Here is a 72,089-nt window from a genome sequence, read left to right as displayed (position 1 = left end):
GGAATGATAAAGAGGTAAACTTCCTAATTCCTCAGAGGACCACATAACTTTACAAGGACTGGGTCTTGGAATGCTGGTAAACTGTTCTACAGCAATAGAAAATGTATACAGGGTATTTACGATACTGTCCTAATGAGATCCCATTCTTGTACATATTACATGTACATGCATAGAAAACACCTAAAAGGATGGATATGAATGTTGTGGGTGAGACACCCAATGGCTTTTACTTTATTCCTTATACTTACTGGGTTGTTTGAAAAAAATTAAGTGAGCATATATTTAATAATCAGATGGGGAAAATAAAGATCTTAAAGATGAGAAAGAAAATCATTAAAAGTATATCCTAAGTACCTCAAATGAGTCTAGTAGATTGAAATTACATAACTGATAAGAATGCATTTTTGAAAGTTGTGTAGTTTCATAAAAATACAACGTAGTACATTTTTCTCAGTCCTTAATCTCCCCTCCTCACTTAGAATTAATAGGCACACCTTTATGTATGTTTAGATTCAGAATTTTATTTTAAATGGATTTCTATGCCATAACATAATATCTGTGATACTCTTACTAAAAATTATGTATAATGGTCAAATACTAACAATTTTTGCAAAAAGCTCTCATTACATTTTCTTCAAAATAGGAAAAGTTCACATTACATACCATTTTGAACATGATTGTTTGCTTACAAATAATTTACTGTAAAAATGTTATTTTCAAAGAAAATTTATGGGAAATGATAAAGCAACTACAAAAATCTTTACAATAAAATCCAGGATAAAAATACTTTTGGGGGGTTGAAAATTTATCAACATGTATAGGTGGATTATAAATAAATTTTGGCACTCTGATGGGTTCAAGGGCACTTTAAAAGTTGTCTAGTTAAATTACTACAGATAGGACATGTTTGGTGAAACCCAATCTGTAAGTGTAACACCAACAATCATTTCTTCCTGCTAAAACATAGAAATAATTTATCTGAAAACTGAGTGCTATGAAGAGTTCTATTTCTTCATAAAGATTCCTTTATAAGTTGGGCTAATCCCTGGAAGGCCTAAAAGCGAACAGAGAGAAGAATTAATAAAATTAGGATGCTGTTTAGGAAATGTCTGTCATAACTTGAGAAAATTTAAACAAAGAGTATCCATCTTAGGTTGAGATCAGACAGTAAAAAGTCAGGATTAACCAGTTTTATCTGGGTCAGAGGCCGTCGTGTCCACTAATATACGTAGATGGAAGCATATCAGAGGCCCAGGAAAGTTTTCAAATCCTTATTCCCTCAAGATCATCATCTTCTCCCAGAACACGAATTATTTTTTTCATATACTCTCTCACCTGCACATGCCTTCTGTAGAGTTTCTGTTGTCCAGTTCTACGCGTATATAACTTATGAAAAGCATATTTAATGACATGAGAAAGCAAGTCAATCAAGAACACACCCGGAGACAACCCATCTCCAAGGATAAGTATACACTCTTCTTACACTTCCTGGACTCTTCAGTTTATGGCGCTTTTGTGGGTTCCCGACACACAGTTCTTAAGAACTTGCTTCTTGGTTTCCTGTAATCCTGGTTAAAGCTGGACTTTGTGATTAAGCAATTACTTAACTCTAATCATTAATATTATTCTATTTGACCCTTCCACCAGAGATAGAGACGGATGGCTTCATGAATTTTTACTATGGCTCATGTTAATTCTATGAAGGAGTGAAAGAGGTTCTCTTTTTAACGTGTTGATAATTTGCCAACACTGTTGAGCAGGTCTGACATGTATTCATGAAACCAATAAAATTCAACTCCAATTTGGTCACGTCATTTGTCTATAGAAGCCTGGCAACTTCTCTGAATGGTAGTTTGTGACTTTCCAACTAATACCCATTTTGCAGAAACCCAAGAAGCTATCAAATAATATTGTAACTCACAGAAGGAACACAAAAAATAAATGGATATCTACTTTTACTCTAAAGAGAATATTGTACTCACCATGTCCATCTGCTCTGGAGAAGCTAAAGAGAAGGATGCTCTGAAGTAGGGGCAAGGAGCTGAACTATCAAGGTAGAAATGATATCCAGGAAGCATGAATATCTAAGAGAGTTTATGGAAAACAGGTGATGTACCATTAAAGAAAACTAAAAGAAAATATAGGTGAATCTAATCTCCAAGTGGAGGATGACTTTTAAACTTAAAAAGCAATGAAAGAAATCACAAGAGAAAAATCAATTTATATAAAATTACTTCATGTCGTACAATAAAACTAAAAGCATAGAAACCAGTGTTTACAATAAATACAGCAATTTTACCTTTTCTCCATATATTATAAAGAATGCACAGAAACAGAGGAAGAACCTTAAAATGGACAAGGACAGCTTATTCAAGAAATAGAAATGGTAATAAACACGGATAAATGTTTAACATAACTAGAAAAGTAAAATAAATCCAATGAAATATCATTTTTAAAAATATTTCATTTTTTTAAGTTAAACTGTAGGTGATTTACAATGCTGTGTTAGTTTCAGGTATACAGCATAGTGATTCAGTTATACATATGTGTATATGTATATGTATATCTATCGATCTATCCTTTTTCATATTCTTTTTCCTTATAGGTTATTATAAAATACTGAGTATAGTTCCCTGTGCTATATAGTAGGTCCTTGTTGGTTAGCTATTTTATACATAATAGTGTATGCATGTTAATCCCAAACTCCTAATTTATCCCTTCCCCACTTTCCCGTTTGGTAACCATAAGTTTGCTTTCTATGTTTGTGGGTCTATTTCCATTTTGTAAATAAATTCATTTGTATCATTTTTTTAGATTCCACGTAAGTGATATCATATGATATCTGTCTTTCTCTGTCTGACTTACTTAGTATGATCATCTCTAGGTTGATCCATGCTGCTGCAAATGGCATTATTTCATTCTGAGTAATTCTGGCTGAGTAATATTCCATTGTATATATGTACCACATCTTCTTTATCTGTTCCTCTGTTGATGGACATTTAAGTTGCTTCCATGTCCTGTCTATTGTAAATAGTGCTGCAGTGAACATTGGGGTGCATGTATTTTTTTGAATTATACTTTTCTCCATATATATTCCCAGGAGTGGGATAACTGGATCATATGGTAACTCTACTTTTAGTTTCCTTATGAACCTCCATACTTTTCTCCATGGTGGCTGCACCATTGTACATTCCCACCAGCAGTGTAGGAGGGTCCTGTTTTCTCCACACCCTCTCCATCCTTTATTAATTGTAGACATTTTGATGATGGGCATTCTGACCAGTGTGAGGTGATACCTCATTGTAGTTTCGATTTGCATTTCTCTAATAATTAGTGATATTGAGCATCTTTTCATGTGCCTGTTGGCCATCTGTATGTATTCTTTGGAGAAATGTCTTTTTAGGTCTTCTGCCCAATCTTGGATTGGGTTGTTTGTTTTTTTGATATTGCGCTGTATGAGCTGTTTGTATACTTTGGAAATTAATCTCTTGTCAATCGCATCATTTGCAAATATTTGTTCCCATTCTGTAGGTCGCCTTTTTGTTTTCTTATGCTTTCCTTTGCTGTGCAAAAGCTTTTAAGTAGGTCCCATTTATTTATTTTTGTTTTTATTTCCATTAATCTAGGAGACAGAATGAAAAAGATATTGCTGTGATTTATGTCAAAGAGTGTTCTTCCTGTTTTGCTGTAGTTTTGTATTTTCCAGTCTTACATTTAGGTCTGTAAGCCATTTTCAATTTATTTTTGTTTATGATGTTAGAGAATGTTCTAATTTCATTCTTTTACATGAAACTGTCCAGTTCTCCCAGCAACACTTACTGAAGAGACTGTCTTTTCTCCACTGTATTTTCTTGCTTCCTTTGTTGTAGATTAATTTGCCATAGTTGCATGGGTTTATTTCTGGGCTTTCTCTCCTGTTCCAGTGGTCTATATTTCTGTTTTTGTTCCAGTACCTTACTGTTTTGATTACTGCAGCTTTGTAGTATAGTGTGAAGTCAGGGAATGTGACTCGTCCAGATCCATTCTTCTTTCTCAAGATTGCTTTGGCTATTAGGGGTCTTTTGTGTTTCCATACACATGTTAAAATTATTTTAGTTCTGTGAAAAATGCCACTGGTAATTTGATACAGGGATTGCATTGAACCTGTAGTTGGCCTTGGATAGTAAGGTCATTTTGACAATATTGATTCTTCCAATCCAAGAACATGCTATATCTTTCCATCTGTTTGGTTGTCTTCAATTTCTTTCATCAGCATCTTACAGTTTTCCAAGTACAGGTCTTCTGCCTTTTTAGGTAGGTTTATTCCTAGGTATTTTATTCTTTTAGATGTGATGGTAAATGGGATTTTTTCCTTAATTTCTCTTTCTGCTCTTTTGTTGTTAGTGTATAGAAATGCAACAAATTTCTGTGTATTTATTTTGTATCATGCAACTTTACCAAATTCATTGATGAGCTCTAGTAGTTTTCTGGTAGCATCTTTAGGATTCTCTATGTATAGCATCATCTGCAAACAGTGACAGTTTTACTTCTTCTTTTCCACTTTTGATTCCTTCTATTTCTTTTTCTTCTCTGATTGCTGTGTCTAGGTCTTCCAAAACTTTGTTGAATAAAAGTGGCGAGTGGGGCATCCTTGTCTTGTTCCTCACCTTAGAAGAAATCCTTTCAGATTTTCACCATTGAGTATGATGTTAGCTGTGGGTTTTTCATATACAGCCTTTATTATGTTAAGGTGTGTTCCCTCTATACCCACTTTCTGGAGAGTTTTTTATCATAAATGAATGTTGCATTTTATCAGAAGCTTTTCTTGCCTCTATTGAAATGATCATATGGTTTTTATTCTTCAATTTGTCAATGTGGTATATCACACGGATTGATTTGTGGATATTGAAAAAAACTCAAAAAACACAAACATGTGGAGGCTAAACAATATGCTACTAAACAACCAATGGATCACTGAAGAAATTAAAGAGAAAATCAAAAATACCTAGAGATAAATGAAAATGAAAACACAAGTATCTAAAACCTATGGGATGCAGCAAAAGCAGTTCCAAGAGGGAAGTTTATATCAATACAATCATACCTCAGGAAACAACAAAAATCCCAGATAAACAGCCTAACCTTACACCTAAAGCAACTAGAGAAAGAAGAACAAACCAAACCCATAGTTAGTAGAAGGAAAGAAATCATAAAGATCAGAGCAGAAATAAATTAAATAGAGACTAAGAAGACAGTAGAAAAGATCAATGAAACTAAAAGCTGGTTCTTGGGAAAGATAAACAAAATTGATAAACCTTGAGGCAGACTCATCAAGAAAAAAAGGGAGATGGCCCAACTCAGTAAAATCAGAAATGAAAAGAAGTTACAACCAACACCACAGACATATAAAGGACCAGAAGGGACTACTACAAGCAAGTATATACTAATAAAATGGACAACCTAGAAGAAATGGCCAAATTCTGAGAAAGGTACAACCTCCCAAACCTGAAGCAGGAAGAAAGAGAAAATGTGAACAGAGCAGTTATCAGCACTGAAATTGAACCAGTGAGTTAAAAACTCCCAACAAGCAAAAGTCCAGGACCAGATGGCTTCACAGGTAAATTCTATCAAACATTTAGAGAAGAGCTAACTCCTATCCTTCTGAAACTATTCCAAAAAATTGCAGAGAAAGGGACACTTCCAAACTCATTCTATGAGGCCACTATCACCCTACTACCAAAATCAGACAAAGACGCCACAAGAAAAGAAAAGTACAGGCCAGTATAACTAATGAACATAGATGCAAAGATCCTTAACAAAATACTAGCAAACCGAATCCAATAACACATCAAAAAGATCATACACCATGATCAAGTGGGATTTATCCCAGGGATGCAAGGATTTTTCAACATCTGCAAATCAATCAGTGTTAAATACCCTTTTAGAGTTATCAAATTTGGGGGTGACCTTTCAGCCTGGAGTTGAAAGATAAGTAGGCATAGGCCAAGCAAAAAGTAGGGGAAGAGTCTGTCAGGGAGAAGATACAGAGTGTAGTGTCCCCGAGATGCAAAGAAAATTGGTCACTCAAAGAGGTGGAAACACTTAATACATAGAGTAAAGATGTAAGGAGTAAAGATGATAGGTAATGGTGTCAAAACGGTGGGACACCTGCTCTTCTTGGTGACTTCTGTGGGCAACAGCTCGCTGCCCCAGAGCATGTGTCTTCTGCTTCCTGCGCATGAAAACACACTGTCCCCAGCCTCTTTCTAGATGCCTGTGGCTGCGTGATTGAATCCCAGCCAGGAGAGGGGACGTTGTGGTGCTGCTTCTCGGCCTGGCCCTGAACGTCTCCCTGTGTGACCCACCATGCCCTCTCAATGCTGCGGTCATCATGGATCCGTGTGTTGAAAAACTCAGAGCAAGAAGGTGGGAGGAACCTGGGTCTCTGACTCACGGCAGGAGCAGAGGAGCCTGTAGACCACATCTTTGAAAACTGTGCGTGAGTCAGAACTAAGCCGGGTTGTGTTAAGTCTTTGAGATTGTTGTCTAGTAAAATCATGACATTCAGAACTTTAAGAAACTGCTTGTTTTTTCATGGTGTAAATCTGGCCCCTGGTTGTTGAAGTTAGGTGAGCTGGGAATGAAATGATTTGGGGGCATTCTGGGGAGAAAATTTCAAGGCCGAAGATGAGGTTTTTTTTTTTTTTTTTTCCTGATTAGCAATGAAATGAAAACTGTCATTTCTACCAATATTGGGGAACAGTTTAGGGATGTGCCAGAAGCAAGTTTCTGTAGAGAAGGAGGGAGTGGTAATAATCTTGCAAGGTGACCAAAATCTGGGTTAAGAGAGTGGTGTTAAAGTTAGAGATTATTTAGAAAAGCTGAAGGTCTATGCAACAGGGTATATGGAATAAAGAAAAGGAACTGAAAAAACTATAATAAAATATGAAGCCTGTATCCTTATCTCCTAGCTCAGGGATACAATCAAATAGCCATTTATCAAATATTGTGAATAATAATGGCAGTGATAACAAAGCAAAGAAAATGTAATAAAATTGATTAATTGTACTAAAATGTACTTATATGAGTTGTCATTTAAGTATTTATTAAGCACTTTCTATGTGCTGTTATTAACATTAAAACAATTCATAAAGCATGAGTCCTGCGGTCAAGTACGATGATTACAGAGAATGAGTGACTTTCCCAGGGCAGTGGATTGGCTCTCGGGTCCAGGCAGCCAGTTCCCAGCTCTGACCTCTAGACTGTCTCTTATGCTCTAGCATAGGAGTTTGCCAACAACAACATGATCTGTTCTCTGTACTCACTGCCTCAAGACAAAAGTGATACTAGAAACAGATCTTGGTGTTTACAAAAGAGTGACGAACATGATAAAGGAATTAATTAATGGAGAACGGTTGATTGGTTTGGTAAATTGGAAAGCTACACAGAAGCATATTTAGATGTCTCAGCTTAATTAGTGCCTCTGAATGAAGTCTAAGTAGAAATGATTTAAGTATAAAAGGAGAAAAAAACCTAGAAATCCTTGCGGGCTAATTTTAAGTGAAAAAAGCAGGATATAAACTTTTCTGTGTAATTTTAATCCTGTAAAATAATTGCACAGCCATATCAAACAAACAAACCACCCGATTAAAAAATGGGCACGAGACCTGAATGTACATTTTTCCAGAGAAGACATACAGATGGCTAAAAAGCACATGAAAAGATGCTCAACATCATTAATCATCAGGTTAATGCCAATCATTAACCATTAATCATCAATGCAAATCAAAACCACAATGAGATATCACGTCACACTTATCAAAATAGCAACCATCAAATGGACAACAAATAACAAATGCTGGTGAGGATGCAGAGAAAAGAGAACACTTGTAAACTGTTGGTGGGAATGTAAATTGGTGAAGCATTATGGAAAATAGTATGCAGCTTCCTCAAAAGACGAAAAACAGAACTACCATATGACCCAGAAATTCCACTTGTGGGTATATGTCCAAAGAAAATGAAAACACTAATTAAAAACGATACATGCACCCCAGTGTTCATTTCAGCATTATTTATAATTGCCAAGATATGGAAACAACCTAAGGGCCCATCAGCAGATGAATGGATAAAGAATATGTGAGATATATATATATATATATATATATATATATATATATATATATATATATATATATATATATATAGTGATGTGATACACAAAGTTATAAAATGAATGAAATAATGCCATTTGTGACAACATGGATGGACTTGGAGGGTATTATGCTTAGTGAAATAAGTCAGAGAAAGACAAATATGCACTTACATGCAGAATGTAAAAAAATAAAACGAATAAATACAACAAAAAGAAAGAGACACACATAATAGAGACAAACTGGTGCTTACCAGTGGGAAGAGGGAAGGGGGAAGGGCACGATAGGGGTAGAGGATTAAGAGGTACAAACTATTATGTATAAAATAAAGAAGATACAATGACATATTGTACAGCACAGGGAATATGACCAATTTTTTATAATAACTTTAAGGAGTCTAATTGTTAAAAATATTGAATCACTATGTTGTACACCTGAAACTAATGTAATATTGTAAAGCATTATACTTTCATAAAAAAATAATTTCATAGGCAAACTACTAGATATATACAAGCTGTTCAAGAAAATATTTCACAAATGGTCATAAAATCTGGGTGGTAAAATTATGAGCTATTTTAAAATTTTTCATTATGCTTTCATGAAGAATCATGTTACCATGAGTATGCTTTACTTTCCTAATCAGGAAAAAAATCCTTTTATTTTAATACTAATGGCTTATAGTTACCAGTGGTTAAGGGGAGGAGGGTTAAATTGGGAGTTTGGGACTGATATATACAACTACTATATATAAGACAGATAACTAATAAGGCCCTACTATATAGCACAGGGAACTCTACTCAATACTCTGTAATGGCCTATATGGGAAAAGAATCTAAAAAAAAGTGGATAGATGTATATGTATAACTGAATCACTTTGCTGTACACCTGAAACTAACAACATTGTAAATCAACTATACTCCAATAAAAATTTTTTTAAAATGTTACTGGCTAATACTTATTAAGCATTTACTATGTGCCAGTACTTTATCCATATTTATTGCTTTCATCATCATAGCAACCCTAAGAGGGAAAGGTTCTTATTATCTGCATTTTACCCAAAGTCACATATTAGTCTAAGTACTTTATCCATATTTATTGCTTTCATCATCATAGCAACTCTAAGAGGGAGAGGTTCTTATTATCTGCATTTTACCCAATGCCACATATAAGGGCAGGGCTGGAGCTGGGATTCACACCCAAGGACGTGACTGCAGAGAGTGTGTGCTCTTAGCCACTTAGCTAATCAGTGGCTGAGCTGAATGACTGTATTTCCCCTGGTTTAGACGAGGAGACTATTTCTGTCACCCAAAATCTATTATGTACTTAGTAAGGAGATAATGTATCTGATAGGCAAACATTATGCCTTGGGTTGGTGGGCAACGATAGATATCTCTTGGCATTTTTTTTTTTTTTTTTTTTTTTTTTGCGGTACGCGGGCCTCTCACTGTTGTGGCCTCTCCCGTTGCGGAGCACAGGCTCCGGACGCGCAGGCTCAGCGGCCATGGCTCACGGGCCCAGCCGCTGCACGGCATGTGGGATCTTCCCGGACCAGGGCACGAACCCGTGTCCCCTGCATCAGCAGGTGGACTCTCAACCACTACGCCACCAGGGAAGCCCTCTCTTGCCATTTTATTAAGATATTACTTTACAGAAAAAATGTAGCTTTTCTTCCTGTTTTACCTCTTTCTTAAAGGCTTTCTCTTCAATCAGTTTTCTTACATCATGAAGGCCCTTAATTTTAACCCATAAAAACATTCCAGCAGTAGGAACATGCCATTCTGCCAAACCTACAAACAAAAGAAGAGAAGAAATATTTCCCGAGACCATTTTTGATGATGTCAACTATATCGCTGAAATGACAAATTGCAGTAACTATAAACTAGTATTTCCAAAAAAGTTCCTTCAGGGATAGCATTTTAAAAACTATAGTTTTATGAGTCCTGAAAATTGATGCTCTGAGTTTTATTTTAAAAAGTAAGGGCAGGGTTTGAAAGGGAGAGAGGAGACTTGTGTGTTTATTTATTATTTTAGTGGGTCTCTGGGCAGTGCGGGACATCCAGTGCCATGCCCACCTTCCTTCCTTAGCACTGCCCCTAAGCCAAACACAGCTCTTTCAGTTTTAGGAGTGGATTCCTCAACTCTTTCTAGAGGCTTCTAGTGTTTCAATAAATCCTATCATTTATGTAATTGTTCATAAGTCTAATGAATTGAAGTTTTTATCAGAATGTAATTAATTATGAAAGGAGTACATAAAATTAAGAAATTCTGGTCATTTGTAGGCTTTATGCTTCATTGAACATAAGGATAGAGAAACCAAGAAGAAAGAATAATTATTTTGATTTTGATTATTACCTTTTAAAAAAAAACCTTGATGTTGATTAAAGCCTTTTTTTCAACTTCACTATAGGAAATGGTAGAATAGTACTCTTATCAAAAAGATAGTAATTCTATTTTTACCAGGACTACATAGGGAACAAGATATGAGGGAAATAAGAAGTGAATACTTTGTATTTACTATTATTCTTGCCAAAGGCATTTTTAGTGGTGTAATTAAAGCCATGCAATTCATTTTACTTTCTTCCTTAATAGAAAATTAAATCTAAACCATTTTGAAATCCAATCAGCAATAGAAAATATTAGATAAATGAGGTTAATGATTAAAAGGCAAATTGTCTGTAATGAGAAACCTGACTTAGATTGTACTATTTTGTCTTTATGGAGTCAGAGAAGGAGTATGTTGTTGATTTCACAATTCCTCTTCTATATGGAGCAAAATTTTGAAAAGCTTTTGAGTACAGATATTATTTAACTTTAAGTAGGTTATTGCTGGTTGATTGTTAGACTAATTGGTCGTTTTTCTTCGAACCACAGTTACTTTGCAGCAGTCAGGTATAGTAGAAATGCGTAGAATTGTGCCAGGGTTTGTGCTCTTACTTCTGAGATCATTCATAGGGTAACATTTTCTTGACAAGAATACTCCTGGACCCTGTTTCCTTCCCCAGGGTTATTAACAATACTCTGTGGTGTGTATCACTCACTCATATAAGGGCTACTGTTCATCCCAGGACACGATGTAAGTTCCACTCACCACTTAACCACTTGTCTGCAGCTGCCAATAATGCATCCCTCTGCTTTCTATAGAAATCAATAATCCTAGAAGAAGAAAACAATGAAAAGGATGTGTTTGCTACATTGATTGCAGACACTAAAAGGCCCTGGAGTCCATTCTATAAGAATCTATTTTCTATATTGATGAAAATGTTGAATTCTTGATGAGGAAATAGAGCGTATTTATTTGACCTGTCTGATGGTAAACATTTTTACCATGTGGGCTTTTCATTATTTTGGAATAATTCAAAAGTGAAAATTAACAGAGTGAAGTCCATGTCTATGTAAAGTATGGAACCTAAATACAGCACCTGTGTCTGCGGGAGCCAGGAAGCCCTATTCTCCCCAGGAGCTAAAAGGGATGAGACAGTTATAAGGTTCATCCTCTAAAATGTGTTTTTTTGCCAAACATAGCATCAAATCACTCTTGATTATGTGCAAACGACCCTAAGAAGATGCAACAACCTGCACGAAGCCTTATAGGGTCAGCGACTTATAACAACGTTGATTAATAACAATGACAACAATAATAGTAAAAATAACAAATATTTATATGGTCCTTGCTGTGTGCTGGAAACTGCTGTACCATATGAATATATTTCAGCTAAGTTGATCTTTGTAATACCCTTATTAGGCAGGTCATTATTTCCACTCTACTGATAAAGAGAATGAGGCACAAGGTGAAATGAACTTTCCTGCAGTCACTGCTCATCACAGAGCCTGGACTTAGGTCAGACTGTCCAGCCCCAGATCCACCCAATAACTGCCGCCCTAGATGGCCTCTCTAAATATAAAACACATACAGTCTATATATGAAGTTATACAATATATTTAGAGATTTTTGTATCCAGAATGAAAGTCCTAAATGTTCTAAATGGATAGTGGAATTTGGTTGATAACAGATACAGAAAATATAGAAAAAGCCCCCAACTTGATAAAACATGGGATATCTGCACTTTGTGGAATGTATAATGTCAAAGAAATGTCCATTCTACATAAACTACCCCTTTTGCATTCTTAGGTAGCAGTTCTGTCATTAAGGTATGATTCTCAAGGTTGCCTTAGGGATGGGTCCAGTAATTTCTCAAAGCTTGTAAAGAAATTTATACATTCTCCAAAAATAATTTTACTGTATTTTAGTTAAAATACATTCCAGCTGGTGTCTGTAGGGAGCTTAGCACATGGGCAGTGAAGGCAGACATCGGGCCACCACACGGGTTTGAACCCTTGCTCTCAGATTCCAGGACAACGAAGCTAACAGTGTGTTACTTCATCAAAACTCTTCCGCCCTGTGGAGTCCAACGCAGTTTTTATGGGATTCCTGGGCTAGATGCCAGGACACAGCTGAATAAGATCTCTGACCCTCAAGGAGTTTGGTCTACACTGTGAAACAGCGTAGGTCCATTCAAATCTCTTTGGTATACACTGTGAAACAGCATAGGTCCATTCAAATCTCTTTTGCCTTTTAGAGCAAACATCTGCTGTGCGTGGTCTCCTAATTCAGTCCATGCGGAACTAGAGTTGCAATCAGTGATTTCTCTCTCTGCCACCGACCCGCAGTCATATTTGCCAACATCTGTTTTATTTTAGGATCTGATTCAAAAAATTCCTACCTGGGTGAAAGTGCTGGTGTGCATTGTTGAAACTTCTGTGTGTAAAACAATTCTCTCGATCAAGGGCTTTGGACCAGTTATAAACCCTATTTGCAACCTGCACAAAGAGAGAAAAGGCACAATACTAACCCTGCTTTAACAATGAATACCTTGTTACTGATTTCATGGGGAAGAAAGTTGTGACCTGGGGACAAATGGACCTAGACAGTTAACACATTCTAATAAAACAACTTCTTATTTAAAATACACATTTAAATTAAATTGTACAGTTAAAATAGAATGCATATCTGACCAGGTATTTCTCAATGTGCTCTTTCATATATGCAACCAAAAACCTGACCAGTCCCCCTACAGCTATAAATTTAGTGGCCAAGTATCTTTGACCACTTGGAAGGATTGGTAGAAAAGCCTCTTATGAATAGATAAAATCAAACGGGAATACAAGTATCTTAAATGAGAACTGTTTGCAGTAAAAGATGCTGAGGTGCAGCCTCTGTCACCTTTAGATGCAGCCTGAAGGCACGGCCAGGGCCTTACCCAGAGGACAGGACTTTGGAAAAAGAGTCAGCTCGGATGACACGCCCATCAACGTCCATGGAGAGAAAAGTCGGTGCCCAGGGCTTGAAATGGAAGAAAAATACTGTTGGTTTGGGAAGTCTGTTAGAGACCGTATCCCTACTTTGTGCAGAGAGTGGGGAGGAATGGATTTGGAGAACAGTAGGACAAACATCCTTTTTCTTGTCTTCATCTCAGCCCTTTGAAATGGAGTAAGAACCAGAGATGCACGTTCTTCTATTCGTATCTGCCGATCTCCCCGGCTTTTCTGCCAAACACACACACACGTCCTCGCACTTGCTCACGATGCCACTCCCGTGAGTTTAGAGGAACCGCACACAAGACCTCCTTGTCCCAAGGCTTGAGATCCAGGATGAACAGATTTCGAGGAAGGATTCAAGAAAAACTAGTTTGGAAAAGACCGAAACGAAGAGGGCCGTCAGCATTCAGGGCTGTTTAGGAAGAGATGCTGAGCCTTAGACCAACTAGAAACACAGCAAAGGTGCAAGTGAGGACGAGCAGTGCAGTCGGTCTGCAATGCTGAAACGTCCATGTTTACTTCAGACGTAAATGCCAACAAGAAAGGGGGCCGTGGTCGTGTTGAAGGTGCGCGGCAGGCAGACATGGTATCCAGGCAAACTAGATAAAAAGCCAAGAGTTCTGTTTCTTCTCCGTAGAAATAGAGTGGGGACTGAGTGCACGTGTTTGTAATGTGCAGCCCTGAGAGCAAATACTGTGTTGGATTTTGCGGAATTGGGCACTGGGAGTCTGTACCACTACCGTTGTCTCCTAGGAAACCATGCTCGTGGACAGAGGTGTACATATGTAGTGGGAAAGGATCTAAAAGCCCATGATTCTGCAGGAAAGTCCCTGACCCTAAGTGACAGGGATGGCGAGCGGGCAGCCTGATGCTCGGAACGCGCCTCCTCTGCCCACCGCCGCCTCAGGACCGAGCGCGGCCGTTCTCTTTCCGCCTGGACACGCCTCCCAAGTCCTCCGCCCGTCAGCCACCCCCGAGAGACTGAGGTTGACACCCAAGGAGACACCTACTCCCTAACCCTGGCACGATGTCTAAGGAGCCACGACCCGGATTTGGAGTCCAGACGACCCTCACCCGTGACTCACTCGACCCTCTACGTGCCTGGCACGGGGAGCCAGCCGCTATTCTAAAGGTAAAGAGCAATAGCAGAGATGAAAATACTCGGCAGCCCGGCTAAACTCACATCAGCACAGTAACTTACGGCCACTTGTCTACCGATTGTGGGCTGAGTTGACACTGCACTTACCCTGTTGAACTGCATAAAATAGTAAGGATCGTCTTCTATGATGAGGAAGTCGTATTTTCTTGCGAGCTAAAAAAGGTTAAAGGAGCATGTTTATTTCTTCAGAGCGCTCGAAGATGAAAATCACTTGGAATCATAGTTCTTTGTACTCGTTTCTGTGTAGCTTAATATGTGATTTTAGAACAGTGTTTATAGTGAAAATCTTAGGCATCATGTTCAGCTACCTAGAGGAGACTTTACAAAAGGAGCCTGCCTCCTATTTTAAAGGAATTTCTTTGTAACCTGAAATGACAAGAAGTAGGAAAGGGAAGGGACAGGTTGAAAATACAAACATAAAATAATGAAAATCAAACTTGGGGCCAATTATTAAATAACCTCATAGAGTTTAACATCACACCAAGAATAACATTTCTCTCAATGAAAATATCAAAGGGAAAGAAAAATCTCATAGTCAACAAGAGTGTAATAGTCTCTTGAATTTAAATTCATGGCGACCCTGGCATAGATGACTTCCTTTTATTAAAAATCATTTTCCTTGAGAGCAAGGGGTAATGAGAAGGAACTTGCAGAGCACTCTTCTAAAGGGTCAGAACAAAACAAGAACACAGCCACATAGCACATTCTTTGAAAATACCTCATAGATTTCCTTTTTGCGGTTAGTTGTTAATGAGTTCCCAGCAGGGTTGTTGCCATTTGGGACAGTATAAAGAAATTTGGGGGTGTTTTTCTCGGGGTTCTTTGAATCTTCTGGTTTCCATTTGGAAAGTATTTCTCTGAGGGAGTGTGGAATAATCCCGTGCTCATCACTGGAAACATTAATCATGTTGCAGCCCAGGGGTTGCAGCTGTCCAGTACAAAGAGAAAAGAAAGCCGGAGACTCAGACTTGATACAAAATATCAGTGTCACTGGTTCTTCCCCTAAGGAGAATGTTACCATTTATACCCTTAAACACAAACCTGTTACCATTTATACCCTTAAACACAAACCTGTTACCATTTATACCCTTAAACACAAACCTGCACTCAGCTCTACGCCCACAGTGCATTATCTTTATAACTATGGTTGGAACTGGTTCACAAAATAGGTGTTTATTAAGGAATGTTTTTTGACAAAGTAAATTAATCTTATAAAGCATCTATGGTGCTAATACATAAAATAGTTATAAGCAGAGGTGATATTCAAAATATTGGACAGGTGGTGTAGCATGGGCACATCAGATACAGAGCAGGCTGGAATGGGGTCCTGGAGGCCCCCTACCATGCCAGCATTGGCTCTGTACTATGGGGTGTTCAGGTTGGCCTTAGGAGAGGGACCAGGGGAGCCAGGGTGGTGCTGGGGCACCAAGGAGCGTCAGGGCAGTGGCTTACCAAGGCATGTGGATACTATACTGTACCGATTGCAAAGGCTGAAGCCACAAGTAGTGGCCTTGTTTATAGACATTGTTTTATGAATGGTTTGTGTTTTTATGTTTTATGTTTGTGGACGAACATAAAGAAAAAAATCGGAACTCAATAAGTAACAAGCAAAGGAAATCATCAAGGAATGGAAAGACAGCCTACAGAATGGAGAAGCTATTTGCAAACAATGGAACTGACAAGGGATTAATTTCCAAAATATACAGACAGCTCATAGAGCTCAATATCGAAAAAAACAAACAAACAACCCAGTCCAAAATTGGGCAGAAGATCTAAATAGACATTTCTCCAAAGAAGATGTGCAGATGGCCAACAGGCACGTGAAAAGATGCTCAGTGTTACTAATCATTAGAGAAATGCAAATGAAAACTGCAATGATGTACCACCTCACACCTGTCAGAATGGCCATCATCAAAAAGTCTACAAATAATAAATGCTGGAGAGGGTGTGGAGGAAAGGGAACTCTCCTGCACTGTTGGTGGGAATGTAAATTGATACAGCCACTATGGAGAACAGTATGGAGGTTCACCTTATGATCCAGCAGTCCCCTTTCTGGTCATATATCTGGAGAAAACCATACTTTAAAAGACACATGCACCCCAATGTTCATTGCAGCATTATTTACAATAGCCAAGACATGGAAGCAGCCTAAGTGTCCATTGACAGAGGAATGGATAAAGATGTGGTATGTATATGTATGTGTGTATATACATACACACACACACACACACACACACACACATATACACAATGGAATATTACTCAGCCATAAAAAGATTGAAATAATGCCATTTTCTGCAACATGCATGGATCTAGAGATTATCATAGTAAGTGAAGTAAGTCAGATGGAGAAATACAAATATCATATAATATTGCCTATATATGGAATCTGATAAAATGATACAAATGAACCTATTTACAAAACAAATAGACACACACAGACATCGAAAACAAACTTATGGCTACAAAGGGAGAAAGAGGAGTGGAGGGATAAATTAGGAGTTAGGGATTAACATATACACATTACTATACATAAAATAGGTAACCAACAAGAACGTATTGTATAGCACAGGGAACTATACTCAGTATCTTGTAATAACCTATAATGGAAAAGAATCTGAAAGTTATACATGTATAACTGAATCAGTCTGGTGTACATCTGAAATGAACACAACATTGTAAATCAAGTACAATATATTTCAATAAAAATTAAAAAAAATAGCAATAACTGAGTGAGGTTCTCAGAAAAAATATTTTCAAAGGATAAGCAAACAATTTTCTTAGCAGCCAAATGTAGAATTATGCACTGAGAATAATCCAGACCCCACTTATGGTAAATTTAAAAGGTCTTAGACTTAGAAATCACATAAACATGAATAAAAGAAGTCAATATTGGACCATGAGATAAACACACATGAACCGTCGGCATATTCCCTCACAGCCTGGCAGTGGTCTCTGTTTGGGTGTGTGAAAACGTGTGTGTATGTGTGCTGTTTACATAGACAAAAATTTTATATTTATAGGCATTGTATAATCTTACGTCTTAGGAGTTTAGGAAAATAATTAACAATTAGTACCCAGTCACTAAGAAAAGGTAATTACTTTATTTTAGTTTTTTAAATTACAGCAAAATATGTAAATAACAAAATTTGCCATTTTAAAGTGTGTGACTCAGTGGCATTAATTACATTCACAATGTGTGCATCCATCGTCACTATTAATTTCCAAAATCTTTTCATCACTCCAAACAGACCCCCTGTATCATTAAGCAATAACTCCCCACTTCCCCCTCCCTCAGCCCCTGGTAACCACTAAGCAACTTTCTGTCTTTATGAGTTTGCCTATTTCAGATATTTTGTACAAGTGGAATCATACAATACGTGTCCTTTTGTGTCTGGCTTCTTTCACTTGGCATACTGCTTTCAAGGTTTATCCATGTTGTAGCAGGTGTCAGAACTTCCTTCCTTCTTCTGGCTGAATAATATTCCATTGTGTGGATGGACCACATTTTATTCATGCATTGATGTACACTTGGGCTGCTCCATGTTTTGGCTATTGTGAATAATGCTGCTATGAACGTTTATGTTTCTGTTTGAGCCCCAGTTTTCAAATCTTTTTGGGTACATACTAGGAGTGGAATTTGTGTGTCCACAGTAATTCTATGTTTAATTTTTTAAGGCACTGATAAGCTGTTTTCCACAGGGGCTGCACCACTTTACATTTCCACTAGCAATGTACTGTGGTTCCAGATTCTCTACATATTCACCATTACTTGCTATATTCCATTAAAAAAATAATAGCCATCCTAGTATGTGTGAAGTAATATCTCCTATGGTTTTGACTTTCATTTCTCTAATGACTAGTGATGTTGAGCATCTTTTCATGTACTTATTGGCCATTTATATATCTTCTTTGGAGAAATGTCTATCCAAGTCCTTTTTATTTTATTTTATTATTAATAAAAATAATAATTTTTATTATTATTATTTTTTTTGTGGTACGCGGGCCTCTCACTGTTGTGGCCTCTCCCGTTGCGGAGCACAGGATCCGGACGCGCAGGCTCAGCGGCCATGGCTCACGGGCCCAGCCGCTCCGCGGCATGTGGGATCTTCCCGGACCGGGGCACGAACCCGTGTCCCCTGCATCGGCAGGCGGACTCTCAACCACTGCGCCACCAGGGAAACCCCCTTTGTCTATTTTTAAATTAATTTCTTTGTCTTTTGTTTTTTAGTTGTAGGAGGTCTATATACTCTGGATATTGAACTCTTACCATATATATGATTTGCATGTATTTTCTCCCACTCTGTAGGCTGTTTTTTCACTTTCTTCATAATGTCCTTTGACGCTCAAAAGAGTTTAATTTTTGATGAAGTCCAATTTATCTATATTTTTGTTGTTGATTGTATTTTTGTTGTTATATCTAAGAATAGTGCCAAATCCAAGGTCAAGAAGATTTGCCTTATGTTTTCATCTAAGAGTTTATAGTTTTAGCTCTTAATTTAAATGTTTGATCCATTTTGAGTTAAATTTTTATATGGCATGAGGTGAGGGTCCAGTTTCTTTCTTTTGCACGTGGAAATACAGTTATCCCAGCCAAATTTGTTGAAGAGACTTTTTTTTTTTCCTGTTGAATGGTTTTGGTACCCTTGTCAAAATCAGTTGGTCACAGCTGTATGGTTTATTTCTGAACTCTCAATTCTATCCCATTGGGATATGTATCTAGCCTTAATGCCAGTAGCAGCTGGTTTTGATTACTGCAGATTAAGCCAGTTGGTTTTGAAATTGGGAACCGAGGATCTTCTAACTTTGCACTTTTTCAAGATTGGTTTGCCTATTTGGACCCTTTCCAATCCCAAATGAACTTGAGGATTGGCTTTTCTATTTCTGCAAAAAAGGCTATTGGAATTTTGATAGGGATTGCATGGAATCTGTAAATTGCTGTGGTAGTATTAACACCTGAACAGTATTAAGTCTTCCAACCCAGGAGAAGGTGATGCCTTTTGGTTTATTGGCATCTTCTTTAATTTCTTTCAGCAATGTTTTTTAGTTATTAATGTGGAAGTCTTTCACCCATTTTGTTAGGTTTATTCCCAGGTATTTTATTCTATTGGATGCTATTACAAATGTAATTTTCTTAATTTCCTTTTCAGATTGTTTATTAGAAAAGCAGTGTTTATAATATATTTTTACCCCTACTTGGGAGTGTTGAGGAAGTATGCCTTTCATCAAGACTAGCTAATTGCTTTCTCTGTATATTCATTTTTCACCAAGATAATATTAAATTAAAAAAAAAAGATAATCCATGAAGTTAGATTCAGTAGAGCATAAGGGTCATCTCATTAAATCCCCTACTCTAAGCTAGAATTACTTTGCTAGCATTCATGTCAGGTGGCCATTGAGAGTTACTCTGAGCCCCTGCAGTGATGGGCAGTGCTTTACTCCTCAGAGAGCTGGTAAGGCTGATGGTTGGACTGTTGTTACATTGAGTTGAAACTGTTTCCCTGTAGTTTCCACTCTTTGGTTCAAGTTCTATGAACCTGAGGACAGGCACAGACAAATCTAACTCCTCTGTCACATGGCTAGCTTTAATGTACTTGAGGACAATTCTCATGCCCCCGTGGAGTCTTCTCTTTCTGCAGAAAAGAGCATAGTTCCTAAAACAATTCAGCCTATGGTATTATTTCCATTTCTTTGTTCACGCTGGTCGCTTTTCTCCGACTGTGCTCCAGCCTGTATTCACATCAACCCAAAAGTATTGTGCCCCCCACAGTGGTGTGTTCTGACCAGGGCACAGCAGAGCAGGTGATCCAATTCCTCATTCTGGATATTAGAGTCCCGTTAATTAACACTGGAGAGGAAAGTCCTGATCATACCATGTTACTGTACAGTTAGCCTACACTGACATATGGCCATCCTTACGCATGTGGTCATATAGGTGGTAGTGAAAACATGTCTTTGTAAATTAAGTCACGTTTCAGGTAGAATATTAACAAAGCTGGACATGATTTTGCATGACCCAATTTTAGCACCTCTACGTTTAGACTTTGTAAGGAGAAACGTATAACGCACAGGGTACATTTCACATATTTTGCGTATATTAATGATTCTCCTGTTTAAGAAGAAAGATGCTATTTTATGTTTCAGTGGACAGAGAATTCTCAAGGAGCAGTGGTTTCTATTTTGTTATCAGCAAGAGAGTTGCCTTTTGTAGAAATGTGTACTCACAGCATGAATTGTTCCTGAATAAATAGGTTCATTTACGAGGATATTATCTCCAGGATTAACGATCATTTCAAATACCTAACAAAAGAAGCATAGGTTAGCTTGGTTAGTTTGGTTTCCAGTTTTAGAAAATACCCCTCCCCCCCGCTTTTTTTTTTTTTTAGTTTGGGCTCACTAGGATTCTAGAGAAGGAGTTGGCAAGTTTTCTGTAAATGCCAGATGGGACGTATGTTGTGAGCCCTGGTGTCTCCACTGCAACTACTCATCTCTGCCTCAAGGTGAGAAAGCTGTAGACAAAAGTCAGCCAATGCTGTGGCTGAGTTCCAATAAAACTCTATTTCCAGAATCAGACAAGGACTGGCTTGGCTCTCAAGCCACAGTTTGCAAACCTCCGTTCTAGGCTGGAAAAAAAAAATAAGTGCTTTGGCTCCTAAAATTTATTTATTCCTTTTATTCCTTTTCTGAAAAAATTTTAAAATATTTGCTATAAGCCAGGCCTGTGTAAAGGATGTAGATAAATGATGAGCCTAAAGGCATGGTTTTTACCCTCATGGAGGTACTAGTCCACCATTCTGACTAAATCTTATACGAGTCACAGAACCATTCTTTCATGCCCTGTGACGTTTCACAATCCCCAGGTCAAGCCTCTCCTCCCTATTATTTTAACAACCTAGAGCTCTTGACAAACAGCACGGCCGTTATACATTGGGACGGAAGATTTGACTTTTGTTTCCTGATTTGGTCTAGGATATTCCATTTACTTTTCCTTATGAGCTTTTGGCATTTTATGACAGTATCATCCTCTGACAAGTTTCTAATTGATTCAGGATTTACAGGACCTCCTAGGACCAAACAAATCACTGGGTGGCTTGTGTATTATCCATGGATCAGATGGAAACCTCATCACATACATTTCCCCTGTCAATTAGGGGACATGAGAAAGTCAAATATCCTAAATGAGGAGGGAGGGCTGTTTATCATCTGAGACACGGACACCTAAAATAATATCCATCCTGGAGAACAAAGTGGGAGAAATATTAAACCGGATTTCCAGGAGGCCTCTGGAACAAGCATGGCTATAAGCCAGTGAGTTACTGATGCATTTGGCCATCTATGCTCTCTTCCTCTTTGATATGACTGATGTTGCAACAGACAAAGAAGAAACTTTCTTGTGCATCTTTCTGGGGAAAAAAAGGTACATAATGTCCCTTCCAAAGAAAAGAATTTCACTGAAAAGAACTTTTTTGTCCTACTAGTCTGGAGCATCACAAATGTTTCTCTTCAAGAAAAAGAATCAAACAGCAGCTAATCCTTTTATTTTCCCTAATTCAGTCCAAAAAGGGGGAGGAAAATTATAAAGTCTTATTACTTTAATACCTTATTCTGTAAAAATAATTTAATTGAAATTCATTAAAACTAACCAGATTATAGCTTTCACATTTACATAAGAAAGAAGAGCAAGAAAGCTACTCTGGTTTGAGATAAACAAGAGTCAGACTTTCATCTAGATGTGAGGACTGAATGTAGAGCCTCCTTATCCAGGACTAATTATTGATGAAAAAGAAAAGAAAAAAATAGATGAAACTGAGAACCATATATGCAGTCTCTTTATCCGGGGACCCCCCCAGTGGTGGTTACCTCAGTGGAGTTCCTGGAACCCAGGAGAGAGGCAGAGAGAGAGAGAGAGAGAGAAGGAGAGAGAGAAAGTAACCCAGAGGAGAAGTCAGCCACAGACACAGACATATACGTAGACATGGAGAAGCACAGCCAAGAGGGAGTCAGGGTACAAGAGGCAGCCGGCACAGATGATAACACCAGCAGACACACAAAGGAATGACGTTTCATCTCAGGAGTATCAGGATACACCCTCAAAGAATTTAAAAGTCATACACTGAAATGTTATAGCCACAAGCAAAACTGAAATTTAGCCTGACTCTCCGAGTCAGATGAAAGTAAGCAGCGCTCACTAAGCTGCAGGTAGGGGTTGAGTTCTTCCTGAACCGGAATCTTGTCCTAATGACTCAGAGCTCCGGGTCAATGATGATGGGATCTCTGTTTAAGAGAAATCAGGTTGCAAATGAAGCAACTGACAAAGGATTAATCTCCAAAGTATACAGGCAGCTCATGCAGCTCAATATCAAAAAAACAAACAATCCAAAAATGGGCAGAAGACCAAATAGACATTTTTCCAAAGAACACATACAGATGGACAAGAAGCACATGAAGAGATGCTCAAGGTCACTAATCGTTAGAGAAATGCAAATCAAAACCACAATGAGGTATCACCTCACACCATTCAGAATGGCCATCATCAAAAAATCTACAAACAATAAATGTTGGAGAGGGTGTGGAGAAAAGGGAACCCTCTTGCCCTGTTGGTGGGAATGTAAATTGATGCAGCCACTATGGAGAACAGAATGGAGGTTCCTTAAAAAACTAAAAATAGAACTACCATACGACCCAGCAATCCCACTACTGGGAATATATCCTGAGAAATCTGTAATTCAAAAAGGAACATGTACCACAATGTTCATTGCAGCACTGTTTACAATAGCCAGAATATGGAAGCAACCTAAATGTCCATCGACAGAGGAATGGATAAAGAAGATGTGGCACAGATATACAATGGAATATTACTCAGCCATAAAGAGGAACAAAACTGAGTTATTTGTAGTGAGGTGGGTGGACCTAGAGACTGTCATACAGAGTGAAATAAGTCAGAAAGAGAAAAATAAATACTGTATGCTAATGCATATATATGGAATCTAAAAAAAACGGTATTGATGAACCTAGTGGCAGGGCAGGAATAAAGATGCAGATGTAGAGAACAGACTTGAAGACCCAGAGTGGGGAAGGGGAAGCTGGGATGAAGTGAGAAAGTGTTATGGACATATACACACTACCAAATGTAAAATAAATAGCTAGTAGGAAGCTGCTGCATAGCACAGGGAGATCAACTGGATGCTTTGTGACCACCTAGAGGGGTGGGATAGGGAGGGTGGGAGGGAGGGGATATGGGGATGTATGTATGCATATGGCTGACTGACTGTTGTACAGCAGAAACTAACACAACATTGTAAAGCAATTATACTCCAATAAAGATGTGAAAAAAAGAAAGAGAAATCAGGTTGGTGAATGTCTTTATGCTCTGTTTATGATTCTAGGTGAAGACAAGGAAGACTTCGTAGGCCACAAAACATGATGCTCTGTGGTAAGGGAGAGATGGCTGTATGGGTGAGCATAGTATTTGATTCTTCCCGCGGGTGCCTTTCCTTCCAGTCTTACCTTACAGAGACCTTCTTGGCTGCCACATGTGACACACATGTCCATTTGTCCTTGGCTGGGTGGATAATGGATGGTGGGAGGATTATGCAATTTTACTTGTAACTGTTTTAGCCAGGATAACAGCTCTGGGAGGCTAAAGTATAAAATGCATTTAAAAATTGACAGTAGTGAAAATCGTAATAATAGTAGACAGGCACTAAATGGTGGCTTTATACCAGGCACTTTATACATTCAATTTAAAGGTCCTCAAATGCTGTTTGCCAATACTAATATCTTTACTTAAAAGACAAGGCAACAGACTTAGAGATTAAGAAATCCACATAAAGTTAATCAGTTGGTGATTAAAAGAGCTTTCTTATTCCAAAGCCTGTACTTTTTCTTTTACATTAGAGCACTCACTGCGTAATTAATTTTTTGTTTCCCTTAGGGTGATTTCTGTAGGATACCTAGAAGTGCAGGTTCAGTAAGTTCTTTGCATCATGGAAAGAAAAGCCTAGGTATACATTATATACAATACAATTTTTATGCACCCAACATGCATTATTCTTCAATCACAGAGCAAACAGCCTTTAATAAAGTGTAATTCATAGACGCTCTGCAAGTTACCCTTTATCACTGGAAGAAGACCAGCTAAGGAAAGCCTTAGAATATGTGTTCCAGTTGCCTTTATGAAATTAAACACATCTGAACTGAGGGCAACATGCTTACATAGCTGCCTGTTTAGAAAGGGAACATAATCATTAAAAAATTTCCCCAGGCGCTTCCCTGGTGGCACAGTGGTTGAGAGTCCGCCTGCCAATGCAGGGGACACGGGTTCGTACCCCGGTCTGGGAAGATCCCACGTGCCGCGGAGCGGCTGGGCCCGTGAGCCATGGCCTCTCAGCCTGCGCGTCCAGAGCCTGTGCTCCGCAACGGGAGAGGCCACGACAGTGAGAGGCCTGCGTACCACAAAAAAAAAAAAAAAAAAAAAAAAAAAATTTCCCCAGGACCTAAACTGGCTGCTTCCTGGGTCATCCATTTCCTCCTTTCTCCTACCCTGCTTCTTTACATAGCTATATTCTTGTTTTTTCTTTTCCCAGTCTCAGCTCAAATGGAACCACCTTCCAAAAACCTCTCCCTCCCCTAGTCATATAAGGTTGAGAAGCAGTCCCTGGCGCCTTAGGCATTCAGTATCATTGCTGCAATTATTTTTTCTTCTAAAACTCTTCCCCAAACCTTCCTCACTGCTGAATACCCAGTTAAAAAACGCACACGTCACTCTATCAGCGGGCTGTAGAATATTGCTCATGGAAATGAACCAACAAGGTTACGTTATCTACTGATCAGTACCCAGCACTCTGAGAATACTGCGGTGCTCTCTTCATCATCTCTTCATCAAATTGGATGGTCTCTCCGTTGTCTGTGGTGATAACCGCAGACTTGAAAGGGAACGTGTTGGGGTTTGGTGCTCCGGTCGCCAGGGAGAGGACAGATTTCGATTTCGATGACCTGCCCAATATCTCAGCTACAACAAATAAGGAGAAGAAACACTTTCAGTGAAGCCCTTCCTAAACAGAGCTGGTTCAGCATGCTGCGTTAAAGTCAGTAAAACTTTAAAGTGTAACGATTTCTAGTGATAGAATGCTGGTCCGAAAGAAACCTAGAAGATGCCTTTTTTTGGGGACCGACCTCACCGGTGGAGGAACTAAGGAACAGACACGTGCATCTAAGAAGGCGGAGTGATCAGGCAGACAAGCCAAGGGTCACAGTAACAGAAAACGGGCTTCCACTCGGCCCGTCCGTGCCCGGCTCCGCGCGCACCCCTCTCTCTCCGGCGAACCCGCCCTCCCCACTCCGCACGCGCCCGCACGCTGAGCCGAACCCCGACTCCTGTGCCCGGAAGAGCCCTCTGGAGCCTAAGCAGGACGTGTCCACAGCGGCCTGCCCTCTCTCTACTGCTGATGGCCCGCCCTCGTGCCCGTTCCAGCGCGCCTTCTGTGCCAGGTCTGCGCAGAGCCGGGCTCAGGCCGCCCCGAGCAGCTCTGCGGGGACCGCCGCCTCCAGTGGGAGAGCAGGGCCCGGACTCACTCATGACTCGAATGGCAGAAGGCTTTCTGGCCGCGCTCGCAGCCGTGATGAACCGCGTGTAATTCATTCTCGGATTCCAAGCGGCGCGGCAAGCCCCGCCTTAGGTGGTTGAAGCCTGGGAAAACCAAGGATCCGCGTCAATCCTGCCCCCTAATCCCTGCCCTGGAAAGGCCACCTCTGCCGTCCCCCGCGTCTGGTCTGGCGCGCGGAGCCAGGAGAGGCCGCCGAAGGCCCGGCTGGTGGCTGCGCGAGAGCCCGGTTAGGATCCGGCCTGGCGCGTAGCAGGACCGGCGGAGTCCACGGGCAGGTTAGGATGCGTGCCCCGCCCCATCCCGGCCCCGCCCCTGCCACGCCCCCCCCGGCCCCTCCACCCGGCCCCCGCCACGCCCCTGCATCCCGCCCCCTCCCTCATGCCTCTAGCCCGTCCCGCCCGTGACCGCCTGTCCTGCTGGGGACCTGACCCCGCGCCTGCAGCCTGCTCTCTTTGTTGGCGCAGGCAGTGCGGGAGGCCGCATTTAATGATTTACCACTGGGTGTTTTGCACAAGGTACTTAATCTTTCTGGGCATCAGTTTGCTCACAGGGCTGTGGGCAGGATGAAATCAGGGAATCTCAGACACTCCTCAGCACAGTGACCTGATCTTACAAAAGCCTTCAGTTACTGTTAGCTATTATTATGACTAGTAACAACGTTCTTAGCAAAACTAAGGACTCAGTTTCCTAATGGTTTTTGCTAGAGAAACTGGCAACTTTTAAGGCAGATTATGTCCTTAGTTCATTCATGTAGGCAATTAAGGGTCTTTGTGAGGTTACCTATTTAAAGAAGTGTTGCCTCTGCATTTTTCTAGAAATTAGCTCAAGAAGCTCTAACTAACCTCTAAATTATAAACCATAGTTAATTATTAAATAAAAGTGGAGATGTTGATGTTACTGGAGATTCAGGATTCCTCTCCCACCCCATTAGTGTGGTTCCCTTGGATACTTAGATACCTTAGATACACAAACTTAAATTTCTTCCCTTTGGTTGTAGGAACCTGTTTGTGAAAGGTCTTTGGTGTTCTCAGGTCTATGCTGCTTATAATATTTATTACATAGAGACTTTTTTTTTAAGTACGGAACTAATATCCACCCATATTTCCAATCAATAGCAATAAAACTAAAGGAGTCAAAACTAAAGAGATTTCAGGCCAGCTCATCATAAGATGCAGGCTCTCAAGCTTCATGGGTTTGCTGAATTTTCTACTTGGCTGCTGGAGCTGGACAGGTGAGAGGCTGAAGGTGCTGATTCATTATGAGGTGGTGATGATTTAGGTCAGGTAGGGAGGCAGAGAAGTGGCCCATCAAGGCAGCTACTGGAACGCAGGGGACCTGAGGGTTGTGCTTAGAAAATGCAGGCAGAGAATGTCCACAGTGGTGGGAAAGGGTAGGCAAGGGCTAAGTTGGGGACAGCTTACCTGACAATCAGAAGCTGAAAACTGAAGAGATAGTTGATTGCCAGAGAAATCCAACAGACCAGACTTTGAAATTGTCAGGAGCAACCGTAGGAGTTCTTTCCCGGGTGTGGGGTGAGTGAGCGAGGTCACAGCTCAGGCTGCCTTTTAAAGGCTTGGACTTGGCTTAGGACTCCTGGGGACAGAATGTATGGAAGGGCCAGGGCTTGTGGACCCAGTCATCCTCTAAACAGTTGTTGAGTGCTTCCTCTGTGCTGGGGGCTGTAACACGTCTAAAGAGATGGTGGAGACCAGCCACAGGTCTGGAGGCTGGAAGTGCAGGATGAAGGTGTCAGCAGGGGTGGTTCTCCCTGAGACCTGTGACCAGGAATCTGTTCCAGGCCTCTCGGCTAGATACTGGTGGTTTGCTGGTAATTTGTAATGTTCCTTGGCTTGTGGTTGCATCTTCATCTTCACGTGGTGTCTCCCTCTTGTGTGCATGTCTCTGTGTTCAAACTTCCCTGTTTTATATGGATACCAGTCACATTAGACTAGGGCTCACCTTCATCACCTCATGTTAACTTGGTTACCTCTGTAAGGACTGTATCTTCAAAGAAGGTCACATTTCTAGGTACTAGAGGTTAAGACTCCAAAGTATCTTTTTTTTTTAAATTGCAGTATAGTTAATTTGCAATGTTCTGTTAGTTTCAAGTGTACAACAAAGTGATTCAGTTATACATATGTATCTATTCTTTTTCAGATTCTTTTTCATTATAGGTTACTACAAGATTTCAAATATAGTTCCCTGTGCTATACAGTAGGACCTTATTGTTTATCTATTTTAGATATAGTAGTGTGTACATTTTAATCCCAAACTCCTAATGTAACCTCCCCCTCCCTCTGCTCCCACCCCTCGGGATCCCCTTTGGTAGCCATAAGTTTGTGTTCTATGTCTGTGAGTCTGTGTTTTGTAAATAAGTTCATTTGTATCTTTTTTTCTTTTTTAAGATACCGCATATAAGTGATATCATATGATATTTGTCTTTCTCTGTCTGACTTACTTCACTTACTATGATAATCTCTGGGTCTCCCCATGTTGCTGCAAATGGTGTTATTTCATTCTTTTTTTTATGACTGAGTAATAGGTACCACATCTTCTTTATCCAGTCATCTGTCATGGGATAGCTAGGTTGCTTCCATGTCTTGACTGTTGTAAATAGTGTTGGTATGAACATTGGGGTTCATGTGTCTATTTGAATTAGAGTTTTCTCCAGATATATACCCAGGAGTGGGATTGCATGACCATATGTTAACTCCATTTTAGTGTTTAAAGTAACTTCCATACTGCTCTCCTTAGTGGCTGCACCAGTTTACATTCCCACCAAAGTGTAGGAGGGTTGATTTTTCTCCACACCCTCTCCAAAATGTATTGTTTGTAGACTTTTTAATGATGGCCATTCTTATTGTTGTGACATCGTACCTCATTGTAGTTTTGATTTGCACCTCTGTAATCATTAGCGATGTCGAGCATCTTTTCATGTGCCTGTTGGCCATCTGTAGGTCTTCTTTGGAGCAGTATCTATTTAGGTCTTCTGTCCATTTTTTGATTGGGTTGTTTTGTTGATATTAAGCTGTATGAGCTCTTTATATATTTTGGAAATTAATCCCTTGTCAGTAGCATCTTCTGCAAATATTTTCTCCCATTCTGTAGGTTGTCTTTTTGTTTTGTTCATGGTTTCCTTTGCTCTGCAAAAGCTTTTAAGTTTAATTAGGTCCCACCTGTTTATTTTTGTTTTTATTTCCATTACTCTAGGAGATGATCCAAAATGATATTGCTGCCATTTATGTCAAAGAATCTTCTGCCTATGTTTTCCACTAGGTGTTTAATAGTATCCAGTATTACATTTAGGTCTGTATGCCATTTTCAATTTATTTTTGTTTATGGTGTTAGAGAGTGTTCTGATTTCATTCTTTTATATGTAGCTGTCCAGTTTTCCAAGCACCACTTACCGAAGAGACCGTCTTTTTCTCCATTGTATATTCTTGCCTTGTTTTTTGTAGATTAATTGACCATAAGTTTGTGTGTTTATTTCTGGGCTTTCTATCCTGTTCCATTGATCTATATTTCTGTTTTTGTGCCAATACCATACTGTTTTGACTGTAGCTTTGTAGTAGAATCTGAAGTCAGGTAGCGTGATTCCTCTGCCTCTTTTTTTATTTCTCAAGATTGCTTTGGCTCTTAGGGGTCTTTTGTGTTTCCATAAAAATTTTAAAATTATTTGTTCTAGTTCTGTGAAAAATGCCATTGGTAATTTTGCCATTGGTATTTTGTTGAATCTGTAGATTGTCTTGCATAGTATGGTCATCTTAACAATATAGATTCTTCCAGTCCAAAACACAGTATATCTTTCCATCTGTTTGTGTTGTCTTCTATATCTTTTATCAGCATCTTATAGTTTTCAGAGCACAGGTCTTTGCCTCCTTAGGTAGGTTTATTCTCAGGTAGTTTATTCTTTTTGGTGCTGCAGTTAATGGGATTGTTTCTTTAATTTCTCTTCTGGTATTTCCTTGTTCATGTATAGAAATGCAACAGATTTCTGTAAAGTAATTTTGTACACTGCAAATTTATGGAATTCATTAATGAACTCTAGTAGCTTTCTGGTGGTGTCTTTGGGATTTTCTATGTATACTTCATGTCATCTGCAAACAGTGAGAGTTTTACATCTTCTTTTCCAATTTGGATTCCTTTAGTTTCTTTTTCCTGTCTGGTTTGTGTGGCTAGGACTTCCAAAACTATGTTGAATAAAAGTGGGCATTCTTGTCTTGTTTCTGAACTTAGTGGAAATGCTTTCAGCTTTTCACTGTTGAGAATGATGGTAGCTGTGAGTTTGTCATATATGGCTTTATTAGGTTGAGATATGGTCCCTCTGTGCCCACTTTCTGAAGAGTTTTTGTCATAAATCAATGTTGAATTTTATCAAAAGCTTTTTCTGCATCTATTGAGCTGATCATGTGGTTTTTATTCTTCAGTTTGTTAATGTGACATATCACATTGACTGATTTCCGAATATTGAAAAATCCTAGCATCCCTGGGATAAATCCCCTTGATCATGGTGTATGATCATTTTAATGTATTTTTGGAGTTGATTTGATAGTATTTTGTTGAGGAATTTTGCATCTGTGTTCATCAGTGATATTGGCATGTAAATTTCTTTTTTTTTTTTTTTATGATATCTTTATCTGGTTTTGGTGTCAGGGTGATGGTGGCCCCATAGAATGAGTTTGGAAGTGTTCCTTCCCCTGCAATTTTTTCTGGAATAGTTTCAGAGAATGGGTGTTAAACCTCCTCTAAATGTTTGGTAGAATTCACCTGTGAGGCCGTCTGGTCCTGGACTTTAAAGTTTTAGAGTTTCTGGTTCAGTTTCAGTACTGGTTCATATTTTCTATTTCCTCCTGGTACAGTCTTGGTACCTTCCTAAGAATTTGTCCGTTTCTTTGTCCATTTTATTGGTGTATAGTTGCTTGTAGTAGTCTCTCATGGTCCTTTGTATTTCTCTGGTGTCAGTTGTAACTTCTTTTTTATTTCTAAGTTTATTGATTTGAGTCCTCTCCCTTTTTTTTCTTGATGAGTCTGGCTAAAAGTTTGTCAATTTTATCTTTTCAAAGAGCCAGCTTTTAGTTTCATTGATCAATAGGGAAGCATTAACGACTTTCTTACATGGTTGGGGGGGGGGCGGTTTCCTAAAGTGGACAAGTCAATATTTAAATTTAATTCAGAAGGAAACCACGCCAAATGACGACTGTTTTCTTTTTATGGCTGTTCCTATTTGCCTTATATATTGAGGTGCACCTATGTTGGGTGCATATATATTTACAATTGTGATATCTTCTTCTTGGATTTAACCCTTGATTGTTATGTAGTGTCTTGTCTTTCGTAACAGTCTTTATTTTAAAGTCCATTTGTCTGATATGAGTATTGCTACTCCAGCTTTCTGCTGATTTCCATTTGCATGAAATACCTTTTTTCAACTTCTCACTTTCGGTCCGTGTGTGTGTCCCTATATCTGAAGTGGGTCTCTTGTAGACAGTGTATATAAGAGTCTTGTTTTCGTTTCCATTCAGCCAGTCAGTGTCTTTTGGTTGGAGCATTTACTCTGTTTATGCTTAAGGTAATTATGGATATGTATGTTCTTATTGCCATTTTATTAATTGTTTGGGGTTTGTTTTTGTAGGTCATTTTTCTTCCCTTCCTCTTTTTCTCATCTCTTCTGATTCGATGATGAATTTTAGTGCTGTGGTTGGATTACTTCTTCGTTTTTGTGTGTGTATCTATTGTAGATTTTTGGTCTGAGGTTACCATAGGTTTTGATGTAGCAGTCTGTATATAAACAAGACTGTTTTAAGTTGCTGGTCTTTCCATTTCAAATGCATTCCATTGTCCTGCATTTGTGCTCTTTTCTTCTCATGATTGCTGGTTTTGCCATCATACTTGTTTGTGGATGATTTCCTATGTTTACTGTATGTTCGCCTTTACCAGTGAGATTTTCCATTCATCATTTTCTTGTTTCTAGTTGTGGCCTTTTCGTTTCTGCCTAGAGAAGTTCCTCTAGCATTTGTTGCAGAGCTGGTCCGGTGGTGCTGAATTCTCTTAGCTTTTGCTTGTCTGTAAACTTTTGATTTCTCCATTGAATCTGCATAAGAGCCTCTGCTGGCTAGAGTGTTCTCGGTTGTAGGTTCTTACCTTTCATCACGTTAAAGACATCACGCCACTCTCTTCTGGCCTACAAAGTTTCTGTTGAGAAATCAGCTGGTACCCTTATGGGAATTCCCTTGCATGTTATTTGTTGCTTTTCCCTTGTTGCTTTTAATATTTTTTCTTTGTCCTTAATTTTTGTCAATTTGATTACTGTGTGTCTTGGCGTGTTCCTCCCTGGGTTTATCCTGCCTGGGACTCTCTGTGCTTCCTGACAACTGTTCATTTTAGGTCAACTTGAAAGAGCCATATTGATTCCCACCAGGACCAAACGCTGCAGCTCATTCATATGCTGGGAAAATACTAACTGTGATGGAAATGTTTACATACACGAGGATGGCGAGAATGACAGTGACATAAACTTTGTAGTTCCTTAAAGGACCTGATGACCTTACAAGGATGGGGCTTGGAATGCTGGTAAATTGTTCCACAGCAATAGAAAATGGATACAGGGTATTTATGATACCGTCCTAATGAGATCCCATTCTTGTACCTATTACATATACATGCATAGAAAACATCTAAAAGGATAGATATAAATGCTGGGGGTGAGACACCAGTGGCTTTTACTTTATTCCTTATACTTACTGGGTTGTTTGAAAAAAATTAAGTGAGCATATATTTAATAATCAGATGGGGAAAATAAAGATCTTAAAGGTGAGAAAGAAAATCATTAAACGTATATCCTAAGTACCTCAAAGGAGTCTAGTAGATTGAAATTACGTAACGGATAAGAATGTGCTTTTGAAAGTTGTGTAGTTTCATAAAAATACAATGTAGTACATTTTTCTCAGCCCTTAATCTCTCTTCCCTACTTAGAATTAATAGGCAGACGATTAGGTATATTTAGATTCAGAATTTTATTTTAAATGGATTTCTGTGCCATAACATAATGTCTGTGATACTCTTACTAAGAATTATGTGTAACGGTCAAATTCTAACAATTTTTGCAACAAGCTCTTATTACATTTTCCTCAAAATAGGAAAAGTTCACATTACATACCATTTTGAACATGATTGTTTGCTTACAAATAATTTACTGTAAAAATGTTATTTTCAAAGAAAATTTATGGGAAATGATAAAGCAACTACAAAAATCTTTACAATAAAATCCAGAATAAAAATATTTTTTTGTGGGTTAAAAATTTATCAACATGTATAGGTGGATTATAAATATATTTTGGCAATCTGATGCATTCAAGGGCACTTTAAAAGTTGTCTAGTTAAATTACTACAGATATGACGTGTTTGATGAAACCCAATCTGTAAATCTGACACCAACAATCATTTCTTCCTGCCAAAACATAGAAATAATTTATCTGAAAACTGTGAGTGCTATGAAGAGTTCGATTTCTTCATAAAGATTCCTTTATAAGTTGGGCTAATCCCTGGAAGGCCTAAAAGCGAACAGAGAGAAGAATTAATAAAATTAGGATGCTGTTTAGGAAATGTCTGTCATAACTTGAGAAATTTAAACAAAGAGTATCCATCTTAGGTTGAGATCAGACGGTGAAAAGTCAGGATTAACCTCAGTTTTATCTGGGTCAGAGGCCGTCGTGTCCGCTAATATACGTAGCCGGAAGCATATCAGAGGCCCAGGAAAGTTTTCAAATCCTTATTCCCTCAAGATCATCATCTTCTCCCAGAACACGACTTATTTTTTTCATATACTCTCTCACCTGCACATGCCTTCTGTAGAGTTTCTGTTGTCCAGTTCTACGCGTATATAACTTATGAAAAGCATATTTAATGACATGAGAAAGCAAGTCAATCAAGAACACACCCGGAGACAACCCATCTCCAAGGATAAGTATACACTCTTCTTACACTTCCTGGACTCTTCAGTTTATGGCGCTTTTGTGGGTTCCCGACACACAGTTCTTAAGAACTTGCTTCTTGGTTTCCTGTAATCCTGGTTAAAGCTGGACTTTGTGATAAAGCAATTACTTAACTCTAATCATTAGTATTATTCTATTTGACCCTTCCTCAAGAGATAAAGACAGATGGCTTCATGAATTTGTACTATGGCTCACGTTAATTCTATGAAGGAGTGAAAGAGGTTCTCTTTTTAACGTGTTGATAATTTGCCAACACTGTTGAGCAGGTCTGACATGTATTCATGAAACCAATAAAATTCAACTCCAATTTGGTCACGTCATTTGTCTATAGAAGCCTGGCAACTTCTCTGAATGGTAGTTTGTGACTTTCCAACTAATACCCATTTTGCAGAAACCCAAGAAGATATCAAATAATGTTGTAACTCACAAAATGAACACAAAAAATAAATGGATAACTAGTTTTACTCTAAAGAGAATATTGTACTCACCATGTCCATCTGCTCTGGAGAAGCTAAAGAGAAGGATGCTCTGAAGTAGGGGCAAGGAGCTGAACTATCAAGGTAGAAATGATATCCAGGAAGCATGAATATCTAAGAGAGTTTATGGAAAACAGGTGATGTACCATTAAAGAAAACTAAAAGAAAATATAGGTGAATCTAATCTCCAAGTGGAGGATGACTTTTAAACTTAAAAAGCAATGAAAGAAATCACAAGAGAAAAATCAATTTATATAAAATTACTGCATGTCATATAATAAAACTAAAAGCATAGAAACCAGTGTTTACATAAATACAGCAATTCTACCTCTTCTCCATATATTATAAAGAATGCACAGAAACAGAGGAAAAACCTTAAAATGGACAAGGACAGCTTATTCAAGAAACAGAAATGGTAATAAACATGAATAAATGTTTAACATAACTAGAAAAGTAAAATAAATCCAAACAATGAAATATCATTTAAAAAATATTTTATTTTATTTCATTTTTTAAAGTTAAACTGTAGGTGATTTACAATGTTGTGTTAGTTTCGGGTATACAGAATAGTGATTCAGTTATACATATGTGTATATGTATATGTATATCAATCTATGTATCTTTTCTTTTTCATATTCTTTTCCCTTATAGGTTATTATAAAGTATTGAGTATAGTTCCCTGTGCTTGTTGGTACCTTGTTGGTTATCTATATTATACATAGTAGTGTATATATATGTTAATCCCAAACTCCTAATATATGCCTTCCTCCCTTCCCCCTCTGGTAACCATAAGTTTGTTTTCTATGTCTGTGGGTCTATTTCCATTTTGTCAATAAGTTCATTTGTATAATTTTTTTAGATTCCACATATAGTGATATCATCTGATATTTGTTTTTTTTCTGTCTGACATCACTTTGTGTGATAATCTCTAGGTCTATCCATGTTGCTGCAAATGGTATTATTTCATTCTTTGTTTATGGCTGAATAATATTCCATTGGATATTGGTACCACATCTTCTTTATCTATTCATTTTTCGATGAACATTTAGTTTCCATGTCTTGGCCATTGTAAATAGTGCTGCAATGAAACATTGGGGTGCATGTATCTCTTTGAATTATACCTTTCTCCATATATGTATTCCCAGGAGTGGGATCCCTGGATCATATGGTAACTCTATTTTTAGTTTCTTAATGAACCTCCATACTGGTTGCACCAATTTAAATTCCCACCAGTAGTGTACGAGGGTTCCCTTTTCTCCACACCCTCTCTAGCATTTATTATTTGTAGACCTTTTGATGATGGGCATTCTGTCTGGTATGAGGTGATACCTCATTGTAGTTTTGATTTGATTTTCTCTAATAACTAGCGATATTGAGCATCCTTTCATGTGCCTGTTGACCATCTGTATGTCTTCTTTGGAGAAATGTCTTTTTAGGTCTTCTGCCCAATTTTGGATTGGGTTATTTGTGTTTTTTTTTTCTTTATATTGCGCTGTATGAGCTGTTTCTATACTTTGGAAATTAATCCTTTGTCTGTCACATCATTTGCAAATATTTGTTCCCACTCTGTAGGTTGCCTTTTTGTTTTCTTTATGGTTTCATTTGCTGTGCAAAAGCTTATAAGTTTAACTAGGTCCCATTTATGTATTTATTTTTTATTTCCATTACTCTGGGAGACAGAGCAAAAATGATATTGCTATGATTTATGTCAAAGAGTGTTCTGACTGTTTTACTCTAGGAGTTTTATAATATCCAGTCTTATATTTAGGTCTGTAAACCATTTTGAGTTTATTGTTGTATATGATCTTTGAGAATGTTCTAATTTCATTCTTTGACATGTAGCTGTACTGTTTTCCTAGCATCCTTTATTGTAGAGACTGTCTTTTCTCCATGGTATATTCTTGCTCCTTTGTCATAGATTAATTGACCATAGGTGTGTGGGTTTATTTCTGGGCTCTCTATACTGTTCCATTGATCTATATTTCTGTTTTTGTGCCACTACAATACTGTTTGGATTACTGCAGCTTTGTAGTGTAGTCTGAAGTCAGGGAATGTGACTCCTTCAGCTCCGTTCTTCTTTCTCAAGACTGCTTTGGCTGTTAGGGGACTTTTGTGTTTCCATACAAATTTTAAAATTATTTGTTCTAGTTCTGTGAAAAATGACCTTGGTAATTTGATAGGGATTGCACTGAACCTGTAATTGGCCTTGGATAGTAAAGTCATTTTGACAAAATTGATTCTTCCAATCCAAGAACATGGTGTATCTTTCCATCAGTTTGTGTTGCCTTCAATTTCTTTCATCAGCATTTTATAAGTTTCCAATTACAGGTCTTTTGCCTTTTTAGGTAGGTTTATTCCTAGGTATTTTATTCTTTTAGATGTGATGGTAAATGGGATTTTTTCCTTAATTTCTCTTTCTGATCTTTTGTTGTTAGTGTATAGAAATGCAACAAATTTCTGTGTATTTATTTTGTATCATTCAACTTTACCAAATTCATTGATGAGCTCTAGTAGTTTTCTGGTGGCATCTTTAGGATTCTCTATGTATAGCATCATCTGCAAACAGTGACAGTTTTACTTCTTCTTTTCCACTTTCGATTCCTTCTATTTCTTTTTCTTCTGTGATTGCTGTGTCTAGGTCTTCCAAAACTTTGTTGAATAAAAGTGGTGAGTGTGGGCATCCTTGTCTTGCTCCCGATCTTAGAGGAAATACTTTCAGATTTTCGCTGTTGAGTATGATGTTAGCTGTGGGGTTTTCATATATAGCCATTATTATGTTAAGGTGTATTCCCTCTATACCTACTATCTGGAGAGTTTTTATCATAAATGGATGTTGAATTTTATCAAAAGCTTTTTTGTCTCTATTGAGATGATCATATGGTTTTTATTCTTCAATTTGTTAACGTGGTGTGTCACACAGATTGATTTGTGGATATTGAAAAAAACTGCAAAAAATGCAAACATGTGGAGGCTAAACAATATGCTACTAAACAACCAATGAATCATGGAAGAAATTAAAGAGAAAATCAAAAAATACCTAGAGATAAATGAAAATGAAAACATGATGATCCAAAACCTATGGGACGCAGCAAAAGTAGTTCTAAGAGGGAAGTTTATAGTAATACAGTCGTACCTTGGGAAACAAAAAATCTCAAATAAACAACCTAACCTTACACCTAAAGCAAAGACAGAAAGAAGAACAAACCAAACCCATAGTTAGTAGAAGGAGAGAAATCATAAAGATCAGAGCAGAAATAAGTAGAGACTAAGAAGACAATAGAAAAGATCAATGAAACTAAAATGGAACCTGGGTCTCTGACTCACGGCAGGAGCAGAGGAGGTTATAGACCACGTCTTTGAAAACTGTGTGTGAGTCAGAACTAAGCTGGGTTGTGTTAAGTCTTTGAGATTGTTGTCTAGTAAAATCACGACATTCAGAACTTTAAGAAACTGCTTGTTTTTTCATGGTGTAAATCTGGCCCCTGGTTGTTGAAGTTAGGTGAGCTGGGAATGAAATGATTTGGGGGCATTCTGGGGAGAAAATTTCAAGGCAGAAGATGAGTTTTTTTTTTTTTTTTGTCCTGATTAACAATGAAATGAAAACCATAATTTCTACAATTAATGTGGAACAGCTTAGGGATGTGCCAGAAGCAAGTTTCTGTAGAGAAGGAGGAGATGGTAATAATCTCCTTGCAAGATGACCAAAATTTGGGCTAAGGCAGCAGTGATAGAGATTACTTAGAAAAGGTAAAGGTACATGCAACAGGGTATATGGAATAAAAGAAAGGGACTGAAAAAAAAATGACAATAAATATGAAGTCTGTATCCTTAGCTCTTAGTTCAGGGATACACACATCAAATGTTCTGGAGAATAATGGCATTGATAAGAAAGCAAAAAGAAAAAAGTAATAAAATTGATTTATTGTACTAAAATGCACTTATATGAGTTAAGTCATTTAAGTATTTATTAAGCACTTTCTATGTGCTGTTATTAGCATTAAAACAATTAATAAAGCATGAGTCCTGTGGTCAAGTATGATGATTACAGGGAATGAGTGACTTTCCCAGGGGAGTGGATTGGCTCTCGGGTCCAGGCAGCCAGTTCCCAGCTCTGACCTCTAGACTGTCTCTTATGCTCTAGCACAGGAGTTTGCCAACAACAATATGATCTGTTCTTTGTACTCACTGCCTCAAGACAGTGAGTAACAGAATTTGGTGTTTACAAAAGAGTGACGAACATGATAAAGGAATTAATTAATGGAGAACGGTTGACTGATTTTGTAAATTGGAAAGCTACACAGAAGCATATTTAGATGTCTCAGCTTAATTAGTGCCTCTGAATGAAATCTAAGTAGACTTATGATTTAAGTACAAATGGAGAAAAAAAACCTAGAAGAAATCCTTGTGGGCTAATTTTAAGTGAAAAAAAAGAGGATATAAACTTTGCTGTGTAATTTTAATCATGTAACATAATTGCAGAGCATTATTTTAAAAAAACCCAGACTAAAAAATGGGCAGAAGACCTGAATAGATGTTTTTCCAGAGAAGAAATGCAGATGAACAACAGGTACATGAAAAGATGCTAAACATCACTAATCAACAGGGAAATGCAAATCAAAACCACAAAGAGATATCACCTCACACCTGTAAATATGGATATTAACAAAAAGAACACAAATAACAAGTGTTGGCGAGGATGTGGAGAATAGGGAACCCTTCTCCACTGTTGGTGGGAGTGCAAATTGGTGCAGCCACTATTGAAAACAATATTGAGGTTCCCAAAAATCTAAAAATAGAGCTACCATATGATGCAGCAATCTACTCCCAGGTATATATCCGGAAAAAAGAAAAAACTAATTTGAACAGATACATGCACCCCAATATGCATTTCAGCATTATTTATAATAGCCAAGATATAGAAACAACCTAGGTGTCCATCAACAGATGAATGGATAAAGAAGATGTGGTATGTGTGTACACACACACACACACACACACACACACACACACACACACAATGGAATACTACTCAGCCATAAAAAAGAATGAAGTCCTGCCATTTGTGACATGAATGGACTTGAGGGGTATTATGCCTCGTGAAATAAGTCAGAAAAAGAGAAATAACATGTTATCACATATATGCAAAATCTAAAAAAATAAAATGAATAAGTACAACAAAAAGAAACAGACTCACAGATAATACAGAACAAACCAGTTGTTACCAGTGGGAAGAGGGAAGGGAGGAAGGACAAAATGAGGGTAGAGGATTAAGAGGTACAAACTATTATGTATAAAATAAAGAAGATACAGGATTTATTATACAGCACAGGGAATACAGCCAATATTTTATAATTACTTTAAATGGAGTCTAATCTTTAAAAATACTGAATCACTATGTTATATACCTGAAACTAATGTAATATTATAAATCAACTATAATAAAAAATAATTTCATAGCCAAAATACTAGATATATACAACCTCTTCAAGAAAATGTATCACAAGTGGTCATAAAATCTGTATCACAAGTGGTCATAAAATCTGGGTGGTAAAATTATGGGCTATTTAAAAATTTTTCATTATGCTTTAATGAAGTATAATGCTATCATGAGTATGCTTTACTTTCATAATCAGGAAAAAAAAATCCTTCTATTGTAAATACTAATGGCTTATATTTATCAAGCATTTACTCTATGCCAGGTATTAGTCTAAGTGCTTTATCCATATTGACTGCTTTCATCATAGCAACCCTAAGAGGGAGGGATTCTTATTATCTGCATTTTCCAGATGAAACTCAGGAAGGGCAGCTCATCCAGTGTCACATATCGGGGCAGGGCTGGAGCTGGGATTCACACCCAAGGACATGGCTCCAGAGACTGTGCTCTTAGTCACTAAGCTAATCAGTAGCTGAGCTGAATGACTGTATTTCCCCTGGTTTAGTCTAGGAGACTAATTCTGTAACCCAATCTATTATGATCTTAGTAAGGAGATAATGTATCTGATAGGCAAACATTATGCCTTGGGTTGGCGGGCAGTGATAAACATCTCTCGCCATTTTTATTAAGATATTACTTTAAAGAAAAAATATAGCTTCTCCTGTTTTACCTCTTTCTTAAAGGCTTTCTCTTCAATCAGTTTTCTTATATCATGAAGGCCCTTAATTTTAACCCATAAAAACATACCAGCAGTAGGAGCATGCCATTCTGCCAAACCTACAAACAAAAGAAGAGAAGAAATGTTTCCCGAGACCATTTTTGATGATGTCAGCTATATCGCTGAAATGACAAATTGCAGTAACTGTAAACTAGTATTTCCAAAAAAGTTCCTTTGGTGATAGCATTTTTAAAAAATATAGTTTTAGGAGTCCTGAAAATTGGTGTTCTGAGTTTTATTTTAAAAAGTGAGGGGAGGGTTTGAAAGGGAGAGAGGGGACTCGTGTATATTTCTGATTTTAGTGGGTCTCAGGGCAGTGCAGGAAATCCAGTGCCATGCCCACCTCCCTTTCTTAGAACTGTCCCTAAGCCAAGCGTGACTCTTTCAATTTTAGAAGAGGATTCCTCAACCCTTTCTAGAGTCTTCTAGTGTCTCAATAAATCCTATCGTTTACATAATCGTTCAGAAGTCCAATGAATTGAAGTTTTTATTGCAATGTAATTAAGATGTACTTAAAATTCAGGAATTCCTGGTGTATTTGTAGGCTTTATATTTCATTGAATATAAGGATAGAGAAACTAAGAAGAAACAAGAGTTATTTTGATTTTGATTATTACCTTTAAAAAAAAAACCTTGATGTTGATTAAAACCTTTTTTTCAACTTCACTATAGGAAATGGTAGAATAGTACTCTTATCAAAAAGATAGTAATTGTGTTTTTACCAGGACTACATAGGGAACAAGATACGAGGGAAGTAAGAAGTGAATACTTTGTATTTACCATTAGTCCTACAAAAGGCATTTTTAGTGGTGTAATTAAAGCTGGGTAATTCATTTTACTTTCTTCCTTAATAGAAAGGTAAGCTGTGACAAAGCGAGAGAGAGGCATGGACATATATACACTACCAAACGTAAGGTAGATAGCTAGTGGGAAGCAGCCGCATAGCACAGGGAGATCAGCTCGGTGCTTTGTGGCCGCCTGGAGGGGTGGGATAGGGAGGGAGACGCAAAAGGGAAGAGATATGGGAACATATGTATATGTATAACTGATTCACTTTGTTATAAAGCAGAAACTAACAAAAAAAAAGTAATTGAAAAATAAAAAAAAACAACAAAAAAAATCTAAAGCATTCTGAAATCAAATTAGCAATAGAAATACTACTGATTAATGAGGTTAATGATTAAAAGGCAAATCATCTGTAATGAGAAATCCACCTTAGACTGTACTTAGTTTGTACTATTGTACTGTTTTGTCTTTATAGAGTCTAGTTAGAAAAGGAATATGTTATGTCACAATTCCTGTTCTATTTGGAGCAAAATTTTGAAAACTTTTTGAGTACAGATATTATTTAGCTTTAAGTAGATTATTGCTGGTGTTAGACTAATTGGCCATTTTTCTTTAAACCACAGATTCTTTGTAGCAGTCAAGTATAGTAGAAATGCGTAGAATCGTGCCAGGGTTTGTGCTGTTACTTCTGAGATTATTTATAAGGTAACATTTTCTTGACAAGAATACTCCTGGACCCTGTTTCCTTCCCCAGGGTTATTAACAATACTCTGTGGTGTGTATCACTCACTCATATAAGGGCTACTGTTCATCCCAGGACAGGATGTAAGTTCCACTCACCACTTAACCACTTGTCTGCAGCTGCCAATAATGCATCCCTCTGCTTCCTATAGAAATCAATAACCCTAAAAGAACAATAAAATGAAAAGGATGTGTTTAGTACATTGATTGCAGAAATTAAAAGGCTCTGAAGTCCAGTCTGTAAGAATCCATTTTCTATCTTGATGAAAATGTTGAATTCTTGATGAGGGAATAAAGCATATTTATTTGACCTGTTGGGTGGTAAATTTTTTACCATTGTGGTTTTTCCATATTTTTGGAATAATTCAAAAATGAAAATTAATAGAGTGAAGTCCATGTCTATGTAAAGTATGGAACCTAAATACAGTACCTGTCTACGTGAGCCAGGAAGCCCTCTTCTCCCCATTGGTGTAGAAGCTGTGATACCAGGAGCTACACAGGAGGAGACAGTAATAAGGTCATCATGCATCCTCTAAAATGTGTTTTTTGCCCAAACATAAAAGCAAACCACTCTTGATCACGTGCAAACCACCCTAAGAGGATGCTACAGGCTGTATCAAGCTTTGTAGAGCCAGCGATTTATAATAAGGTTGATTATTAACAATGACAAGAATAATAGTAAAAATAACAAAATATTTATATGGTCCTTCCTATGTGCTGGAAACTGCTGTACCATATGAACGTATTTCAGCTAAGTTGACCTTCCTTATTAGGCAGGTCATGATTTCTAATATACTGAGGAAGAGACTGAGGCATGAGGTGAAGTTGACTTTCCTGAGGTCACTGCTCCTCAAGGAGCCTGGACTTAAGTCAGACTGTCCAGTCCGAGATCCAACCCATAACTGCCACCCTGGATGGTCTCTAAATATAAAACACATACAGTCGCAGAGGGTTTCTACAGGCGTGTGCTCCGTTCACCATGTTTCTGTTTGGCTGAAGGCTTCCCTGAGCTGTGTGGCTGACAGGGTCTTGGTGCTCTGGTCTGTTGTCAGGCCTGAGCCTGTGAGGTGGGGGAGTCAAGTTCAGGTCATTGGACCACCAGAGACTTCCCGGCTGCACGTGATATCAATTGGCAAGAGCTCTCTCAGAGATCTCTGTCTCAATGCTGAGACCCACCTCTGCCCAATGGCCAGCAAGCTCTAGTGCTGGACGCCCCATGCCAAACAACTAGTAAGACAGGGGCACAATTCCTCTCGTTAGCAGAGAGGCTGCCTAAAATCATACTAAGTTCAATCTCACCTCAAGAAACAAGAAAAATCTCAAGTAAACAAGAAGAAAACAATAGCAAAGATCAATAAAACTGAAAGCTGGTTCTTTGAGAAGATAAACAAAATTGATGAACCACTAGACAGACTCATCAAGAAAAAGAGGGAGAGGACTCAAATCAACAGAATTAGAAATGAAAAAGGAGAAGTAGCAACTGACACGGCAGAAATACAAAGAATCATGAGAGATTACTGCAAGCAACTCTATGCCAATAAAATGGACAACCTGGAAGAAATGGAAAAATTCTTAGAAAGGTATAACCTTCCAAGACTGAACCAGGAAGAAACAAAATATGAAGAGACCAATCACAAGCACTGAAATTGAAACTGTGATGAAAAATCTCCCAACAAACAAAAGCCCAGCACCAGATGGCTTCACAGGTGAATTCTTTCAAACCTTTAGAGAAGAGCTAACACCCATCCTTCTCAAACTCTTCCCAAATATAGCAGAGGGAGGAACACTCCCAAACTCATTCTACAAGGCCACCATCACCCTGTTACCAAAACCAGACAAAGATGTCACAAAAATAGAAAACTGCAGGCCAATATCACTGATGAACATGGATGCAAAAATCCTCAACAAAATACTAGCAAACAGAACCCAACAGCACATTAAAAGGATCATACACCATGATCAAGTGGGGTTTATCCCAGGAATGCAAGGATTCTTCAATATACGCTAATCAATCAATGTGATAAACCATATTAACGAACTGAAGGATAAAAACCATATGATCATCTCAATAGATGCAGGAAAAGCTTGTGACAAAATTCAACACCCATTTATGATAAAAACTCTCCAGAAAGTAGGCATAGAGGGAACTTACCTCAACATAATAAAGGCCATATACGACAAACCCACAGCCAACATCATTCTCAATGGTGAAAAACTGAAACCATTTCCTCTAAAATCAGGAACAAGACAAGGATGCCCACTCTGACCACTATTATTCAGCGTACTTTTGGAAGTTTTAGCCACAGCAAGCAGAGAAGAAAAAGAAATAAAAAGAATCCAAATTGGAAAAGAAGAAGTAAAGCTCTCACTGTTTGCAGATGACATGATACTATACATAGAGAATCCTAAAGATGCTACCAGAAAACTATTAGAGCTCATCAATGAATTTGGTAAAGTAACAGTATACAAAATTAATGCACAGAAATCTCTGGCATTCCTATACACTAATGATGAAAAATCTGAAAGTGAAATCAAGAAAACACTCCAATTTACACTCCTAGGAATAAACCTACCTAAGGAGACAAAAGACCTGTATGCAGAAAGCTATAAGACACTGATGAAAGAAATTAAAGATGATACAAACAGATGGAGAGATATACCATGTTCTTGGATTGGAAGAATCAACATTGTGAAAATGACTACGCTACCCAAAGCACTCTACAGATTCAATGCAATCCCAATCAAACTACCAATGGCATTTTTCAGAGAACTAGAACAAAAAATTTCACAATGTGTATGGAAATACAAAAGACCCCGAATAGCCAAAGCAATGTGAGAAAGAAAAACAGAGCTGGAGGAACCAGGCTCCCTGACTTCAGACTATACTACAAAGCTACAGTAATCAAGACAGTATGGTCCTGGCACAAAAACAGAAATATAGATCAATGGACCAGGATAGAAAGCCCAGAGATAAACCTATGCACATATGTCACCTTATCTTTGACAAAGGAGGCAAGAATATACAATGGAGAAAAGACAGCCTCTTCAATAAGTGGTGCTGGGGAAACTGGACAGCTACATATAAAAGAATGAAATTAGAACACTTCCTAACACCATACACAAAGATAAACTCAACATGGATTAAAGACCTAAATGTAAGGCCAGACAGTATAAAACTCTTAGAGGAAAACATAGGAAGAACACTGTTTGACATAAATCACAGCAGGATCCTTTTTGACCCACCTTCTATAGAAATGGAAATAAAAACAAAAATAAACAAATAGGACCTAATGAAACTTAAAGCTTTTGCACAGCAAAGGAAACCATAAACAGGACAAAAGGACTACCCTCAGAATGGGAGAAGATATTTGCAAATGGAGCAACTGACAAAGGATTAATCTCCAAACATACAAGCAGCTAATGCAGCTCAATATCAAAAACAAACAAACAAACAACCCAATCCCAAAATGGGCAGAAGACCTAAATACATATTTCTCCAAAGAAGATATACAGATTGCCAACAAATACATGAAAGGACGGTCAACATCACTAATCATTAGAGAAATGCAAATCAAAACTACAATGAGGTATCACCTCACACCAGTCAGAATGGCCATCATCAAAAAATCTAGAAACAAGAAATGCTGGAGAGGGTGTGGAGAAAAGGGAACCCTCTTGCACTGTTGGTGGGGATGTAAATTGATACAGCCACTATGGAGAACAGTATGGAGGTTCCTTAAAAAACTACAAATAGAACTACCATATGACCCAGCAATCCCACTACTGGGCATATACCCTGAGAAAACCATAATTCAAAAAGACATGTACCACAATGTTCATTGCAGCTCTATTTACAATAGCCAGGACATGGAAGCAACCTAAGTGCCCATCGACAGATGACTGGATAAAGAAGATGTGGCACATATATACAATGGAATATTACTCAGCCATGAAAAGAAATGAATTTGACTTGTTTGTAGTGAGGTGGATGGACCTAGCGTCTGTCATACAGAGTGAAGTAAGTCAGAAAGAGAAAAACAAATATCGTATGCTAACACATATATATGGAATCTAAAAAAAAAAATGTTCTGAAGAACCTAGGGGCAGGACAGGAATAAAGATGCAGACATAGAGAATGGAATTGAGGACACGGGGAGGGGGAAGGCTAAGCTGGGACAAAGTGACAGAGTGGCATGGACATATATACACTACCAAATGTAAAATAGATTGCTAGTGGGAAGCAGCCGCACAGCACAGGGAGATCAGCTCAGTGCTTTGTGTCCACCCAGAGGGGTGGGATAGGGAGGGTCGGAGGGAGATGCAAGAGGAAGGGGATATGGGGATATATGTATGCATATAGCCGATTCACTTTGCTATACAGCAGAAACTAACACAACATTGTAAAGCAAGTATACTCCAATAAAGATGTTTAAAAAAAAATTAGTTCCAGAAATTGAACAAATGTTATGATCAATATAAAGAGATAAGTTGACAAACAAACAAACAACCCCCCCCACCAAAACACATACAGTCGATACATGAAGTTATACAATATATTCAGAGATTTTCTATCCAAAATGGAAGTACTAAATGTTGTAAATGGATAGTGAAATTTGGTTGATAACAGATACAGAAAATATGGAAAAAGTCCCCAACTTGATAAAACACGGGGACATGTGCACTTTGTGGAAGGTATAATATCAAAGAAATGTCCATTCTACATAAACTACCCCTTTTGAGTTGTTAGGTAGCAGTCCTGTCCTTATGGTTGTTTCTCCAGATTGCCTTAGGGATGGGTCCAGTCATTTCTCAAAGCTTGTGAAGAAATCTATACATTCACCATCAATAATTTTACCGTATTTAATTAAAATACATTCCAGCTGCTGTATGTAGGGAGCTTAGCACATGGGCAGTGAAGGGAGAGATCGGGCCACGATGCGGGTTTGGAACCCTTGCTCTCAGATTCCAGGACAACGAAGCTAATGATGTGTTACTTCACCAAACCTCTTCTGTCGTGTCCAACACAGTTTTCGTGGGATTCCTGGGCTAGATGCCAGGACACAACTGAATAAGATCTCTGACCCTCAAGGAGTTTGGTCTACACTGTGAAACAGCGTAGGTCCATTCAAATCTCTTTTGGCTTTTAGAGCAAACATCTGCTGTGCGTGGTCTCCTAATTCAGTCCATGCGGAACTAGAGATGCAATCAGTGATTTCTCTCCCTGCCATGTTCACTCAGTCTTATTTGCCAACATCTATTTTGTTTTATGATCGGATTCCAAAAAATTCCTATTTCCTAAGTTGTCCATACCTGGGCAAAAGTGCTGGGGTGCATTGTTGAAACTTGTATGTGTAAAACAATTCTCTCGATCAAGGGCTTTGGACCAGTTATAAACCCTATTCGCAACCTGCACAAAGAGAGAAAAGGCACAATACCAACCCTGCAATAACAATTAATACCATGTTAGTGATTTCATGGGGAAGAATTTTGTGACCTGGGGACAAATGGACCTAGACAGTTAACACATTCTAATAAAACAACTTCTTATTTAAAATACACATTTAAACTTAATTGTACACTTAAAATAGACCACATATTTCTAAATGTGCTCTTTCGTATATGTAACCAAAAACCTGACCAGTCCCCCTACAGCTATAAATTTAGTGGCCAAGTATCTTTGACCACTTGGAAGGATTGGTAGAAAAGCCTCTTATGAATAGATAAAATCAAACGGGAATACAAGTATCTTAAATGAGAACTGTTTGCAGTAAAAGATGCTGAGGTGCAGCCTCTGTCACCTTTAGATGCAGCCTGAAGGCACGGCCAGGGCCTTACCCAGAGGACAGGACTTTGGAAAAAGAGTCAGCTCGGATGACACGCCCATCAACGTCCATGGAGAGAAAAGTCGGTGCCCAGGGCTTGAAATGGAAGAAAAATACTGTTGGTTTGGGAAGTCTGTTAGAGACCGTATCCCTACTTTGTGCAGAGAGTGGGGAGGAATGGATTTGGAGAACAGTAGGACAAACATCCTTTTTCTTGTCTTCCTCTCAGCCCTTTGAAATGGAGTAAGAACCAGAGATGCACGTTCTTCTATTCGTATCTGCCGATCTCCCCGGCTTTTCTGCCAAACACACACACACGTCCTCGCACTTGCTCACGATGCCACTCCCGTGAGTTTAGAGGAACCGCACACAAGACCTCCTTGTCCCAAGGCTTGAGATCCAGGATGAACAGATTTCGAGGAAGGATTCAAGAAAAACTAGTTTGGAAAAGACCGAAACGAAGAGGGCCGTCAGCATTCAGGGCTGTTTAGGAAGAGATGCTGAGCCTTAGACCAACTAGAAACACAGCAAAGGTGCAAGTGAGGACGAGCAGTGCAGTCGGTCTGCAATGCTGAAACGTCCATGTTTACTTCAGACGTAAATGCCAACAAGAAAGGGGGCCGTGGTCGTGTTGAAGGTGCGCGGCAGGCAGACATGGTATCCAGGCAAACTAGATAAAAAGCCAAGAGTTCTGTTTCTTCTCCGTAGAAATAGAGTGGGGACTGAGTGCACGTGTTTGTAATGTGCAGCCCTGAGAGCAAATACTGTGTTGGATTTTGCGGAATTGGGCACTGGGAGTCTGTACCACTACCGTTGTCTCCTAGGAAACCATGCTCGTGGACAGAGGTGTACATATGTAGTGGGAAAGGATCTAAAAGCCCATGATTCTGCAGGAAAGTCCCTGACCCTAAGTGACAGGGATGGCGAGCGGGCAGCCTGATGCTCGGAACGCGCCTCCTCTGCCCACCGCCGCCTCAGGACCGAGCGCGGCCGTTCTCTTTCCGCCTGGACACGCCTCCCAAGTCCTCCGCCCGTCAGCCACCCCCGAGAGACTGAGGTTGACACCCAAGGAGACACCTACTCCCTAACCCTGGCACGATATCTAAGGAGCCACGACCCGGATTTGGAGTCCAGACGACCCTCACCCGTGACTCACTCGACCCTCCACGTGCCTGGCACAGGGAGCCAGCCGCTATTCTAAAGGTAAAGAGCAATAGCAGAGATGAAAATACTCGGCAGCCCGGCTAAACTCACATCAGCACAGTAACTTACGGCCACTTGTCTACCGATTGTGGGCTGAGTTGACACTGCACTTACCCTGTTGAACTGCATAAAATAGTAAGGATCGTCTTCTATGATGAGGAAGTCGTATTTTCTTGCGAGCTAAAAAAGGTTAAAGGAGCATGTTTATTTCTTCAGAGCGCTCGAAGATGAAAATCACTTGGAATCATAGTTCTTTGTACTCATTTATTCATTCATCCAAGAAGCGACTGAGGGTTCCGTGTCCTAGGAGGACAGGAGCCAGCCCTAAAAGCTCTGTCCTCAGGGAACTTACGATCTGGTGGGAAAGACAGAAGGAACGTGAGCCAGTGGATAGTGAACAGAGGATCTGGAGGGAGGTTTTGAGGGCTGGGCAGAAGGTTAATGAGGGTGATGTCTGAGAGAGAGAGAGTGACACGGAAGCTCCAGGAGAGCTCAGGCCGGCAGGAAGGACCAGGCGTGCAGATGACAGGGCAGAAGATTTTAGACTGAGGGCCCAGGAGCAAAGGCCCTGGGGGCCTTTGTTTAAGGGCATGTTTAAGGGATAGACGTTTATAGAAGGCATAGGTGTGTCAGGGACAGAAGGAACGCTGTGTAGCTGCAACAAGAAGGATGTGAGAGACCCTAGCCTGAGAACCGGCGCCCAGGTCGCATCATTGTGCGTGGCAGGTGAAGGACTCTGATCTTCTTTTAAGTGCAGAGAAGCAGCTGGAGGAGGGGCTGTAGGTCTACACTAGAGCAGGAAGGACGCCATGAGCTGGAGGCGGGAGCTGTGAGGAGGGGGACAGTCACGGGGTCCAGGAGGGCGGGCGGGCGGCCAAGGAGACGGTGGTTTGGATAACGTTGGTGGTGGGAGCCACGGGATGCATTGGAGGTGGGGATGAGGGGAAGACAGAAGGAAGAGAGGGGAGGAAGAGGTGAGTTTAACACTACACCAACAGTAACATCTCTTTCAACCAAATATCAATTAAAGGGAAAGGAAAACCTCATAGCAAGAGCGTAATAGTTTCTTGAGTTTAAATTTATGGGGACCCTTTTATTAAAAATCATCTTCCTTGGGCTTCCCTGGTGGCGAATGGTTGAGAGTCCGCCTGACGATGCAGGGGATGCGGGTTCGTGCCCCGGTCCGGGAAGATCCCACATGCTGCAGAGCGGCTGGGCCCGTGAGCCATGGCCGCTGAGCCTGCGCGTCCGGATCCTGTGCTCCGCAACGGGACAGCCCACAACAGTGAGAGGCCCGCGTACCGCAAAAAAAAAACCACAGAAAAACAAAAAAATAAAATCATCTTCCTTGAGAGCAAGAGGCTAATCAGAGAAGGAACTTGAGAGCACTCTTCTAAAGGGTCAGAAAGAAACAAGAACACAGCCACGGAACACATTCTTTGAAAATACCTCATAGATTTCCTTTTTGCGGTTAGTTGTTAATGAGCTCCCGGCAGGGTTGTTGCCATTTGGGACAGTATAAAGAAATTTGGGGGTGTTTTTCTCGGGGTTCTTTGAATCTTCTGGTTTCCATTTGAAAAGTATTTCTCTGAGGGAGTCTGGAATAATCCCATGTTCATCACTGGAAATGTTAATAATGTTGCAGCCCAGTGGTTGCACCTGTGGAGGACAGGAGAAAAGAAAACCCAAGACTCAGACGTGATACAAAATATCATAGTCGGGCTCCCCTGGTGGCGCAGTGCTTGAGGGTCCGCCTGCTGATGCAGGAGACGCGGGTTCGTGCCCCGTTTCGGGAAGATCCCACATGCCGCGGAGCGGCTGGGCCCGTGAGCCATGGCCGCTGAGCCTGTGCGTCCGGAGCCTGTGCTCCGCAAATGGGAGAGGCCACAACAGTGAGAGGCCCGCATAACGCAAGAAAAAAAAAAAAAATCATAGTCACTGGTTCTTACAGTAACGAAAATGTTACCATTTATACCCTTAAACACAAACCTGCACTCAGCCCTATACCCAAGGGCTGAGGTGGTATTTTCTGATTGCACTGTTGCCCTGGTTAAGCTTCCATTATGGTTCAAAAATATTCCCTGTCAATTCCTAGAGGAAGGGTAGACATCCCTGCTCATATATGTCAGGCTTGGCCAGGGGTCTGGCTTTGGTCAGTAAATTGCATGCAGAAGTGATGGGTGTTCCTTCCAAGCAGAAGCTTTAAATCCCAGCTTGGGTCTCTCGTTCCCTGTTCCCTCTGCTCTAAGACTGGCAGCAGTCCAGATGAGGCTGCTTCTGTCACTCGGGGGCCTGGGATGAAGACGGCATGGCACAGAGCTTGGTGGCCTGACCGTGGACACAGCGTGTGAGAGAAAGACAGGACTTTGCAGCCATAGGCCAGCGAGATAAGGAGTCAGCTATTCCACAGCCTCTTCTGACTGTATCATCTTTATAATTATGGTTAGAACTGCCTCATAAAATAGGAGTTTATTAAGGAATTTTTTTACAAAGTAAATTCATCATATAAAGCATCTGTGATGCTAATACATAAGATAGTTATAAGCAGAGGTGATATTCAAAATATTGGACAAGTGGTGTAGCATGGGCACTTCATGCACATCCTGTAGGCCCCATGCCAGGCCAGCATTAGCTCTGTACCATGGGGAGTTCAGGGTGGTCTTAGGAGAGGGGCCAGGGGAGCCAGGGAGCATAGTGGCAGTGGCTCATCAAGGCATGTGGAAGTGTTTCAATACTGTACCAATTGCAGAGGCTGAAGTTGAAAGTAGTGGCCTTGCTTATAGACATAGTTTTATAAAGTCTTGTTTTTTTTTTGTTTTTTTTTTGCGGTACGTGGGCTGCTCACTGTTGTGGCCTCTCCCGTTGCGGAGCACAGGCTCCGGACCCACAGGCTCAGCAGCTATGGCTCACGGGCCCAGCCGCTCCGCAGCACGTGGGATCTTCCCGGACCGGGGCACGAACCCGCGTCCCCTGCATTGGCAGGTGGACTCTCAACCACTGCGCCACCAGGGAAGCCCTAAAAGTCTTGTATTTTTATGTTTTATTTTCATAAAGAAAAAACTGGGACTTATTAATAACAAGCAAAGGAAACCATCAACAAAATGAAAAGACAACCTACAGACTGGGAGAAAATATTTGCAAACAGTGAAACTGACAAGGGATTAATTTCCAAAGTATACAAACAGCTTATACAGCTCAATATCAAAAAACAAAAAAAACAAAAAATGAACAACCCAATCAAAAAATGGACAGAAGACTGAAGTAGACATTTCTCCAAAGAAGACGTACAGATGGCCAACAGGCACATGACAAGATGCTCAACATCCCTAATTATTAGAGAAATGCAAATGAAAACTACAATGAGGTACCACCTCAAATGAGTCAGAATGCCCATCATCAAAAAATCTACAAATAATAAATGCTGGAGAGGGTGTGGAGAAAAGAGCCTCTGACATTGTTGGTGGGAATGTAAATTGGTGCAGCCACTATGGAGAACAGACAGTATGGAGGTTCTTAAAAGACTAAAAGTAGAGTTACCATATGATTCAGTGATCCCACTCCTGGGCACATATATGGAGAAAAGTATAATTCAAAAAGATACATGCACCCTAATGTTCATAGCAGCACTATTAACAATAGTCAAGACATGGAAGCAACTTAAAATGTCCATCAACAGATGAATGGATAAAGAAAATATGGTCCATATATACAATGGACTATTACTCAGACATAAAAAAGAATGAAATAATGCCATTTGCAGCAACATGGATGGACCTAGAGATTATCATACTAAGTGAAGTAAGTCAGAGAAAGACAAACATCATATGATATCACTTATATGTGGAGTCTAAGACAAGGATACAAATGAACTTATTTACAAAACAAACAGACTCACAGACATAGTAAACAAACTTATGGTTACTAAAGGGGAAAGGTGGGGAGGGATAAATTAGGAGTTTGGGATTAACATATACATACTACAATATATAAAATAAATAAACAGCAAGTTCCTACTGTATAGCACAGGGAAGTATATACTCAATAAATTGTAATAATCTATCATGGAAAAGAATGTGAAAAAGAACATATATATATATATCTGAATCACTTTGCTGTATACCTGAAACTAACATGACATTGTAAATAAACTATATTTCAATGAAAATTAAGAAAAAAACCCCAATAATTGAGTGAAGTTCTCAGAAAAAATTTTTCAAAGGATATGCAAACACGCATATTAGTGGTCAAATGTAGACTTATGCACTAAGTGAGAATAATCCAGACCCTACTTGTGGCAAATTTAAAAGCCCTTAGACTTTAAAAACACATCTACATGAATAAAACAAGTTCATATTGCGCCATGAGATAAACACACAATGACCGTCAGCATATTCCCTCACAGTGTGGCACTGGTCTCTGTTTGGGCATGTGAAAACGTGTGTGCATCGTGCTATTTACATAGATACAAGTTTTACATTTACAGGCATTGTATAATCTTATATCTTTGGAGTTCAGGAAAATAATGAATAATTAGTATCCAATGATTAAGGTCATTATTTTACTTTAGTTTTTAAAATTGTGGTAAAATATATATAACAAAAAATCTGCCATTTTAACGTGTGGGATTCAGTGGCATTAATTACGTTCATAATGTGTGCATCTCTCACTATCAATTTCCAAAACCTTTTCATCACTCTAAACAGAAACCCTGTAGTCATTAAGCAACAACTCCCCACTTCCCCCTCCCCCAGGCCCCGGTAACCTCTCATCAACTTTCTGTCTCTATGAATTTGCCTATTTTTGATATTTAGTACAAGTGGAATCATACAATATTTGTCCTTTTGTGTCTGGCTTCTTTCTTTGAGCCCCTGCAGTGATGGGCAGTTCTTTACTCCTCAGAGAGCTGGTAAGGCTGATGGTTATACGGTTGTTACTTTGAGCTGAAATTGTTTCCCTGGAGTTTCTACCCTTTGGTTCAAGTTCTGTGAACTGGAGGACATGCACAGACAAATCTAACTCCTCTGTCACATGGCTAGCTTTAATGTACTTGAGGACAATTCTCATGGCCCCATGGAGTCTTCTCTCTCTGCAGAAAAGAGCATAGTTCCTAAAACAATTCAACCTATGGTATTATTTCCATTTCTTTGTTCACGCTCGTTGCTTTTCTCTGACTGTGCTCCAGCCTATATTCACATCGACCCAAAAGTATTGTGCCCCCGACAGTGGTGTGTTCTGACCAGGGCACAGCAGAGCAGGCATGTGGTCATATAGATGGTAGTGAAAAAATGTCTTTGTAAATTAAGTCACATTTCAGGTGGAATATTAAGAAATCTGGACATGATTTTGCACAACCCAATTTTAGCACCTCTACATTTAGACTTTGTAAGGAGAAATGTATAAAGCAGAGGGTACATTTCACATATTTTGCATATATTAATGATTCTCCTGTTTAAGAAGAAAGATGCTATTTTATGTTTCAGTGGACAGAGAATTCTCAAGGTGCAGTGGTTTCTTATTTGTTATAAGGAAAGAGAGTTGCCTTTTGTAGAAATGTGTACTCACAGCCTGAATTGTTCCTGAATAAATAGGTTCATTTACGAGGATATTATCTCCAGGATTAACGATCATTTCAAATACCTAACAAAAGAAGCATAGGTTAGCTTGGTTAGTTTGGTTTCCAGTCTTAGAAAACACCGCCCCCCCGCCTTTTTTTTTTTTTTAATTTGGGCTCACTAGGATTCTAGAGAAGGAGTTGGCAAGTTTTCTGTATATGCCAGATGGGACGTATGTTGTGAGCCCTGGTGTCTCCATTGCAACTACTCATCTCTGCCTCAAGTTGAGAAAGCTGTAGACAATACGTCAGCCGATGGTGTGGCTGAGTTCCAATAAAACTCTATTTACAGAATCAGACCAGGGCTGGCTTGGCTCTCAAGCCACAGTTTGCAAACCTCCATTCTAGGTTTAAAAAATATATATATACATAACTGGTTTGGCTCCTAAAATTCACGTATTCCTTCTTTGAATAATTTAAAAATCTTTGCTATAAGCCAGGACCTATGGAGACAAACTGATGAGTATAGTGGGATGGTTTTTACCCTCGTGGAGGTGTTAGTTCATTGAAAGCTAGATTCTAATCAAATAACTACTCAGATAAATGCATATGTAAAATCGGTGATAAGCGCTATTGCGTATAGATGCCAATGGTCTACGTGCTTGTTGTAGGAGGACTTGGGCACTCAGGGAATTTAGAGCATTCAGGGAGGGCTTCCCTGAGGAAGTGATGAGTAGGAGGAGGGATGACAATACGTACACAGTTTGAGAAACTGAAAGAATCCTGTGGCTTGAGGTGGAGTGTGAAGAGGAGGGTGGAAGGAGCTCAGAGGGAAGTGGGCAGAGAGTGTCCCAGGGAGGCCTTTGGGCCAAGTGAGCCCAGTGAGAATTTTAAGTAGAGGGTGGGACCGGGCAGTCAGGTGACCAGACAGGCATTTGAGAAAGTGATTCTGGCTGCAAACTCAGAGTATCAAAAAGGAGTGAGAGTACAGGTGGAGTCTGGGAAGTTTTTAGGCTCATTTGGGAGGTTTTCGCTGCAGTCCTTGGGCAAGGTAAGGGTGGTCTGGATGGGTTGATGATGGTGGGGGCTGGAGAGAACTGAGCGGCATTTAGGAAGTCAGAACCAGCAGACCTAACTGTGGACTGAGGGGGCGCGAGGAAGGAGAGGTGTCAGGAGGGACCCCTGGATTCCTGGCTGTGCAGGTGGGGAGATGGTGGGAGGAGTGCCACTGACTGAAAAACACCCCCAACGCTGTCTGTTCTGAGGGAGAAGCAGATGAGTGTGTTTTGGTCTGAGGTGCCTTTGAAACAGCCTGGGATGGATCAGGTGGATCGGTGGACGCATGGATGTGCGGGGAGCCTGGAGTTAATGGCATGGATGTGATCGCCCGGGTGTGATGCCCAGGGAAGGTGTGTGTGTGTGTGTGTGAAGGGGAAAGAGGTTTGGGGGCCCAGCCTCATGGGGCTCCCATACATAAGGGACACTGCAGGGGGGGGCAGGGCAAGGAGGAAGGGGAGCATTCCAGAAAGGAGGGGGGCTCAGCAAGGGTAAAGGAGACTCAGGGGTCAGGAAAGACAAGGCCCACAAATCTGGGGGGATCTTGAGGACAGTATGCTGCCTCGTGACGTCAGGAGAGCCACACAAGAGATTTTTCCAGCCTAAATCGAGGGGTCCATTCTGACTAAATCTTACACGAGTCAGAGAATGATCCTTTCCCAACCTGTGACGTTTCACAATCCCCAGGTCAAGCCTGTCCTCCCTGTATCATTTTAACAAACTAGAGCTCTTGACAAACAGCACGGCCATTGTCCACTGAGACAGAAGATGTGACATTTTTTTCCAATTTGGACTGGGATGTTCCATTTACGTTTCCCTATGAGCTTCTGGCATTTTATGACAAACAGTATCTTCCTCTGACAAGTTCATTGATTCAGGATTTACAGGACATCCTAGGACGAAACAGATCACTGAGGTGGCTTGTGTATGTATCATCTGTGGATCAGATGAAAACCTCATCACATTCATTTCCCATGTCAATTAGGGGACATGAGAAAGTCAAATATCCTAAATGAGGAGGGAGGGCTGTTTATTATCTGAGACACGGACACCTAAAATAATCATCCATCCTGGAGAACAAAGTGGGAGAAATAGTAAACCGGTTTCCCAGGAGGCCTCTGGAACACGCTTGGCTATAAGCCAGTGAGTTACTGATGCATTTGGCCATCTATGCTCTTTTCTCTTTGATATGACTGATGTTGCAACAGACAAAGAAGAAACTTTCTTGTGCATCTTTCTGGAAAAAAAAAAGGCACATAGTGTTCCTTCTTAAGAAAAGAAATTCACTGAAGTCCTTTTTTTTCCCTACTTGTCTGGGGCATCACAAATATTTCTCTTCAACAATAAAACTGAAACAGCAGCTAATCCTTTTGTTTTTCCTAATTAAGTCCAAAAGGAGGGAGGAAAATTATAGTTTTATTACTTTAATACATTATTATGTAATAATAATTTAATGAAAATTCATTAAAACTAACCAGCTTTCACATTTACATAAGAAAGAAGAGCAAGAAAGCTACTCTGCTTTGAGATAAACAAGAGTCATACTTTCACCTAGGTGTGAGGACTGAATGTAGAGCCTCCTTATCCAGGACTAATTATTCATGAAAAAGAAAAGAAAAAAATAGATGAAACTGAGAACCATATATGCAGTCTCTTTATGGGGGGCCCCCCCCAGTGGTGGTTACCTCTGTGGAGTTCCTGGAACCCAGGAGAGAGGCAGAGAAAGAGAGAGAGAGAGAGAAAGTAACCCAGAGGATAAGTCAGCCACAGACACAGACATATACATAGACCTGGAAAAGCACAGCCAAGAGGGAGTCAGGGTACAAGAGGCAGCCGGCACAGACGATGACACCAGCAGACACACAAATGAATGACGTTTCATCTCAGGGGTATCAGGATACACACTCGAAAAATTTAAAAGTCATGCATTGAAATGTCAAAACCACAAACATAACTGAAATGTAGCCTGAATCTCCGAGCTAGATGAAACTAAGCAGCGCTCACTAAGCTGCAGGTAGGGGTTGAGTTCTTCCTCAATGGGAATCTTGTCCTAATGACTCAGAGCTCTGGGTCATTGATGGTGGGATCTCTGTTTAAGAGAAATCAGGTTGGTGAATGTCTTTAAGTTCCACTTATGATTCTAGGTGAAGACAAGGAAGGCTTCATAACCCACAGAACATGATGCTCTGTGGCTAAGGGAGAGATGGCTGTATGGGTGAGCATAGTATTTGATTCTTCCCGCGGGTGCCTTTCCTTCCAGTCTTACCTTACAGAGACCTTCTTGGCTGCCACATGTGACACACATGTCCATTTGTCCTTGGCTGGGTGGATAATGGATGGTGGGAGGATTATGCAATTTTACTTGTAACTGTTTTAGCCAGGATAACAGCTCTGGGAGTCTAAAGCATAAAATGCATGTAAAAATTGACAGTAGTGAAAATCATAATAATAGTAGACAGGAACTAAATGGTGGCTTTATACCAGGCACTTTAAAGGTCCTCAAATGCTTTTTGCCAATATTAATATCTTTACTTAAAAGACAAGGCAACAGACTTAGAGATTAAGAAATCCACATAAAGTTAATCAGTTGGTGATTAAAAGAGCTTTCTTATTCCAAAGCCTGTACTTTTTCTTTTACATTAGAGCACTCACTGCATAATTAAGTTTTTGTTTCCCTTAGGGTGATTTCTGTAGGATACCTAGAAGTGCAGGTTCAGTAAGTTCTTTGCATCATGGAAAGAAAAGCCTAGGTATACATTATATACAATACAATTTTTATGCACCCAACATGCATTATTCTTCAATCACAGAGCAAACAGCCTTTAATAAAGTGTAATTCATAGACACTCTGCAAGTTACCCTTTATCACTGGAAGAAGACCAGCTAAGGAAAGCCTTAGAATATGTGTTCCAGTTGCCTTTATGAAATTAAACACATCTGGACTGAGGGCAACATGCTTACATAGCTGCCTGTTTAGAAAGGGAACATAATCATTAAAAAATTTCCCCAGGACCTAAACTGGCTGCTTCCTGGGTCATCGTTTTCCTCCTTTCTCCTACCCTGCTCCTTCACCTAGCTATCCTCTCTCTCTCTCTCTCTCTCTCTCTCTCTCTCTCTCTCTCTCTCTCTCTCTCTTTTATTCCAGTCTCAGCTCAAATGGTACCTACTTTCATAAGCCTTCTCTCCCTCTCCTAGTCCTGTAAGGTTGAGAAGCAGTCACTAGGGGTCTTAGGCATTCAGTATCATTGCTGCAATTAATTATTCTTACAAAGCTCTTCCCCAAACCTTCCTCACTGCTGAATACCCAGTTAAAAAACGCACACGTCACTCTATCAGCGGGCTGTAGAATATTGCTCATGGAAATGAACCAACAAGGTTACGTTATCTACTGATCAGTACCCAGCACTCTGAGAATACTGCAGTGCTCTCTTCATCATCTCTTCATCAAATTGGATGGTCTCTCCGTTGTCTGTGGTGATAACCGCAGACTTGAAAGGGAACGTGTTGGGGTTTGGTGCTCCGGTCGCCAGGGAGAGGACAGATTTCGATTTCGATGACCTGCCCAATATCTCAGCTACAACAAATAAGGAGAAGAAACACTTTCAGTGAAGCCCTTCCTAAACAGAGCTGGTTCAGCATGCTGCGTTAAAGTCAGTAAAACTTTAAAGTGTAACGATTTCTAGTGATAGAATGCTGGTCCGAAAGAAACCTAGAAGATGCCTTTTTTTGGGGACCGACCTCACCGGTGGAGGAACTAAGGAACAGACACGTGCATCTAAGAAGGCGGAGTGATCAGGCAGACAAGCCAAGGGTCACAGTAACAGAAAACGGGCTTCCACTCGGCCCGTCCGTGCCCGGCTCCGCGCGCACCCCTCTCTCTCCGGCGAACCCGCCCTCCCCACTCCGCACGCGCCCGCACGCTGAGCCGAACCCCGACTCCTGTGCCCGGAAGAGCCCTCTGGAGCCTAAGCAGGACGTGTCCACAGCGGCCTGCCCTCTCTCTACTGCTGATGGCCCGCCCTCGTGCCCGTTCCAGCGCGCCTTCTGTGCCAGGTCTGCGCAGAGCCGGGCTCAGGCCGCCCCGAGCAGCTCTGCGGGGACCGCCGCCTCCAGTGGGAGAGCAGGGCCCGGACTCACTCATGACTCGAATGGCAGAAGGCTTTCTGGCCGCGCTCGCAGCCGTGATGAACCGCGTGTAATTCATTCTCGGATTCCAAGCGGCGCGGCAAGCCCCGCCTTAGGTGGTTGAAGCCTGGGAAAACCAAGGATCCGCGTCAATCCTGCCCCCTAATCCCTGCCCTGGAAAGGCCACCTCTGCCGTCCCCCGCGTCTGGTCTGGCGCGCGGAGCCAGGAGAGGCCGCCGAAGGCCCGGCTGGTGGCTGCGCGAGAGCCCGGTTAGGATCCGGCCTGGCGCGTAGCAGGACCGGCGGAGTCCACGGGCAGGTTAGGATGCGTGCCCCGCCCGCCCTGCGCGACGCGGCCTATGGCCACCGGCCGCCCCTGCGGCGGGTTCCAGCCCTGTGACCACGCCTCCAAGGCCCTTCAGCACACCCACTGGCCTCGGCCCTCCAGGCCGATCCCCACCCCCGGCCTGGCATCCAGCGCGTCCCCGCCCCCGGCAGCGCCTCACGGCCCGCCCCGCCCTCCACGCCTGCAGACTGGTCTCCGCCCCAGGCCTCGGTTCCGCCTGGAGACCTGGCCACGAGCCTCCAACCTGGCCGTCTGTCTTGGCGCAGGAGGTGCGGGGAGGCTGGCCGCCTGCCTGAACCAGGGCCTGAGGCAATTCAAAACCCGGTCTGACTCCTGACCCTGCAGCTGGAGTCGCCGCAGGAAAGCGTCGGGTTGGCCGGGGCGCCGGCGGGCATCTCCCTGAGGGGCTGGTGGAGCGGCCTGAGTCCTCTGTGCCCAGGGCCTCGAGGGCCAGCCGCAAGGCCTGGCTGCCTGATCAACAGGGCGCAAAACTCCTCTCAGAAGGATAACTATAGACAGTCTCCTGGGGAGTCACCAAAGCGACGCGGGTGATTTCCAGCGCCGCTGTTTTCAAGATCTGAGCGTTTTAGCGTGAGGATGGAGTGCTGATAGAAATTTTGGGAGAATCACTCTGAGGCTCTCCTCAAATTTTAGCATCTCCCCTCCGCTTGGGTTTTTTGGACCACTCAGTGTAGATTTAGGTCGCAAGTGTCGATCCAAAAAGATGCCTGTCTTTGGGGCTAATAGCACCTTGTCCCCTTTTCTCACAGAATAATCCTTTTCCTCAGATCCCACCAGTTTTAGCCGTGATTTCTCCTTCCTGAATCATCCAAATGGAATGCACAGGGTTCCACGTGAGCCCTGAATGAGAGAAGATTTGGAGACAGTCTCTCTTTTTAAATTCTTAAATGGGTATTAAAGAATCATTTCTTTTCACCAAATTCCACCCTGGATTCGTTCATTCGGTAAGCATTATTGAGTTCCTCCTGCACGAGTGAGTACTGACCCTCGGCCAAGGGCTTTCTTAGACATAAATAATTTGGTCTTGGAGACACTTCTGCCCTTAGTAGGTCCTGGCAACCACAGGATAAGATAATCCAGGGAAATCTTTATGCCCCCAGCTGAGGAACACAGGGAATATCATTAGTAAAGCTACTAGAAACCCAAGCGGGGATGGAGTTCTGGATTCAGAGACTTCAAGTGGTTTAAATCAGGGGTCCCCAACTCCCAGGCCACGGGCCAGTACTGCTCCATGGACAGGAGCAGCAGGAGGTGAGCGGCGGGCCAGTGAGTGAAGCTCCGTCTGTATTTACAGCCGCTCTCCATTGCTCTCATTACCGCCTGAGCTCCGCCTCCTGTCAGATCAGCGGTGGCATTAGATTCTCACAGGACCGCGAACCCTACTGTGAACCGTGCATGCGGGGGATGTAGGTTGCACGCTCCTTATGAGAGTCTAATGCCTGGTGATCTGAGGAGGAGCTGAGGCGGTGACGCTAGCGCTGGCAAGTGGCTGCAAATACAGATTATCCTTAGCAGAGAGGTTTGACGGCACAGAGACCATCATAAATCAACTGCAGACTCAGGTCAAAACCTTATCAGTGAGTGGCAAGTGACAAGCTGCATCTGGTGGCAGGCTTTAAGTCAGAATCTGACACTTCTTTTAGTCCGTGTGTGGCCCACCCATTATTTTATTTACCACTTCCATCCATGCCTCTTTCCTGCACTGTGTACTTGTCTCAGTCACAGTTTTGGTAAGCCCACAAGCTAATCCTAGCCAAAATGAGTAAAAAACAAACGTTGCTGGAGAGCGTCTTTGAAAAGGGGGAAAAACCCAATGATGAGACAGCAGAAAACTCTTAAGACTGCTAACAAGAAGAAAGCTGCATTGAGAAGAAAATACCAAGAGTCCTACTTAAATTACGGGTTCACCGCAGCAGGTGATTCACATTCTCCAAGCCCGCTTTATATAGTATGTGGTGACCTGCTATCCAATGAAGCCATGAAACCTTCAAAACTGGTTCGCCACATGGAGACCAAGCAGCCTGCATTAAAAGACAAGGCTTTAGGGCTTCCCTGGTGGCGCAGTGCTTGAGAGTCCGCCTGCCGATGCAGGAGACGCGGGTTCGTGCCCCGTTTCGGGAAGATCCCACATGCCGCGGAGCGGCTGGGCCCGTGAGCCATGGCCACTGAGCCTGCGCGTCCGGAGCCTGTGCTCCGCAAATGGGAGAGGCCACAACAGTGAGAGGCCCGCATAACGCAAGGAAAAAAAAAAAAAAAAAAAAAAAAAAAAAAAAAGACAAGGCTTTAGAGGTTTTCAAAAGAAAAAAAACATGAACAGAAGCAATTACTGAAGGCCCCCACTTCATCACATGTGTTTGCACTGAGAGCATCGTTCTTAGTGGCTAACCACATTGCTAAAGCTAAGAAGCCCTTTACTATTGGTAAAGAGTCGATCCCGCCTGCTGCTAAGGACATTTGTCGTGAACTTTTAGGAGAGGCTGTAGTTCAAAAGGTGGCACGTGTTCCTCTTTCGGCTAGCACCGTAACTAGACGAATTGTTGAAATAGCAGAGGATATTGAGGCACAATTGTTAGAGAGGATCAATGAGTCACCGGGGTATGCCATCCAGGTTAACGAGTCTACCGCTGTTGACAACAAGGCAGCAATGCTTGTTTTTGTGTGATATATTTTTCAGGAGGATGTGCCTGAGGATGTGTTATGTGCGCTTTTGTTGCCAGACAACACCACAGCACAGCTGCAGAACTATTCAAGTCTTTGAATGATTACATATCAAGAAAACTGAATGGGTCATTTTGCATTGGTATATGTATGGACAGAGCGGCTGCCATGTCTGGACGGCTTTCTGGTTTCACTACTCGGGTCAAAGAGGTGACTTCTGAATGTGAGTCCACACACCGTGTCATCGTAGAGAAATGCCAGCTAGCTGAAAAATGTCACCCTAATTTAACAACGTTTTGCAGGATGTGATTAAAATTATCAACCACGTTAAAGTACACGCCCTTAACTCATGTCTGTTCACACAGCTCTGTGAGGATTTGAACAGAGAACACACACGTCTTCTCTTATACACAGAAGTGAGATGGTTTCTAAAGATAGATCACTGGCCAGAGTTTCTGAGTTACGAGAGCCACTCCAGAGATTTCTTTTAGAAGAACAGTCACCACTGGCAGCACATTTCAGTGACACAGAATGGGTCACAAAACTTGCTTACCTGTGTGACATATTCCACCTGCTCAACGACATCAATCTGTCACGTCAGGGGAGAGCAACAACTGTGTTCAAGTCAGCAGATAAAGTGGCTGCATCAAAAGCCGAACTGGAATTATGGGGGCGAGGAGTGAACATTGGGATTTTTGACATGTTTCAAACATTAGCAGAGATTTTGAAAGAGACTGAGCCAGGGCCTTCTTTCTCCCACCTGGTGCATGATCACCAATCTCAGCTTTCAGAAGAGTTTGAGCATTATCTCCCAACCACAAAAGACCCCCGAACTGGGAAGAAATGGATCCGTGACCCATTTGTGAATAAGCCAGGTGAATCGACTCTGTCTGTGCTAGACGAGGATCAGCTGCTTGAGATCGCAAGTGACGGTGGCCTTAAAAGTATGTTTGAGACAATTTCAAATCTCCATATGTTCTGGATTAAAGTCAAGGTGGGGTATCCTGAGATTGTCACAAAAGCACTGAAAAGCCTGCTTCCATTTCCAGCACCCTATCCTTGAGAAGCGGGGTTTTCTGCAGTGACAGAAACCAAAATGAGATCATGGAGTAGACTGGACATAAACAACACACTTCGGGTGTCACTGTCTCCCATCACCCCCAGATGGGACCATCTAGTTGCAGGAAAACAAGCTCAGGACTCCCACTGATTCTGCATTATGGTGAGTTGTATAATTATTTCATTATATATTACAGTGTAATAATAGTAGAAATAAAGTGCACAATAAATGTAACGCGCTTGATTCATCCCCAAACAGTTCCCACCCCACTTCCCACTCTGTGGAAAAACTGTCTTCCACGAAACCGGTCTCTGGTGCCAAAAAGGTTGGGGACTGCTGTTTTAAATCCCACTTAATGATTTGCCAGCTGGGTATTTTGCACGAGGTACTTAATCTTTCTGGGCATCCGTTTGCTCACAGGGCCGTGGGCAGGATTAAGTCAGAGAATCTCTGAAGCTTCTCAGCACAGTGGCCTGCTCACTGTAAAAGCATTCAGTGACTGTTAGCTGTTGTTACAAATAGTAACAATGTTCTTAGCAAAACTTAAGGACTCAGCCTCCAAATGGAAATTTTTAAGGCAAATTGTGTCCTTAGTTAATTCGTGTACACAATTAAGAATCTTTGTGAGGTTATCTATTTTAAAAAGTGTTGCCTCTGAATGTTCCTGGAAATTAGCTCAAGAAGCTCTAACATCTAAGTTCGAGACCATAGTTAATTATGAAATAAAACTAGAGATACTGATGTTACTAGAGACTTCAGGATTTTTATCCCCCTTTTAATTAGTGTGGTTCCCTTAGATACTTAATACAACTTAAAGTTCTTCCCTTTGTCAGTAGGAACCTGTTTGGTGAAAGGTGTTTGGTGTTCTGAGCCAAGAAAAAAAAAGTTTAGCCTTTGTAGCCATATTCATGCACAGGTCTGTGCTTCTTATACTATTTATTACATACAGACATTTTTTTGAAGTGTGGAACTCATCCCGTGACCCCCTCACACACACACACACACACACACACACACACACACTTCCAGTCAATGGTAACAAAACTAAAGGAGCCAAAACTAAAGAGATTTCAGGCCAGCTCATCATAAGATGCATGCTCTCAAGCTTCATGGGTTTGCTGAATTTTCTACTTGGCTGCTGGAGCTGGACAGGTGAGAGGCTGAAGGTGCTGATTCATTATGAGGTGGTGATGATTTAGGTCAGGTAGGGAGGCAGAGAAGTGGCCCATCAAGGCAGCTACTGGAACGCAGGGGACCTGAGGGTTGTGCTTAGAAAATGCAGGCAGAGAATGTCCACAGTGGTGGGAAAGGGTAGGCAAGGGCTAAGTTGGGGACAGCTTACCTGACAATCAGAAGCTGAAAACTGAAGAGATAGTTGATTGCCAGAGAAATCCAACAGACCAGACTTTGAAATTGTCAGGAGCAACCGTAGGAGTTCTTTCCCGGGTGTGGGGTGAGTGAGCGAGGTCACAGCTCAGGCTGCCTTTTAAAGACTTGGCTTAGGACTCCTGGGGACAGAATGTATGGAAGGGCCAGAGCTTGTGGACCCAGTCATCCTCTAAACAATTGTTGAGTGCTTCCTCTGTGCTGGGGGCTGTAACATGTCTAAAGAGATGGCGGAGACCAGCCACAGGTCTGGAGGCTGGAAGTGCAGGATGAAGGTGTCAGCAGGGGTGGTTCTCCCTGAGACCTGTGACCAGGAATCTGTTCCAGGCCTCTCGACTAGATGCTGGTGGTTTGCTAGTAATTTTTTTAAAAATTTATTTATTACATTTATTTACTTTTGGCTGCACTGGGTCTTTGTTGCTGTGCGCGGGCTTTCTCTAGTTGCGGCGAGCGGTGTCCACTCTTTGCTGCGGTGCGCAGGCTTCTCATTGCAGTGGCTTCTACTGTTGTGGAGCGCGGGCTCTAGCCATGCGGGCTCCGTAGTTGCGGCACACGGGCTCAGCAGTTGTGGCTCTCAGGCTCTAGAGCACAGGCTCAGTAGCTGTGGCGCACAGGTCCATCTGCTCTGCGGCATGTGGGATCCTCCCGGACCAGGGCTTGAACCTGTGTCCCCTGCATTGGCAGGCGGATTCTTAACCACTGTGCCACCAGGGAAGCCCACTGGTAATTTTTAATGTTCCTTGGCTTGTGTTGCATCACCCTGATCTCTGTCTTCATCTTCACTTGGCATCTCCCTGTTGTGTGCAGGTCCCTGTTTTCAAACTTCTGTTTTTTTATAAGAACACCAGTCACATTAGACTAGGGCTCACCTTCATTGCCTCATGTTAACTTGGTTACCTCTGCAAGGACTCTGTCTTCAAATAAGGTCACATTCCTAGGTACTGGGCGTTAAGACTCCAAAGTATCTTTTTTAAAAATTGGAGTTTAGTTAATTTGCAATTTTGGGTAGTTTCAAGTGTGCAGCAAAGTGATTCAGTTAAACATATATATTCTTTTCAGATTCTTTTCCATTATAGCTTTTAAAAAATATTGAGTATAGATCCTTGTGCTATACAGTAGGAACTTATCTTATATATAGTAGTGTATATATTTTAATCCCAAACTCCTAATCTATGCCCCTGCTATCTGCTTTGCCAAGCATAAGTTTGTTTTCCATGTCTCTGAGTCTGCTTCAGTTTTGTAAATAAGTTCATTTGTGTAATTTTTAAAGATTCCACATAAAGTGATATCATATAATATTTGTCATCCACTGTCTGACTTATTTCACTTGGTACGATAATCTCCAGGTCCATCCGTGTTACTGCAAATGGAATTATTTCATTCTTTTTTATGGCTGAGTAATATTCCATTGTGTGTGTGTGTATATATATATATATATATATATATATATATATATATATATATATATCGTATCTTCTTTATCCATTCATCCATCAGTGGACACTTAGGTTGCCTCCGTGTTTTGGCTATTGGAAATTGTGCTGTTGTGAAGATTGGGATGCATGTATCTTTCCAAATTAGGTTTTCTCTGGATATATGTCCAGTAGTGGGATTGCTGGATCATATGGTAGCTCTACTTTGAGTTTCTTAAGGAACCTCCATACTGTTCTCCATAGTGGCTGCACCAATTCACATTCCCACCAACAGTGTAGGAGGATTTCCTTTTCTCCACACCCTCTCCAGCATTTATTATTTGTAGACATTTTATGGTGGCCAGTCTGACTGTTGTGAGGTGGTACCTTATTGTAGTTTTAGTTTGCATTTCTCTAATAATTAGCTATGTTGAGCATCTTTTCATGTGCCTTTGAGTTTATTTCTGTATATGGTGTTAGAGAGTGCTCTAATTTCATTCTTTTACATGTAGCTGTCCAGGTTTCCCAGCACCATATGTTGAAGAGACTGTCTTTTCTCCATTGTCTGTTCTTGCTTCCTTTGTCATAGATTAATTGACCATAAGTGAGTGGGTTTATTTCTGGTTTTCTATTCTGTTCCATTGATCTATATGTCTGTTTTTCTGCCAGTACCATACTTTTTTTGATGACTGTAGCTTTGTAATGTAGTTTGAAGTCAGGGAGCATGAATCCTTCAGCTTCATTCTTCTTTCTCAAGATTCTTTTGGCTATTTGGGGTCTTTTGTGTTTCCATATAAATTAAAAAATTTTTTGTTCTGGTTCTGTGAAAATGCCATCGGTAATTTGATAGAGATTGCATTGAATCTGTAGATTGCCTCGGATGGTATGATTATTTTAATAACATTGATGCTTCCAAAAGAAGAATCTGGTATATCTTTCCATCTGTTTGTGTCATCTTCAGTTTCCTTCATCAGCATTTCAGAGTAGAGGTTTTTGTGTTCAGAGTAGAGGTTTTTGCCTCCTTAGTAGGTTTATTCATAGGTATCTTAATCTTTTTGATGGAGTGGTAAATGGGATTGTTTTCTTAATTACTCTTTCCAATATTTTGTTGTTAGTGTATAGAAATTAAACAGGTTTTTGTATATTAATTTTGTATCCATCAACTTTGCTGAATTCATTGATGAACTGTAGTAGTTTTCTGGTAGCATCTTTTGGATTTTCTACTTATAGTAACATGTCAACTGCAAGGAGTGACAGGTTTACTTCTTCCTTTCCAATTTGGATTCCTTTTATTTCTTTTTCTTCTCTGATTGCTGTGGCTGGGACTTGCAAAACTATGTTGAATAAATGTGGCAAGAGTGGGCATCTTTGTCTTGTTCCTGATCTTAGAGGAAATGCTTTCAGCTTTTCAGCATTGAGTATGATGTTAGCTGGGGGTTTGTCCTATATGGCCTTTATTATGTTGAGGTGTGTTCACTCTATGTCCATTTTCCGAAGAGTGTTTCTCATAAATGTATATTGAATTTTGTCAAAAACTTTTTCTGCATTTATTGAGGTGATCATATGGTTTTTATTCTTCAATTTGTTAATGTGATATATCACAGTGATTGATTTCCAGATATTGAAAATCCTAGGATCCCTGGGATTAATCCACTTGATCATGGTGTACAGTCTTTTTAATGTATTGTTGGAGTTGATTTGCTAGTATTTTGTTGAGAATTTTTGCATCTGTGTTCATCAGTGATATTAGCCTGTAGTTTTCTTCTTTTTTTCATATCTTTGTTTGATTTTGGTGTCAGGGTGATGGTGGCCTCATAGAATGAGTTTGAAAGTGCTTCTTCCTCTGCAGTTTTTGGAATAATTTCAGAAGGATAAGTGTTAACTCTTCTCTAAATGTTTGGTAGAATTCACCTCCCTCCCTCCCTTCCTTCCTTCCTTCTTTCTTTCCTTCCTTCCTTCTTTCTTTCCTTCCTTCCTTCTCTTTTGTACTTTGGACAGTACTCATATTTGTTATCTGTAGGAAGTTTGGGTCAGGTAAGAGCATAGTTGGTTTTATCCAAAGTAGAAAACTATGGTGGTGGCCTTTTTAAAGTGATAGAAGGCAGTGTGGTGTGGTGAGTGATCACGGCTTTGGAATCAGACTGCCTGGTTTCAAATCTTAGCTTTATCACTTACACTCTGTGTGTCCTTGGACAAATTACTTAACCTCTTTATATCACCTAGGCTGTAAAATAGGTGAAAAATGTTACCTATTTCATAGGCTTATTATGAATATTAAATGCATAATATGCTTTGCAGTGTCTGATATATAAGTGCTAATAAATGTCAGGTGTTTTCATTCTTATCAGCAATATTAATAATGATAAAAGGGGAAACTCAGAATATTCTGAGAAATCCTACTTAAGAAGGATGTATCTCAAATTCTTCCCTCAAGCTTAAGGGGACTAAATCCATTATATTAAAAATGATTATTAAATGTTTACCAAGTGCAGACTGTGGACTGATTTTACTAAGACAAATAACACACAGTTCCTATTATTGATGAGTAAATATATGTGTGGTTTCCAAAAGTCAAAAAATAATGAGAGAACAAAGTGAAATGTATAAATTGTCTGAGCATAGTGCACATATAAAGCACAAAGATCAAATGCATAATTTTAAAAGAGATCCTTGTTTCTCACCAACATGTTTACCCCAGAATCTATCCATGATCTGAGAGAGATTTAAGTTTTAGACAACCAAGCTTATTGGTGAGCATTCTGGGCTTAAAATCTGTAGTAAAGGGAGGTATGTGATACTATCTCACTTACCGTTGCCCTTTTTTTGGGGGGTGGGGGGTTGAAAGGGCAAGAAGAAGTATGCAGGTGGCAGTGGAAACAAGATTCAAGATGGGCAGCAAGGTATTATTCTTCTTGGCAAGTTGAAGCCCCCAGGGCAAAGACTGAATTGGACAAGGTTTGTTTTACGTTTCCTGTGTTTGGTGCTTTGAGATGCAGTGGTGAGGGCTGAGCCAGAAAGGCACTCAGTGCATGAGGATATAGCATGACACAGGGGTGCAGTCTTGGGGGGTATAGTCCTCCGAGGAAGATATCTTTCCACTGAGGTCGAAAGGCTGACTAGAAGTTGGTGCAGACAGAGTGGATGAGGGGAGGGCACTCCCAGCAGCAGGAACAGAATGTGCAAAGATTTCCCAGATGAAGGAAACACGGTGAATTCACGGAAGGGTAGGGAGGCTAGAGGCTGAAGAGCTGAGTGAGAAGAGATGAAAGTAGGAAAGAGCAGAGGCCAAATAATACTGTCCTTGTTGGCCACAGGCAACATCTTCATTCTTATCCCAAGAGTAAGGGAGCTATTGAAAGGTTCAAGTTGAAGGATACACGTCAGGATGGCGCTGGGGTGGGGCTGCAGAAGAGCTGGACGGGCAACTTGATAAGTGCCTTTTGCCTTTGACACGCAGGATGAATTAGAAGAAGCAAAAGTGGGTGAAGGGAGACCACTTAGGAGATTACGATAATAATCTAGATGAGAATTAATTATGATGGTGGAAATTGAGAGGAATGGACAGACTAGGAGGTAAAACTGATAGTACTTGATGGATTGGAGATGGGTTCCAGGGAGAAGGAAGTGACAAAAGTGATTCCTAGGTTTCTGGTTGGCAGAGCTAGGTGGACAGTGGTGCTATTTACTGAGGTAGGGATCATGGGAAGAGGCTTAGATTCGGGTGGGACGATTGTGGGTCTAGAAGGAATGACAGGGCTCCTATTAGTTTTGCATAAATCAGTGTCCCAGAGGAAAGAATGGTGGTGGACACTGCAATCACTAATGTATTGATCCATTTGTGGATCATTGATCCATCCAAAATCCATCTTCTTTCTTCAGGACACCCCCTGAGGCCTGGGACCTATGCCTGGCTTTGAGGAACATCTGTAGCTGGGTGTTCCAGCTGCTGGTGTGATCATGGGCTTCCCTCCTCTCTCAGCAGGGCAGGTGCTCCTGCCCCAGAGACTGGGCAACTGGCTGTTTCTATGACGTATTTATTTTTACTTGTGTTTCATGTCACTTTTTTAAAAAAGCAAACAGAACAATTGTAAGTCAGTATAACTGCCTATCAGTTTATTTCTCTTTTTGTAAAATAAAATTTAAACTGAAAAAAAAAATCACAAATGTATTGAATGGATTGGGGGAGAATGTACAAGTGGATTTCCATTGGTTTTTGTTGCTAATTTGGGCAAGTCCTAGAATGGTGGTGGTAAAGAAGAGGAGTGTGACCACATTCAACTGCAGAGATGAACTTGTCCTCCAAGCTACCAGCGGGCAATGGGCTTGTGTGCAGTTCTCAGCTGAATGGGAGGAAGGGGAGATGGAGTAGAGGGGTCCCCGGGCAGGCGGAGAATATTGACTTTCTTTCCCTTGTCCTTCCTGTCATTACTCTCTCTGGGTGTGGCACCCTCTCTCAGGAAGGGTTAGGACCTGTGGTTCCCCCCGGCATTCCCAGAGCATATATGGGTGCATGTTTTGCTTGAAGATTTGGCTCGAGGAAAGGCAAGTGGTAATTAACGAACAAGCTTTGAGGTGAGCAAGTTCCTAATTTTAAAGAGATTGTGGGCGGGAGTTCATCTTTTGGCTGATTGAACGAAACAACGTTTTGTCCCCCTGGAAACAATGTTCTGAATGGTGACCGGATGTTTCAAACATTATTTCTCTTAAAATGGATTCTGAGTTGAAACTTGGATTCCTGAAAAGATGTATCTGATCACATTTGGTCTGATGTGACCTGAGGAAATTTGATTACATTGTATCATTATTTCAAAGAGTGTTTACTGAGCACTTGGTATCTTCCAGGAACAGATTTGGTGCCGGACACGTGCTGGTGGATGTGATGGAGGGATTTACATGTTAGAGACATGACTAAGCATGTGGGGCACCAGAAGGGGAGTACAGAGAGGGGGCAGCATGGCGGGGCGGAGGAACCGGATGAAGCCATGATGGGGCAGAGAGAGCAGTGAGGAAGGTGGCAGGAGGTCCCTGAAGGGATTGTCGCCCATATTGAAGCTGTTGGACTTTATCCTCTTTGCGGTAGCTGTGCTTTGTTCAAGGCA

General features: G+C 40.5%; 2 protein-coding genes across 3 annotated transcripts; both read right to left on the bottom strand.

Annotated features, from left to right (window-relative positions):
- Window positions 1–1,012: 1,012 nt before the first annotated feature.
- Window positions 1,013–26,242, bottom strand: LOC103077196 (kynurenine/alpha-aminoadipate aminotransferase, mitochondrial). The gene is made up of 14 exons (XM_007457385.1): window positions 26,172–26,242; window positions 25,909–25,916; window positions 25,438–25,612; window positions 24,109–24,241; window positions 20,827–20,901; window positions 15,320–15,529; window positions 14,689–14,754; window positions 13,385–13,467; window positions 12,848–12,944; window positions 11,546–11,586; window positions 11,215–11,279; window positions 9,807–9,913; window positions 1,983–2,084; window positions 1,013–1,054 (listed from the first exon to the last, which is right to left on the bottom strand). Exons 1-14 carry the CDS (start codon window positions 26,240–26,242, stop codon window positions 1,013–1,015), a joined length of 1,275 nt encoding a protein of 424 aa, XP_007457447.1.
- A 7,169-nt stretch (window positions 26,243–33,411) lies between these two features.
- Window positions 33,412–60,190, bottom strand: LOC103071573 (kynurenine/alpha-aminoadipate aminotransferase, mitochondrial). Of its 2 annotated transcripts, XM_007457367.1 has the most exons (14): window positions 60,116–60,186; window positions 59,853–59,860; window positions 59,382–59,556; window positions 58,249–58,381; window positions 54,938–55,012; window positions 50,825–51,034; window positions 49,490–49,555; window positions 48,186–48,268; window positions 47,661–47,757; window positions 42,781–42,842; window positions 42,450–42,514; window positions 40,776–40,882; window positions 34,684–34,785; window positions 33,713–33,754 (listed from the first exon to the last, which is right to left on the bottom strand). In XM_007457367.1, the coding sequence occupies exons 1-14, from the start codon at window positions 60,184–60,186 to the stop codon at window positions 33,713–33,715; spliced, it is 1,296 nt and encodes a 431-aa protein (XP_007457429.1). The 2 variants fall into 2 exon arrangements, with proteins under 2 accessions (XP_007457428.1, XP_007457429.1); XM_007457366.1 differs by lacking the exon at window positions 59,853–59,860 and having other exon boundaries at window positions 33,412–33,754; window positions 60,120–60,190.
- Between the last annotated feature and the right edge of the window lie 11,899 nt (window positions 60,191–72,089).

Source organism: Lipotes vexillifer, unplaced genomic scaffold (genome assembly GCF_000442215.2).
Source record: "Lipotes vexillifer unplaced genomic scaffold, Lipotes_vexillifer_v1.1 scaffold668, whole genome shotgun sequence".
NCBI lineage: Eukaryota > Metazoa > Chordata > Mammalia > Artiodactyla > Lipotidae > Lipotes > Lipotes vexillifer.
Note: the sequence above shows the minus strand (reverse complement) of the source record. Positions and strands in the feature narration are given on the sequence as shown.

Excerpts from the sequence above, each read along its gene's own strand:
- LOC103077196 (XM_007457385.1), bottom strand. The coding sequence starts at position 26,242 with ATGAATTACACGCGGTTCATCACGGCTGCGAGCGCGGCCAGAAAGCCT. Across the intron at positions 24,242-25,437 it reads CAGTATTCTCAGAGTGCTGG|CCTCCCAGAGCTGTTATCCT; the intron begins GTACTGATCAGT and ends TTTATACTTTAG. Across the intron at positions 1,055-1,982 it reads CTCCAGAGCAGATGGACATG|GCCTTCCAGGGATTAGCCCA; the intron begins GTGAGTACAATA and ends GTTCGCTTTTAG.
- LOC103071573 (XM_007457367.1), bottom strand. The coding sequence starts at position 60,186 with ATGAATTACACGCGGTTCATCACGGCTGCGAGCGCGGCCAGAAAGCCT. Across the intron at positions 42,843-47,660 it reads ACCCCAGCACTTTTGCCCAG|CTCCTGGTATCACAGCTTCT; the intron begins GTATGGACAACT and ends CCTCCTGTGTAG. Across the intron at positions 34,786-40,775 it reads AGAAAGCCTTTAAGAAAGAG|ATATTCATGCTTCCTGGATA; the intron begins GTAAAACAGGAG and ends AAACTCTCTTAG.